General features: G+C 47.7%; 1 protein-coding gene across 1 annotated transcript; it reads right to left on the bottom strand.

Moving 5' to 3' along the window:
• Nucleotides 1-11933: 11933 nt before the first annotated feature.
• On the bottom strand, nucleotides 11934-37871 carry LOC119435474 (uncharacterized). Its single transcript, XM_037702323.2, has 4 exons — nucleotides 37731-37871; nucleotides 25243-25733; nucleotides 18777-18914; nucleotides 11934-12053 (listed from the first exon to the last, which is right to left on the bottom strand). The coding sequence occupies exons 1-4, from the start codon at nucleotides 37819-37821 to the stop codon at nucleotides 11949-11951; spliced, it is 825 nt and encodes a 274-aa protein (XP_037558251.2). The 5' UTR covers nucleotides 37822-37871; the 3' UTR covers nucleotides 11934-11948.
• Nucleotides 37872-72089: the final 34218 nt, after the last annotated feature.

The raw sequence follows: 72089 nt of genomic DNA on the forward strand, positions 1-72089 counted from the left end.
CCAGCTCCCTTTGGAGCAGTAGCGTTGTTTGAAAACGGGGCCAGAGCCCTCTCCGAACAGTGCACACGGGCACATTCGTCTGCCACGGCTCCCTTTGGAATGCCAAGCAGTGCGATGTCGCAGCGCTCCCGATCATTGACTCCTTCGGGAGTAAACGGAGCGCAGCGCGGAAACGGGGCCTTAGCCCTCTCCGACTTTTGCCCGTTGGCTGCTTCTCAATTGAACAGCCAAAACCAGTGGTATGCCGCGGCCCCCTGTGGGGAACCTTCAATCACGGCGACCACGAATTCCGCTCATACGTCTCCCTTTGGAGTACATTCGGTGGCGCCCAGTGGCACACCGATCGAGCACGCGCCTGTTTTGTCAACGCTGGCTGCAAGCGGCCTAAGCAATTCACGTATAGCTGCCTCAAGTGGCAGCTGTGAACGACAGCAGGCGCACCCCGCTAGGAGCCCTTTTTGCTCTGGGGACGGCGGCGCGCCGGCCGGTATCCCTGTGGAAACCGCGCCACTGATCGAGCTGGACATCAGTTCGTCCTTGCTCGATCGCGCCGCTAACGCGCCAACGGCTCCCTTTGGAGCAGGCGCTGTTGCATAACGCCGCCGAAATGATCCAGGCGCTCTCTGGGGCAGTTAAACGCTGTCGGCTGTTCCGAAATGCGCTCACCCCGCTGTACGGTTGGCAGTCCCGACCTACAGCGGATACGGTGACCTGCTTAGTGCCAGGGACTACTGTTACTCCCTCGCACGCTACCAGAGAGCTCTGGGTTTGAACGATCAGGATGTACTCGGACGCGTTGTCCCTGTTGCACTCACTGACTCGGCGGCTAGGTGGTACAGGCTTTCCGGACACCGTGCAACAACCCTCGAGGAGTTCTGCGCGGCATTCCTGCGTGAATTCCTACCCGCTGACTACGAGAGTAGGATGCGGCGAGAGCTTGGGCTACGTACACAGGCTCCTGATGAGTCGCTTCAGGAGTACGTACGGGCGATGCAAGACCTTTTCTTAGTCGCCGAGCCCAATGCCTCGAACGAGGAACGCGTCGAACGGGTGATCAGGCAGGCACATCCGACCTTTTCGGCGTACCTGCGTGGCGGCCGCTTCCGAAATCTGGAGGAATTAGCCGCCGAGGCAAAGCGCATTCAAGGTGACATTATCGCCGCGCGCGCCTATCGCCCACCGCCGCCCGCCAGCGAGGCCCTTGAGCCGAGCTGCGCGTGGAGAGGGCCTGAGCCCTTTCCCCAACGGCAACAACCCGGCCAAGCTGCCTTTGCGGCTGCAAGCGGGTGTGTTTGGGAGCTGAGCGCGCGCGCTCTCGACCTCTACACGCACGTAGACGGGCAGCCTGTGCTGAGCCACCGACCGAAACGCATGCACAGGGACGCTTTTTGACCCAGCGCATCGCGGAGGGAAACGCTCGTTATCGGCCCATTGGCCAAGCGGCGAGCCGACCCCGGCAGGGAGCTGAGGCTGCTCCGCCTCGGGAAAGATACCGCGGCGGAGTACGCTGTTTTCGCTGCCAACAACGAGGGCACATTGCAAGGGATTGCACCGCGCCCCGGTCTCCTGGAAGGCCGGGAAACGGGATAGCAGGTCGCTCGCGAAGGCACGAGTGACCGAACCTTTGCTTGTTCCCTCGGCGTACCGAGCAGGTTGTGTTGCTGGTGCGCACGCGCCGTTTATTCCGGTGACCATTGCCGGCCGCAAATTTTCGGCGCTGCTGGACACGGGCGCAAGCGCTTCGTTGTTCGGCGAACAGGTTTTGTCCCACTTGCAAAAGCACGCAGTGCGCTTGCGGGACTGCTGAACGACATTCAATCTTGCGAAAGGTGTGGCCCATTCGGCTGGCGCCGCAAGGCTGACTGTCAGGTGGGGAGAACGAATGAGACGCACGCGTTTCGTTCATCTCCCAGGGCTCAGTGTTCCTGTGATTCTCGGCCGGGACTTTCTCCTTAAAACTGGGATCGTTGTGGACATTGCGAATGGCGGCTATCGCGACGGTCAGTTCACGTCGCTAAAGCCGTTCATCAGCCCGCCGGCGTCCGATCTTGCCTGTGCAGATGGGGCGTCGGAATCGTGTCGCGCGCCGAGTTCGGGGGCAAGCCCCCGAGCTTCGCGCTCGCCCGCTCATGGTCCCCTTTGGGATCGAGAGGCACGGCACGAACCGTGTCGCGCGCAGAATTCGGGGGCAAGCCCCTGCGCTATGCGCTTGTCGACTCACAATCCCCAGTGGGATAGAGCGACACGGCACGAAGAGGCACCACATCCTCTGTCCGCCTGTGCGGCTCATTTGGATGATGCACAGAAGGCTCGTTTGTCGGCACTGTTACGCGACAACGCAGACCTTTTCACCGATCAACCGGGCTGTACCGATTTGGCGAGCCACGCGATCGAAACTGGTGACGCGCTTCCTTTGAAGTGTAACCCCAGGCCCGTCAGTCTTGCCAAGAGGCAGGTGATTGATGGTTTGCTGGACGAGATGCTATCGGCCGACATTATCCGCCGCTCGTACAGCGCCTGGGCGTCTCCAATTGTGTTGGTGCCTAAGAAAGATGGCAGTCATCGCCTGTGCGTAGACTACCGCCGTCTGAACGGAGTGACTCGTAAGGATGCCTATCCGCTTCCTACGATTAGCTCCATTGTAGGAACCCTGGGCAGTGCGAGGTACTTCACTACGTTGGATGCCTTGAAAGGGTACCTACAGGTCCGGATGGACGCGCGTGACCGGTCCAAGACCGCGTTCACGTCCCACAGAGGGTTGTTTGAGTTTACTCGTATGCCCTTTGGTCTATGCAACGGTCCTGCGACCTTTCAGAGACTGATGGACCGCGTCCTCGGGGAAGCAAAATGGTCATACTGCATGTGCTACCTCGACGACATCGTGATTTACTCACGAACCTTCGAAGAACACTTGGCCCATGTTGCCGATGTGCTCGAGAGGGTGCGGGCCGCCGGGATGATTTTGAATCCTGCGAAAGCCCAACTAGCGCAAACCCGAGTTCAGTTACTGGGGTTTACGCTGGGCGAAGGCTCCATTGAGCCGGATCAGGAGAAACTTCGGGCAATCCTCGATTTCCCCGCGCCCAAGGACGTACGTGGCCTTCGCCGCTTTTTGGGAATGGCTAACTTTTACCGGTCGTTCATCCCGTCCTGTGCCCGAGTGCAGGCGCCCTTGAGCAAGCTCTTGGGTAAGTCGGCCGAGTGGCAATGGGGACCTGAGCAGCAGCAGGCTATTCGCCAACTGTCTAGCGCCATTGCGGAGACAGCGCAGCTCAGACTCCCCGACCTGACCAGACCGTTCGTTGTCCAGACCGACGCGAGCGATCTGGGTTTAGGAGCAGTCCTCCTACACGAATACGATGGCGCGTTGCAGCCGCTGGCCTTTGCCAGCCGCTCCTTGATACCGGCTGAGAGGAATTATTCCGTGACGGAGAAGGAGTGCCTCGCTATCGTGTTTGCACTACGTAAATTCGATGTCTACCTTGATGGTACGAAATTCGTAGTGCAAACGGACCACAGTGCGCTAAGCTGGCTGATGCGGCTCCGTGAGCCTGCGAGCCGGCTGGCGCGCTGGGCTCTCCTGATACAGCATTATGACTTTTCTGTGCAGTATCGAAAGGGGAGCACTAACGTGGTAGCTGACGCACTATCTCGTGCCCCATTGTCCACCCAGAGCTTTTCTCCAGGTGCAACAGCCGCTGCCTTAGCGCCAGCTAGCGTCGGGGGCGAAACGAGCGGAGAGAGAGGCGAGTCCGCAAGCGGGCAAACCTGTTTCTCCGCGCTCCAGGCAAGCAGCGCGCCGGAAAGCGTGCGTGCGGGGGAGCTTCTCGAAAGCGAACCCATGACGCCGATGGCTGCAGTCGTGAGTGGGGACGAGACCAACCTCCCCTTTGGGAGAATTGGAATCGCTTTCAGCAGGCAAGAGCTACTGAAGGCCCAGCAAATTGATCCGTTTTGTCGCGGAGTGAGCGACGGTCTCAGGGAGACGGAGCGCCATGACGCTGCTGGTAGTGCGGCGGGCGCAGGGGGGCCGGAAACAGCGTGTGTCGCTGAGTCCCCCGCGGATTTATATTTGCTGGATCATGATGGGCTCCTGCTGAAATACATAGCCACCGATGATGACGCTGTGGACCCGTTTAAGGTGGTTATCCCCAAAAGTCTGAGAAGCGCACTGTTGCGATGTTCTCATGACGAACCCTTGGCCGGTCATTTGAGTGGCTCTAAAGTTTTTGCGAAACTAAGCCAAACTGTGACCTGGCCTGGCATAAAACGTGACATTTTTCGCTATTGCCGTTCCTGCCACGTCTGTCAATAGGTGAAATCAAGGGGTCGCAAGCCGCCCAGGCTGATGAAACCAATCGACAGTGAGCGTCCGTGGCAAGTGGCCACCTGCGATCTTATGGAGCCTTTCCCCAGGAGTAAGCAGGGGTTCACACACCTGATGGTAGTCGTTGATCATTTTTCTAAATGGGTGGAACTGTTTCCACTTCGTAAAGTGACAGCGCGAGCGGTGCTGGAAAGGCTACAGGAAGTGTTTTGTCGGTTCGGCTTTCCGAAAAGACTGATTACGGACAATGCGTCCTATTTCACCACTCGAGTGTTTGGTGCTACGTGCCGTTCCCTGGGAATTAATCACTGCACCACTTCGCCCTACCATCCCCAGTTCAATTTGACGGAGAGACTCAATAGAACTCTTAAACCAATGTTAGCGGCCTTTGCCGAACATCAAAAGGATTGGGCAGACCACTTGAGTGAGCTCGCGTTCGCAGTCCGAACCTCGGAGAATCGCTGAACTGGTTTCTCTCCCGCCTTTCTCAATTTTGGAAGGGAGTTGGCTAATCCGGTGACCAGTGTCATGCAATGCCAGCTCGGGGACGAGGAAGCGCCGGCAGACTGTTCTGCTTACGCTTCAGCACTTCGGGACAGGCTTTGTCGGGCTCTCTGTAGAGCAAGGCAGAGTTTGGCGTCGGCCAGGGCCCAGCAGAAGGCTCAATACGACCGGAAGCATCGCCATCTTTCATTTAAGGTAGGTGATCTTGTCCTGAAGCGCAACCACGCTCTTAGCGATGCGACCAAGGGGTTCTCAGCCTCGCTCGCTCCTAAGTGGCTTGGTCCGTACCGAGTAGAGAAAGTTTGGTCTCCGCTCGCGTACTTGCTGAAAGATCCCCCTTCGGGAAAACTCAGCCGTGCCCATATCGCCGACCTGAAGGCCTTTGCGTCACGGTCCGACGAGCTAGCGCCAGTGCCCAGTGGCATTGCGCGCAAGCAACGGGGCACACCCGGGGCAACGGACCGCATTCGGACCACGCACCGGTACAATCTGAGGAAGCGGTCACCTGTGTGATTTCGCACCGGACGACGGACTTTTCCGCAACCGAAGGCCCTCAGTAAAATGCGTAGCCTCAGTGGGCTAGCTTCTTTACGGCCAGTGCACGAAAATAAGCTAGCCCCAGCCCAGCGTATTGCAAGTGTGTTTATGTAGTGTTTTAACAGTGTGCATTTTTTCCCCATTTTTTTAAGTACGCACGCTGAGTGTATTTATGTTTTTTTTTGAAAGTGTGTTTAATTTTCGCGTGTACAGCCTTATAGTTTAATTAATTACGTGTTTTTTTTTTCTTGTACGTAGACGGTGAAGATTCTTTCTTTTTCTTGTTCTTTTCTTTTTCCTTTTTTTCTTTGCCGAGAAGGAGGTTGTTGATTTGCGCGGTCGTCAGGCGCGGTGGTGGATAATGGTCCCATTGACTCGTCGGTGTGAGGGGGACGAAGGACGCTTTACGCCTTCTAGGGCACGGCGCGTTGTGTACGGCGATGAGCATGGCGGTGTTTGGGAGTGCTGCGCAACTTGGAGAAAACCGCAAGGAGTGTGCGTTCGTGTGTGTGCGCGTGCGTGCGTGCGTGGTGCCTGTTGGTCTTCGAAACAACCAGAAATCACGCCAACTGCTGCATCGGATCGTCGTGGACACTGAAGGTGGACGGGGTCACTGACCCTCTGACGACAGATCGAGAGCCCGGCTCTGCAGTCGCCGCCGCTGTGCAAATGCCTTGCAGCCACGTTTGTGGCTGCCCCTTTTCATCTTGGCTCCGGCGGCGTGGCCAGCTGACCCGGCAGTGTCCTGCCCCATACGGCTGGAGTTCGGGATCACCACCACCACGAAAGCAACAACTCCGATCTACCAACGGTGAGCCCGTTCCTGCCATCAAGACTGCCCTCGAGACTCCTACGTCTTCGGCCCCCGCCCCTAGCCACAGAACTTTATGCGCCGTTTCCCCTTCGCACCTTGGACACTGTCCCGCGCCAGCGGCCGCCTTTTTTGTTAATATTTCTCCCCCCTCTCGCGGCATTTTTTTTGTATTATAGAGCGTAGCAGTTTAATTTTTTATTTTTCCACGATCCTTGTATATAATTATTATTTTTATAGTGCATGAAAGTGTTTTGTTTTATATGTCGGAATGCAGTGTGTTAAGAGTACTTGCTGGGCTGAGGTTAGCATTTAGCTTGTGCATGAAAGACTCAATTGTCTTTGATGCATAAGCCCCTACTAGCTATTTCGCCAGGCTGGTAGGGGGGCATTTAAGGAGAGGAGGATGTGGGGATTGAGGGTTGCGCCGGCATGATTGCGCGCGCTTCGCCTGCTCTGCCATCCCTCGCCATCGTGCCCCGCTGGCCTCCTTCTCCGCCCGCGCCGCCTAACCGGTTCCCGCGGTGGCGCTGCGCACGCGGCGGTTGGCGGTGAGGGCGGAGCGCTGACGTCACGACGCGGCCGGTTGTCGGTTGCTAGCGGCGAAGCGTGGAACTTCTCTCCGGGACCAGCGCACGGTACGTTCATGCTTTCCTCTCGTCCGCCGACACCTTTGTGACTAGGACTGGAGCTCGCGCACGTGGCCTTTGCCCGTGCTGGGAGCGCGTACTTTGTGCTGATCCTTTCCCGACGCTAAGCCGACGAGCGGTGCCATTAGTGCTCGCGCGAGGTCGTACCTCGCCGAGCCGCACTTGCCGAAAGCCTAAGCCGAAGGATATTGCCCGTGCTCTCGCGAGTTGACCCATTGGTTATCGCCAGAGCAAGTAGCATAGCCGCCGGGACTTTTCCTAGCGGCGTGTCCCAGCTTGAGCCTGTGGTCTCGCCGCGACGTGCTATAGGCGCCTGTTATTGTATTTTCGCCCTGGTGCGAGACCCCTTTGGCTCCCCTCCGTGCGGGCGTCTGTGCAGTGCTGGTGCCGACGGTTTCAGTAAACGGTTTCCGTCAACTCAGGGCTTTACTGTGTTTTTGCGTGCGTCGCTCGGTAGCCCCTTGCGGCCTCTGAGCTCGTGCGCGAGCGGTGCTGGAGGAGACGGCTGACGCGGCCCTGTGGCTCGCTAAGCTCGAACCCGCGGTGGTTGGTCTCCTGTGAGACACCAAGAACCCACAACGCGAAAGGTGCACTGACATTTCCAAAGGCGTGCTTCAAAAGATTTTCAATTCTGGAACTTTATGGGGTTAATGCTGTTATAAACTTGGACCAACATGCGTGCACTGGAGCCCTCGTGTCCAAGCCGTTCCAGAAATGAAAGCACGCGCTCGCAATCTTCCACACACACGAAAATACTAAATATTAGCGTGACTGTGAGCTAGCAGCTGCTAATTTTCTCCAAACATTTTCAGGATGCGTGCCCAATGTGATCGATCAGCTGGACCAGGGCAGGCAAAGTAAAATTTGAGAAAACAGGAGAAAGCTAGGAAATGGCCTATTATTGAGGAAATTCTTTTTGCGGGCTACGTTGGCTCTCGTTGGCCACAGGGACAGTGGCCCTATGGATTCAAGCATAGGCCCCCCTGAAAATACAGGTATTTTCAGAGCGCTTATTCGCATGCGAGCTGATTGTGGAGATACATATCTGAAGAACCATTTGGAAAGTTGCCCCAGTAATGCCTCGTATTTAAGCCCAGATGCACAAAACCAAATTATAGAAATCTGTGGCGAAATTATCAAAAAAAGTCTAGTTGCATAAGCAGGCTGCTTCTCCGTACTTGCTGATGAAACGACGGACATCGTCGGAATCGAACAGCCTACTGTTTGTGCAAAGTACCTAAACAAGGATGCCAACGACATCGAGGGAGTGTTTTAGGTTTTAGCACCGGAATAGATGCCCATCTCTCATTGCGACTGCAGGTTCTATGTAAATGTGTACAAACTGTTCCAGATTCTAGTCACCCTTCCAGTGACCACTGCCAGCGCACAGAGAATACTTTTTTACAAGAGTTTACTAAAAAAACTACTTGCGCTCTACAATGTCTGTGGAACGTATGGTTAGACTAGTGCTTCTATACACCCACAGAGACGTCGGCATCAACGTGTCCGAAGTCATTGACCGCTTCGCTCAACTTCCCCGCCTAGAGTAGTTTGTCCTTTAGATAGCGAAGCAGCAAAAATCAATGCAAATAAAAAGCTCTATTCCTTCAGGTACATAAGCTCGTAATTATGAAAACGTATGACTGTTCGTTAGCTTTTAAAACCGCAGAAATTTTAGCCGTTTATTCTAGCAGCTAGCATCATGATCAAAATTATCATGCGAATACGAAAATTACGAGGACATCAATAACCAATTTTTACCGACCTTGCTCATTGAAAGCCCGGCCCACGATGCGTTTGCCAAAAATACACTCGGATATTGGGTAGTTCAACTTGCCGCATCATCTGTGGCTTTCGTTTGTCCTTTTCTTTTCTTTTTAGCTACCTGCTTTTATTTCTTTTTTTGAAACGAAGCAAAACCCTCCTTTAATTTTGGGTGCAGAATAATTGTTGCCGCTGTGCAGGCAGTTAAATTACACATTTCCGTACTGATTTCTGCATTATTCCTCTATTATTCTACCTGTATGGTGCTGTCGCAACCGCTGCATGGCCCGAGTACATATCACGATGTCTGCGATCATAGTTTTGTTCTTGCCTAGATCATCTGTCTTTCTGTGCGCAAAGTTTACTGTGCGCAAGTTTACGACCGGTAACAGCTGCTCCTGCGCAATCTATTGCAACGAGGGGCAGCCTCATTGAGGTTTTTTCCTGGCCGTTGCATATGTGCAAAAATGTAAACAAGGTTCTTGAATGCCGAAGATTCATCAAAATATTTGTCCTCAACTTATTCATTAGATGGCCTTTACGTTGTTCATATCAGCTGTATACACTGCGTTCTCGGTTTCGAACACATATAGTTCTAATGTCCGTGTGATATTTTCTTTCCTTATTAAATAGACAAAAAAAAAAAAAAAAAAGAAACGCGGCCGCATTGATATCAGTTATTTCTGCCAGAATTTTTAGGACATACGAGTATGTTCTTTTATGAAAAAATACATATTTTACTTGACAGTGCGTAGCGTTCAATAATTCGTTTGCAGCATCTAATATACACTGGCATTGGCAATGCAATTATTATTCATGTATTTGATCCCTCGACAAATTCTATAAGGAGGAGGCCACGCTGCAACCTCAGCCCCCCCCCGAACAAAATTTCTGGCTACGCCACTGGTATACACCCCTTCCTCCCACACTGTAACACATTTAAGTATTCATTCTTCCCTTTAGTTATCAAAATGTGAAACAACCTGCCGAATGACGTCAATGCTGAAGCAGTTGACACATTTTTGTCACTTGTAGAATCTTATTCCGAGTTACTGCATTAAGCCGCTAGTGTTTGGCGCGCAAAGAAAAGCGAAAACAATGCATCACGTATGTATTTACACGTTCTGTTCAAACAATTTTTCCTTTTTCTTCTTTGTGTTCTCTTTACATTACCGCTTTCACACAGTACATAACCTTTTACTACTGCATCCTTATTCATCATACACATGCTTACAAATACTGGTATGCCCACTGAAATATTCAAATTAATTGTTTTTTGAACTTTCCTATGCTAACTTGCTAATGGCCTTTACAAAAACAAAACAAATTTTTTATGAGGTGCACATAAAAATGGAGAGCTTTGTTGGACTCATCAATGTTTAACAATCCAAGTGCAAAAGACAGATTAATTTTGTCTTCATTCGTTGAGAAGTGACACTGGGATGACTGAAAGCTACTGCACAAAAAATGAAAGCTCAGAAAACAGAGCTCAAAGCCTGATATTTTTGAAATTTTTGATGACAACACTCTAGGGAAGTACTGTATTCTCGATTTCTATGGCATATTTTGTTATAATATTTCACCACGAGGTAAATGAAAGTCCGAGGATCGCAAAAAAAAAAAAAATCGGATAATCGAAAATTTTGACCAGTTTGACCACTTCAATAGCCTTCGCACTTTTGCTTCGCATGAAATCTCCCCTTAAGGGGAGATTTCTCCTCGAAGGAATCCTTTTTATTGTTTGCACTAGAGATTTCAAATATGGCACTAGTTTTGATGTAGCTATTAAAGCTTCTGAGTTACGTGATGCATAATGGCAAAGTCCAATAAGCTTTGTGGGCACTTTTTTTATCTACATAACTTTCAGAAAAAGCGTCGTGCTGTAGCTTGTTGAGCTCTTTGTAGATTTCAAAGTGCTGAAATAGAGCCAAACAGTGTGTACAATTACAGGAACTATGCAATAAAATTAGAACATTTCAACGAATTTTGTTTTCTCTATTCTCAGAAACATAACCTCGTACTTTCCCAACTAGTGCTGGGAGATATTGCAATTTCAAGTATATATCAGCAATGTACGTATCTTCCGTATCTTTATGTACGCCAAATTTTGTTAGTATATGACAATTATAGATGTACAAGGTTATCTTCGTGGGAGTGCAAAAAAAATTATTTAAGTTTCACATTTTTTTTTTTTTTCATAGTTCCAGTACACGCTGCGTGGATATATCACGGCACTTTGCGGTCTACACAGAGCTAAATAATCCACAACAAAATGCATTTTGCGCAAACTTAATACACAATAAAGTGCCTGTTTGATTTTATTTTGCCTTGTGTAGGCCATAACTCAATAACTATAACACCTACAGTAAAACTAATGACACATTAGAAATTTGCTTAAAAAACTGTACAAATTGGGCTACTTTTCAAATCACTAGACCAAGTATTAAAAAAATGTTTTTTCGAGGAGTATCTAAGAATTGTCATCTCACTGTCGTCATGCCATCGTCGCATGACGATACCGCTTTTGTCGTTCCATCGACGTCAATTTTCCGTCACTCAATCGTCACCACTGCGTCGGTGTCACACATCCCGTCATGCTCATGGGCACCCTTGGCAACCAAATGCCACAGCAAAGTGGGACAATAGCAGAGTATATTGCATATAGCTGAAGCAACGGAAATGTCGTAATGACCACTACAGTTGTTAAATAAACATGACTCCAGAAATCCAGTGTGTTGCTACATAGCTCGAATTATAATCGCATTATCGTCAACAGTCATTGTAAGATGAGCTCAGTCGTAATTCTTGTTCCCAATTTTGAAAACAACACAATACAAATGTGCAATTTTTTCAAATGCTGCCGTGTATTTCTTTGTAATATTTTGTTATAATAAAGGAAAGTCTTTGGATTGCGGCAAAAAAGTCAATTAAACATAGAATATTTATTGAGGCGGCAACTTCAATTTTTTTTCGTTTTTGGGTGATGCGAGGTTAGGGTGATATGAATTTTAGTGCCATCCCGAGAGATTCATATCATCAAGATTCTAACGTATAGTGGCAGACTTATGTTTGTGTTGAATCTATTTTCAAGTAAATTTTGTCATTTTTTTCCTTGCACAGCATCAGAAAGGACCAGCCTTTCCATCAAACCACTGCAACCACCTGCCCATCAATTCCAAGAAAGTTGATCTTTGTTATTATGACGTGACATTTTTGTTATATTACTGTGAAAATAACCACTGGTGTAACATGTCAAAACCAAGTTATATGCGCTGTCTCAGGCACCGACAATGAGTCAAGATGCTAGGTGGACTGAGGGTACATTGAGGCAACGCTAAGGGTGGTGAACAGCATTCTATATGCCTGTAGTGACAAATGTGGTGGCCTCACCTCCAGTGGCAATGGTGATGTTCCGCACTGGGTGACCATAGAAGGGGAAGTCGAAACTCAAGTTCACCGTCTAGAAACACAAACAAAACAGACACAATGCACTTAAAGTACACAGTACATTCTCTCTCCACGCAAAGTTGAAGCAAACGGCAAACCAAGCTTTAATTATCGCTCTAGTCAAGTATACCAAACTACAGACATCTGTTATGAATTTCCACTATGGTCAGGGAGCAGTGCCCAGCAACACTCACAGGTTCCCGAGAAAATGGAAAGGGGCACGGCCACCACTACATACAGCCACGTTGAGATTGTGTGTTTAGTTTCCACTGGATATGCTGTCGCGTTATCCATTCACTTGTGGGAATTATTAAGGTTCATATTTTCCTGCGTCCTTAAGCTCGCCACGAAAGTGAGGAGAGCAGACGCCTTTTCCCCTCTTCCCCTGCGGGGAGCCAAACGGCTTTTCGTGCGGTGGCGCGACCCTGTTAGAAACCGGTTGCAAACGCAGCGATGACGTGTACGCGGAGCCCCGCGCTCATTGGACCGAGCCAAAAACAAGGTGGGGCGGTCTAGATCAGCGCGGCTGGCGAACGTCGGTAACGAGGGAAGACTGGGAGCCACGATGAAGGAAGGAGCTCAGGTAAACATCTCGTTCCCATCCTTTGTCATGCCCTGCTATTGTTCGACCACTATCGACCCCGGCAAACGTCGCGGTTGAACCTAGCCTGCTTCCACGCGAATCCCCTGAAGCAATAAAGGTTGTTGTGCTTGTTATTCTATCGTGTGTTGTCGTGTTTCTGCTTGTCCTAGTACCACCAAAGCCTGGCCGTACGGCAAGCACAAGGGAGTCGGCTGTCAAGCCTAAGCCTTACGTACAAAGGCGGCTTGAGAGAACCCGGAGACTACACACTTTGTGCCTCTCAATCTTGGACAGGAACAAACCCACAAACCGACATCCCCTTGCAGTTCAATAAATCGTAAGGACAAGTTGGCTTGAAGAATGTTTCAAGCCATGACTCCTTTCTTGTCACTCTCATGCTGCTTCACAGACAAAATATTTTGTCAACCTCAGTGCCTTGCAGTGGTTTCGCAACAACCTCACGAAAGGTGAGAGAGATAAACAAAGTGAGGGGAATTTCTCTTTTTTACACGTTAGAAGTTTTCATAAAGGTTTCCAATGAGAATGACACTCCTGCTTCTCTTGGTATGCTTATCTTGCCATGTTGTACTTTAAATGGAGTCAAGTACTGTACAAAAAGTTTACAGTGACCATTGTTAAAAACCGCCTTCGATTTCAAATCATCTCGAGCAACCAACCAAAGTACCGCTGGACGAAATAAACGTGTTGTTCAGCTGGAAGTGCAAAGCACTAACAGTAACACTTTGGATGACTACGGAGACCTGTCATTTGCAAATCTTCCTTTTTCTTTGATTTCATTTCAGGCCTCAAACGCATTCTGTCCAGTTCTTCCCCTCAGAGCTGTCTCACTTCGTTTGGGTTGACAGTGTGCTCTACGAAGCTGAAATACTTTGAAAAGCCTCAGCATAAGGCCCTTGGTATTTGAAACGATGAAAAAAGTTGCAGCTTTGAAGGCTAAGGTCTGGGACTTTTTCAAGGAAAGTAAACAACTTGATTATTTACGAAAATCTACAAAGTTTTGTGCAAAAACACTAGCTGTTCCACATGCTGGGGTTTGAGGTGCTCCCTTCTGCAGCTTACAACGGCTCCTGCAGTGGAAAAAAGCCTTTCACTTCTTGTCTGGGTTGGTATCGGAAGATACCTACGGGCAGCTGCAACCAGGGTTGGGTAAAGGTGGCTGCCCTTGCTTTTCCACCACACAAGGGGGTCTTTGGACCGGGAAAGAAGGGGGGGGCCTACAAGTACCCAGCAATCTCATCCGAGATTGTACGGCTTGACTGATGATGCGCACGCGACCTGAAGTGTGTAAAAGCACTCACACAGAGTCTGCAGAGCAGGTGCTGTTCTCACTTGTTGCTGTATCATGTTGATCAACTGGCACAGTCTCTTCTGTTGCCGTTGTGAGTAGAGTGAACGCCCATTGCTTTGCGGGTCATTCAGCATAACAGACATCTTTGTATCTAGGATCGACCAACAATGCCAATGCAGGAAGGCGTGACATCTTGATATTAGGGAACCTCGTCTTGATGCTATGCAAAAGGCCTGAGGCAAACAATGCTGCCTCACCACCTTCGGAAACATGTTCAGCTAGAACCACCTCGGTACGCTGCAACAGGGGAATGACTAGTGACAGCGTGGGATATCAGACAGTTCAGTTGTGGCATGGTCAAGTGGCTTCAAGACTTGCACTGCTGCATTCATAAGATTCCACTAGCTTGCATTCAAGTTTGGAACTGCGTAAGATTCTGAAAGTTCTACAGTGATGACCGTACGGAGCTTCACGAGCCTGGCCATCATGGCATGCTCACTGTTCCATCGCGTCGGGACGTCTTGTATAACCTCGAGAGGGTCCAGCTGCATGTTTCTCTGAATTTCCTGAAGCCGTCCTCGGGCCTTGGCACTCCGTTTATATCTAGTCACAATCGCTCTGATTTTGCAGAGCTGCAAAAACCCTGCCACTTCTCTTTTGGCATCACTGACACACAACTGAAGGGTGTGTCCGAAACACTGCACACCATTCCAGGACGACCGTGCTACTGCAGAAGTAAAGTTCCTTCCATTATCGGTAACGATGAAGATCAGCGCAGTAGCGTGGGCTGGAAGTTCCCACTTCTCGATGACACTTGCTATAAATAGCTCCAGGTTTGCTGCAGTGTGAGACTCTGTCATCTCCGTGCAAGCCAATGCATGCACGTGTAGCACGAAAGCACTGTCCATGACGTGACAAGTTACACAAACGTAGCTGTCATTTGCCCGCGATGTCCAACCATCAGTTGCGATTGAAAGCGACTCCACTCCGCTTGCAAAAATGTCCCCGAGCTTCTTTTTCACCTTCTCTTTGCTTAATGCGTAGAGGTCTGGAATAATGGCTCTCGAGAATGTTGTCCGAGACAGCACGGCATAATCCGGTATAGCGAACCTCATGTCATCGAGGAAACCCGGTTCTTCGGCAATCTTGTAGGGGTGCATACCACGATCTACGAAGCGAGCTATTATTTTCGTCATCTGTTGGGCTTTTGGGGCCAATGTTTTCATTTTCGGCTTGCAATTGTCGGCTATGGATGGCTGTTGACCACTTGCTTGCCCCCTTGAGCTTAGATGGCCTTTCGCATGCGTCCCGCTTCTCTTGGTAGTCTTTGTGCAAGTCCGGGTGTCTCCTTAAATGCGTTGCTAGGGTTGTTGTCGTGCTTGCCGGGGTCTTTAGGACTGCCTTGCATTTAAGACATCGAGCTTCAGTTCCCGATGGAATCTTTAAAAAAAAGTTCCAAATCGGATTGCTGGCCGCATGCAAGTCCCCCATGGTGCTCTCTGAAGTGGTACAAGGCAGCTGGGATTGATCAAATGCCGCCGCAGCAGAGACAGAGTCGCCCGCTAAACGCAATCGACCACAACACCACGCCGTCGAGATGCGTGTTTGTACTCCTTTGTTCTGAGTATAGTTCTGTTTTCCTGGCTTGGTTTGGATTGGATTGGGAAAAGTATTACTGAATCCAAAACTTCCGAAAACGCCTTCTCTCTGCCGCGTGTGGCTATTCGTTCGAGCCAAATACTTCGAAATTTCCGAATAACAAAATTAGAATCGAAGCGTATATCGAATAGCGCATTATTCATTCAACTATTCAAAAATATTGAATATTCGCACAAGCCTAATAAAAACGTCTGAAATTTCGGACTCAAAAAAACTTCATCCGATTTTACGGACTTTTTGCCACGACCGGCATTATTTGTAGCCACCACCGCCGCCATTGTGATTATCGCACCTCCTCGAACCGGCGCTCTCGTGCACAGATCCGCTGACAACTGCAGCCACCACCGCGTTAACTCTAGGCCTAGCTACTTCGACGTTTGCTACCAAGCTTCTTTCTGTGCGGCACCGTGTTTTTCATTGAACAATTCACCACTGTCAACAATGGCATCGAGTGCGCTTTTGTAATTTTCCCCATTGGCTTCAAAGTTTGGAAAGCACAGCGCGTTGCATAATGCCGGTTCCCAAAAGTCAGCCTCACCTTAGTACAGCAATGTTACACAGTGAAGCGTACGCGAAGTATTGTGGTGAATCATCAAGAGTGAGAAGGAGCGATTGTGAGGGGACACAGTATGTATTCCTTAATTATACACGCATGCAACCTCTGCCTCCTATCACAGTACGAGCTACGATACCCCTAATAAGTCTACTGGCAGGCCTTCAGAGCTATTTCAGACGTGCCTGTAGCCCTTTGGGACAGTAAAAGGCATGCATTCGTTTTTTCGGACGGCCCGATTTTTCGGACGTTTTCGCAGCCTCTAGGGAGTCAGAAAAATAGGACGTTGACTGTATGCGAAATAAGTAGGGATGGGCGAATATTCGGTATGGTCGAATATTTAATCGCATAATTCTATATTCGTTAATTACTTCGATTTGAATGCAGGTATTCGATATTTTCAAATTATTCAGCACTCCCGAATAAGCAGCCAGAAGCCACAAACAGCCAGTACACATCTCGGAGGTTATGCTTCACATCATGGCTGCCATACATCAACTATAAATCTCGAAGGCTATATGTTTTTGCATTAGTGAGCCGGAAATGTGCGACGCCAAAGAGCAGAAACGGCGCTAGCGTACAACCGAAACGAATCGGCGGAGTCTGCATCGCCATAGTCATCAGCGGAAATTGTTCGAGAATGACAGCAACGACGGAATGCTTCATGCCTATTTGTGCCCTTTATTGCATTTACCGCCATGCATAACAACGCGTTTGCCGCGGGATTTCATAGTCGCCATCCATGATCGTGTCGATAGCTGCCGCGGTTCCTTCCGCAGCGGTTGCGGCAAAAAGTAGTTTCGTTTTGACTCAATGTGCACGTCGGCCGAGTGACTAAGAAGCTGCGTAGGGGCCATCTATGATCGCATAAATAACGACCCCGATTTTGTCTGCAGTTGTTGCAGCAAACGGTAGTTTCGTTCTGACTCGGTGCGTGTGTCGGCTGCGTGCCTTAAGCACTGCAAAGTCGCCGCTCCTAAACTCGTCGACAGTGGCTGCGGTTGCAACAAACAGTTTCGGTTTGACTCGGTGCAAAGCTGTCAAGGATGAAGAGCACTGGCTACATCGCGATGGACGTGTGATCGGTTGGCGGTCAGCTTACTGGGGAAAAAATAATCGGGATGTGCGCACGGAAGTGCAAAGCCTGTCGCAAATGATGACGCGCGCCGCGTCCGTGCTGCGAAGGAAGTCGCAAGGTCTCGATCGCCGCTGCGAGAGCCAATCAGTCACGAGATGACGAGAATTGCAGCTTCCGCACTGCTTTTGTGCAAAATAGCAAAAGGATTTGCTCATCCATTACACTAATAAAATCATGCTGACGTAGTAAGCATTTGCTTATTGTTTTCTGGATACCCTGATAATTCGGCATTCAGTTAATTCGAATTAACTCGTGAAATTCGAATTAACTAGGTTTTACTGTAATATGTGATATATACTACTCGAACTATTCGACTCGAAATTATTCGACCAAATCACTATTCACTTCGAATTCGCTTCGAACCTCAAGTTCACTATTCGCCAATCCCTTAGAAATAAGGATAGTAGCTTTATTGGCTACATAAACTTGTAAACATTCCCTCACATTAACAAGCATGGTGTCATGCGTGCACACGCAAACTGAACACATCTCACTCGATGACCGCGGACACTCACTGTCAAAACACTGGGGGTGAGGAAGAGCGGCAGCAGCAGCGAGCAAATAGACCTTCGTGCTGCTTCTCAATTCAACGCTGACTCAACGGCAAGAACACAGCGCACAAAAAGCTATCATCGCTCGGCGCGCCTACACTCTGTACTCATCGCAGATCGCTTTCAAGATGGGCCCAGGCAGCTGCGCTACATGCGTCCGCCGCCAAAGTAGAACCAGGTCGCGTATTTCTATTTGCGCCCACGCACAGTGCTCGACCGCTGGCGCCACGCTACGCCACTCGCGCGTACCATGTTTCTAGCCGCCGCCATTGGAACGGAGGAGGCGTTGACAGAGAACACGCTGGGCTGGTGGTGACTAGCCTGCTGTTAGGGGATTGGTGGTATTCCTAAATTAACGCATCACTGTTTTGATGATCCAAATATAATCTCACTATCAGGGAGGGAGCAGTTTACCTGACTGGAGCAGTATTTTTTTTATTTGGGGTGTTGCTACGCTGCGCTCCGCAACACCCCAACGACCGCCGCTTCGCGTCGGCGCCCGGCACCACGGCTTCCGCCGTGGCACCGGGGTTCAACCGACCGCGCTGGCAAACGGAGAGGAAAAAAAAAAAGGAAAAGCGTGATATTAAAAAAAAAAATTCTAGCCAGGGCGGGATTCAACCCATGTACGCATGATCCCGAAGCGAGCGCCGTAACTACTCATCCATACAGCCACGCTTTCAAGGCCTGCATTCATGCGAACCATACGATTGCGTTCGAACGCCGAAAGAAACCACCTAGAAACACAGTACGTGCGAGCGGCGCAGCGTGGCACCAGTGGTCGAGCACTGTGCATGGGCGTAAATTGAAATACGCAACCAGGTCTGCACAACTAATAATTCAAAAGTTTTCAATTATTTGGGTTAAAATTGATAGTTGATGCCCGGCACTAGTAGAAATATGCTTGAATATGAAGGCTTGGCAATGCTGCGAAGCAACTTACGGCTGCCCGTCGGTGCGACACAGAGAGCATGTCATGGGTGATGACATGCTCGCTGGGCAGCGCATCCATGTCGGTCCAAAGGCTCCGCACCGTTGCAGGGTCCACGTAGAAAGTGGTGTTGTAATAGTCATGGTGATCCTGCAAGAAGACAAGACAGACCACGTTTTTGTGACAATGCAGTGAATAATGTGCGGCTCAAACAGCAAGTCTTAACAGAGCAAGCACTTCTTAACCCTTTGGGTGGACAGTGTGACATCTCACTTTGCAAGGCAATGTCACTGAGCAGTAGCGGCGAAATATATACATACAAAAACTACAGACAAGCCCATGTATAATGATCTCACTAATAGCGATTTCTAGGCTTCCACATATGTTTCTCAACAACCTAAAGGAGTCTATGAGAGAACGGTCCGTTTATAACGACCCGGTGCCCTGCTCAGTTAAAACGAATGGAATAACTGGCAGCATGGCAGCGTTTCGACAAGCAGGGAAAGGGGATGACGAGACGGGGATTGCCCAATGCCAAATTGTCTGCCTTCAGCTTTGTAGCTCGCTTAAGCATTTTGTGAGTGCCAGAGGCTTTACCTACAACCGCGTCTACAGCTTGACAAACTCTGAAGTACTATTGCCGGGTGGAAACTACTTAGGAAGAGCTCACCAATGCATGCCAGTAAATGTAGTGCGCACCATTTTTGAAAATATATCTGCACGATGCGCCCCTAAATCCAACATTGTGGGAATCCTTCAATCCCATGACCATCGCACGCACAGGGTACGTCGTGTCGGGCGCACACGCGCCAGGTAGGGTGGAGAGAGGGGAACTGCACTGACTATTTACTTTCTTTACCTTTTCTTGGCGCTGAGCCGTGCTCCCTCAAGGGCTGCAGAAGATAGCGCCAACCTTTCCTTTTCCAAAAGAACCACTTAGTAGTAGTACCTTTTCAACTATTTTGACAGTGCTGCTCCTTCAGCTCTTTAGCTTTGTGGGGCCTTAGGGCACTTCTCAGCTCCTCAGAGGTGCAGTGCACTGATTGGTGCAACACTGCATTTGTGTCAAGGGAGCACTGACAAATATTTTCCAAGTTCTAAAAACTTTATCACAGGCTTTTTACATGTAAAAGGACGAAACTTAGCTAACATGAAGGCTTGGATACATAAGATATTTCAATTTAATAATACTAAAGCTCTCTCAAAATGCCACCCCGGAGTCACTGGCATTGGCACAATGCCATGACAGAGGAAAATTAGCTTATGTCACATAGGACTAAGGAAAGTTCTGATAACGTTCTAATTAAAAACAAACAAGAGAATTGAATCTTGGCATCACGTGTCTCTTACCACCACGGCATGTAGCAGCTGTGGTGATTACAGGAATGGAGGGCGAATGTAGCATGGCATCAAGACTGGTCTACCTAATTAATGGGCACCAAAACCGGAGCCAGTAAGTGCAGTAAAAACAATAATTTGACCCTCATTAATTTGGACATTCAGACAATTCGGACTCGCCTTCTGATCCTGGCAACTGTATGCATTATTTATTGGCATCAAACTCATCAATTCACAGGTATTTGGCTGGGCACCGACAAATGCAGAGACTCCCGGAGAGCGCCGAGTGCCACGCTTGGAGTGACACAAGTACAAAAGTGGCAACAGCAATCAAAACAAAACAAAGCGGTGGTGGAGCCCTCATTGCCACAGCCATCGGCAGTATACTACTGCACGTGAAAAACAGGAACGCTTCGCACCTTTTTGCAGTTTGCACCACGCTTGACACCATGGTGGTTTCGTCGGGCTACATGCCTTGAGGATTGCATGGTTGCCACTTGACACTAGCAACCACAGATTCATGTGTAGTGTTTGTGAAGGCACATGGTAGTGAAAAGCACGTTTACTTGGATGAACATGTATGTCTCGCGTCGCTGCTGTACTGTGAAAAAAGCAGCGAAGTCCTTGCAGCTGCGTGCACTTAAAAGTCCCAAGGTAAGAATGGCAGCTGCCGCACTTATGTACAGTGAAATCTCAATATAATAAAGTTCAGGGGATCGCGGTAAATGGATCGAACGTATTCTGAAAAGTCGTTATAGTGAAAGCCCCAACATTAACCATTCCGGCCATTAGCCCATCAGTTCATAAGTTGTCACCATATGAGCTATCCACGAAGACTTCAATGTTGGCTCTCGGCCCGTACCGTTGCTATTTGCCATAGATTCTGGCCCCACGCACCACCGAAGCACCGTGTAATAAGAGTGACGCGCTCAAAAGAGACACTGACGCCGAGAAACCTACCGACAAAAAGAAAGCTCCATGTCACCTCCAAAGCGCAACGTTTCTTGTTTGTTTGTTTTTCACATTCCCTGCCATGGACACTGCAACTGTCTCGCTCGAGGCGGACACCTGAACTATTTTAAAGCACAAGAGCGCGTAAATGACACAGCCCGGAAAGTACTAAGTGTGATCGTGTGACAACCCCGCGAGTATGGAGGTTACAGTTCTCCGTGCGCGTAGCTAGTACGGCCACAGAAAGCACGAAAGAGGTCCGTGGAAAGAATGGCAGAAGAAGGAAGAGACACGCCTCCATTGCTAGACTCATGTGCTCGTAAAGCCTGATGCGTCGTCGCCTCAACCTAGCTAGTGTTCGAACGGTCCTGCGCGTGACAATCGCGAATTCAGGACTTTCTCGGAAAGAACGGCTCGCCTGACTGTTCAGCTGACGCACTGTTACCTCGTAACAAAAAAGCACGAGTCGAGAGCGAAAATATTTTGTGGTGATGCAGAATAGTTTCGCACTCGACCTGCGGCTTTCGCTCTTGACCCGATGCGCACCTTCTCGCTTCGCTGGTCCCGCTGCTCTACTGAGCTGCACTGTCGGAATATCCGTCCCCGCAGGGCCTTCGGGCACACTGCACCGCTGTAGAGAGCAAGGGCGCCGTCCTAAACCAGGGACGAACCCGTTGCAACGAGCGCTGTTATGTCATCTGCCATCCTTAGGGTTGGCTGCTAAAGAAAAGGCGTGCGCAAAAGAACCTGTATGCACGCACGGGCGACAGCCCTTTTGACATGCCGCTGTCACTGATTCGCGTGATCGTTTCACTGCTTTCAAGTCTTTTTTGGAACTTGTAGAGTGATAATCGTCGGCAATTGGCCTATCGAGAGGCGGCCACCCCGCTTTCTGATGCACCGATGCCGTGTGCCAGCGTACTTTTTTTTTCTTTCCCTTAGGCGCCCAGATTTTCTAAGCCCATGTGCCACAGCATCCGCTTTCTGCGCCTTGTCTGCTACCCTCATGTTTGGCTGCCGTGACTGGATACACGGAAATCTAAGAATCCCCAGATTCTGGAATATTAGTTCATAGTACTCTGGCATTGTTAACATGACACGGAAACTGAATAAGGATCGTTATTCTGAAAAGTTCAGTATTCTGAAGTTCATAGTACTGAAATATTTTTAGATTGAAACTATAAGAAGTCAGCGGGGGATTTCTGAAAAGTTTGTTAATCTGAAAAGTTTGTTAATAAGGGGTTCATAGTCACGAGGTTTTACTGTAGTACAAAATAGAAATGGGGGTTGCAGATTTGTTAATAAAGTTGAAAATTACATGTTCGTATTCAATTAACAAGCTAGCCCAAGACGAAGCAGTTGATTTTACTTAGAAAACTATCTTCCAAGATCAGAAGCATAATGACACAATGGCTTTTCAAGTAAATTTTGACTGCTGATTGCTATTTTACAAATTTCTTTTTTAATTATAGCATGGTTAAATGACAACCGGCCATATTTCCTTGAATGTGGAAAACGCAATTGTTTCTTCAAGTTTGAAGAGCTAAAAAAAGTCGGCCATAAACCCAGCACTAAATACTATAATATTATTGCTTGGCAGGTTTACATGTTAGTACAACTTCTTCGATTGTCACCCCCACCATCTCGCAGCGTTCGAAACGTACTTCATGGATGCTTTTCATTCATGACAATACAGCAGTGTGTGTGTGTGTGTGTGCGTGCGGAAAACTATATTGAAGAGAGAAAATAACAAAGGAGAAGGCTGCCTGTATCACAAAAATTAGTGTCAAGGTTCTCAAAATCTGGATTCAAGTACATGATTTCACCACAGACATGCATGTGACGGGTTTCCAATCGCATGTGAATACTCTACGTGGTTGCTTCCCCCCAAATCAGTTTTGAACAGAATTAAAACCAATATCCATCACAATGTACAAGGTGTTCCAGGTGGATACAAGAAACAATATCAAAGTTCCTAGCAGCTCCGCTTATCTAAAATGCAGCCTGAAGAGCTAGCCTATCGGGGAGGAGGGGAGGTAACACAACTCCCCCCCTCCCCCAACGTCGATATTTTCAAGTACTGCCAGGAGAACTTCATTACAATTTTATTTACAGATATACAAATGACCACATGAACCTCACGGTCTCACTTTTGCAAGCATTTTGTTGTTGCTAATTTTGCCGTCAAAAATTCTTTAAAATTTAATTAAATTCTCGGATCTTACGTCCCACAACCACCATCTCATTATGAGGCACACCGTAGTGGGGGACTCCGGATAAATTTTGACCACCTGGGTTTTTTTTAACATGCACCCAATGGACGAGACACGGGCATTTTTGCATTTCGCTTCCAACGAAATGCAGCCGCCGCGGCCTAGATTTTATCCCGCGAACTCGTGCTTAGCAGCGCAATGCCAAAGCCATTCAGCAACCACGGCGATTGTTCAAAAATTCTTCAGATAATGTTTGATTGTAAGTAATTCCATTTCTTTCACATTTTGAGAGGTTCACGTTTCCCAGCGTCTTGAGCGAGCTACACATGGACGAGCGGCACTGCCTCCAACTCGTATTTTCCATAATGTTAAATTGCCGCTCGCACTCTGCATTGCTCTGTGGTATCAACAAAATACTCAGTCATTTCAGCTGAGCACTGCATTAAAAATACTTGAAACTATTCCCGCTGGCGCTCCTCGCTTTTAATGCCATGACTGACCTATGCAATGCGACTGACGCCGAGGAGAACGACAGAGTATAGTATTGCTAGTTGCGGAAGCGGCCTTCACTGGCTATAGCTTAATGGGACTAGGGCCACTATGGCCCCCAACAACCCCGTCAGCTGCTCTGCGGTTAACGAAATAGCGCATGTATAGGGTTTCCCTACTACTTTCCTAACAATGTTTTGCGCGATGAACTTTTAACTGGATTATAACTGGGTTGGATATTTTTTTGCCAATGTGGCCTGACAAAGCGCTGGACGCGGGAACGGGACAAAAACAGCAATTTCCGGGAGATTTTCCTGTCAACCATACAACCGGAAGAAATGGTCCAAATCCGGGAGCCTCCCGAATAATACGGGAGACTGAGCAGGTATGCTATCGTGTAGTAATTCTCCAGCAACCTCAGTTTGCTTAAAATCACCCAAGTGGACATCAAGTTAAGGTGGCAACATTAAGCCCCCAATGAAAATGCACTGTGCTTCTTCACCGGATAATCACCCACTCAAAGGCTATGGCAAGTGGAACATTGAGGAGCAATGAACGGCAAAATGACCATCCCAATTGATTCATTCTGGGAATTACTCCCCGCGTGCACAACTGAAGAAACAATCAGAAGCAGACACAATAAAGTCAATCTACTGGGGAGAATACTATAAGCACCTTTACTTCCCTTAGCTGCTGAATGCACCAAAAGGATGGCCAGAAGTAAAGACATGATGCCCTCAAGTGCCCATGTCTATACAGTGGAGGTCCCAAAGACATGCCTCGCAAAGCCCAAGTTGCCATCCGGTTAGTCACAGCCCTCCTCCGCTTAAAGTTGCCCTAACATTAGCACTTCGTCCCCTCTTCCTCACACCTCACACAGCAAAGCACAGGGAGCCCCGTACCCTGTACTGAGTGTGGAGAATATTGGGATGCCGGGGCAAGAAATTTGGCAGTCTTGATGCCTTGAGGTAACATACGAAGGTTCATTGGCCAGTTGCCTGCTCCTAAGCTCATGTACTATGTAACGCCTGTGGTTAAGAAGACATCCCACCTGCACTGCCTTGGCTGTGCGTGGCACTGGGTAACACTCCCAGGCCTGATCTTGTACACACACACACAACTAACCGAGAAAGGGGGTTGGAGGATGGCGGCTGAAATAGCTTATTTGTTAAAGCACCGCACGCCCAACGTGGAAGATGTGGGTTCGGTCCCCACCTGAGGCCAGTTACCTTTACACCCACTTTCATTTCCCTTCCCCTTATTATACATATGTATCAATTAAATATAACTAAATTCCCCTATGCTTTCTCTGGCTTCATTGTCCTTTCGTTTGGTTGTCACACAAACTACGTGGCTTGGTGACCGATTTACGTTTGATATTGATACTCTTCAAGAACAGCGCTGGAGTCTGCTGCACATGAAACCAAATGTACCACCATAAGTAACTGATCCAAGAATATGGCTTCAGCATGTGAAGGGGCCCTCACCGTCTGGTTCTGGTATCCCGGTGGCAGCGTCACGTTGCCCGATTCGACCAGGCTCTCCAGCTCCTCTTCGCTGAGGAAGGATGTCACCAGGGGTGTCACCTGAGTCGTCGTCGACACATTGCCTGCCTCAGTATTGGCGGGCACAACTGCGGGCACAGCAGGGGCACTGGGGGGCACAGCAGGAGATTCAGTGGTAACATTGCCCACCAGATGTTGCTGCGGTGCCGGCTGTGGAACAGCTGTGGTCAGTGGTGCTCCAGCGGCTTGTGTCGGAACTGCAGGCGGCACCATGCCTTCGACTACTGGAGATTCCTTCAGCTTGGACAGCTCTGGCGTTTTTATCAAGGGTGTCTTGGTCGGCATCTTTTTGTTGTCCAGCGTCGGCTTCTTGGTGACTTCAGTGGCACCGGAGCCACGCCGGACACGGTGGAGTGGCACAATATCCTCTCGTGACAGCTCCGCAGCACCGCCAGACACATCATAATGCGTAGCTGCAAGATGGAAAAAACAGTGCTGTTTAAAGTTTTGCCATCACTGGGCTGCAAAAATTAGACAAAAGCAAAGAGAAAAAGAAAACAACTGAATTACAATAAAACTTTAAAAATTGCCATGTCGCCAGAATTTTCCAGTCAATGCAAAAGTTCATGACATTTTGTTGCTGTGTGTAAATACCAGCTATACCTTTAAGAGCCCTTGTACATTTCTTGGAAAAGCTTCAAATAATGAGTGCAAGAAACATGCTATCTTCACAAACCAATACAGCAGCTGACACCCATTTTCTTTTAAATTTACAGCTGAAAAATGTTTGTGCTCTTTGGAGCTGCATCATACAACCAATTTCAATCAATCAATCAATCAATCAATTTTATTTTCAGCAAGATAGTCGGCGGACAACCACGTAAAATGGGGCCAGAAGCAGCTTGAGGGCCCCTGAGGGCGATAACACAAGGCGGCATTTATGCATAACAAGCATGCACAAAAGTCTGGAGCAGTGAAGGAAAAGACGAAGTACAAATTTTAACAAGCATGTGTGTGTATGTATGTATATATATATATAGCACCGTGTATGCTACAGTACTAATTATATGAGCTAATTCATATTGGATTAGACATGAGGTATGTTCTTAATGCAATGAAAGTTATAAAAGAAATATGCACAAGTAGACACAACATTGCATTTAGGTACGCTGAAATGAAAGAGTAGGGGCAAAAATTGCGTGAAATACTCGCTATGGCGTCAAAATGAAGCAAAAAAGTTGTCGTGCAACTGTATTTTAGAAAGATAATTGAAATTGGTCAGTCTTCTGCATATTTAGTCAGATATGGGACATTTAAGCAACTGTTCACCATAAGACATGTGCCACTGTGGAACTAACCAACCGTTGGGGAGCCTACTGCAAGGATAGATTACCTTCCTTTCACAGTTGCAAATTATCACCAAGAAAATGATGCCTTTGTTCGCGAGAAAAAGGAGTAAAGTAAGCGGAACTCATATTTCAGCATGCAATTTAGACCTGATAAGGAAGAACGAATTCCCTGGTAGAATGTGTGCATGAAATGTTAGCAATGGTTGTTTGCAACGGATTACCATTTTATATAGCAATTAAGTTCTGCACAGATTAGACGACAAGATTGCACCCCATACGAGTCCACGTAAAAATGTGTGCAGAAAGAATTGTAAGAGCTACCTATTAATATTTCAGTGATATATTTTAAGCAACCTCTTCCAGACTTTCCTGACCACGGCTGCTGGGTGTGGCTGTCTTGCAGAATAGCTCACACTTAGAAAAAAAAATTGAATTATGTGCCTGCTGGCGCAATCGAACCTCGGTCCCCAAGCACAGCAGTCCAATGCTCCAATACAAATCACACGTATACTTCTATCATGCCAATGACAACTACTGTATTTACCTGAACCTAACGTGCACTTTTTTCTGAGAACATGGGTACGAAACTTTCCTGTGCATTACAATCGGATATGAAACCAAAATCGCATTCACGGCGTGGGCAACAGCCTATCACCAGAGCCGTCAGATACAGCATTGGTGACAAAGATGTTTTTGCCAAGGTTGGTGCAGGTTCACTTTCTGCTCGACTACGATCTAGAGCAGTATTCTCGGCCCATAACTTTTGGAGATACTATCACTTTTGCCAGATTTCGTGCGACTTGGCACCGAATGAGTCAACATAATCGACCGGTAGGCTCTAACAAGCTGGCCATCTGCACACAGTGCCGGGAATGCTGTCAGCCGCATACTTTGTCACATCCAATGCAGTCTCTCGCAAAAGTGACAGTGGTATCTAAAGTGATCGTTTGAGAATACCGTTCCTGTGTGTTTGATATCAGAGGCCAATGACTTGAAGATGGCAACGACGGCGCGGCGCTTTCAATGTGAAAGCTCAATTAAAAAAACATTCCCATCTGTGAAGGTAAATTCTGCACATCTTGTGTTTTATAATTGCAGACATGGGGGGCATGCTATACTTTTCTTTTTAAGAATCGGCGGCATGTTATATGGGTGTCCCATGGCACACTTTCGATCACCATCGGGCCCAGTTGGAATCGAATACAGTATAGACCACTTATAACGTAATCTCTTATAGTGCAGGACTGGATATAGTACGGTCTTTTCAGACTCGCCTTAATTTTACCATAGCACTCCATGTATACGCATACCGCTTACACAGTGCAGCCGCGTGAGACAAAATACCGGTTATAATGTGGCTTCCACGGGAAAATCTCGCCGACAAGGGCGAGATTTTCCATACGCTTCTCAACGAGGTGCGCCCATCGATCGGAGAGGAGATCAACGTGGGCGATGCGGAGGAGGAGCATGAGACGTGGAGCGCGAGTCCAAGGGCGATAAAATCGTCGCCGCGCGCCGTATGTGCGAGTGAAAGCGCGCACGCGTAGCGCGCCTTCACAGAGAGCGAACGCACACCGGAGAGCAAACGCGACTTCCATCGCGCGAAACGCCTTTGGAGTATGGGAGGGAGGGGGGGGGGGGCGACGCTATGCTGCGGCACCAAATACCTATCTTGCAACCGGGCGCAACGGGAACGCAGAGAAAGAAATTCATTCCTTTCTCTATGGGAAACTGGCAACGCAATCTCCCACACGAAAGGAGCAAAGCGGGAAGGTAGCACGCGAGGGAGGGAGGGGGCGGCTTCTACTGTGCGAACAAATGCGTTCGCACCTGTGCAGGCTGTCGGTGTTGTCGCACGCACAGTATCTTGAAAGCGATCTCCACACGGCTCTGACCTTTGTATGCGCTGTGCTTACGCCGCTCAGTTTCCGTTGAAGCGATGGACATTACGAACCTTCGCTCGCTTGGGCGGCCGCGTTTCCCCACTCCCGCGTTTTGACAGTGGTTGTCTGCGGTCATCGAGTGTGATCTATTCGTTTGCTTGTGTGCACCACGCTTGTTAATTCAGTTAGTAAGCGAATGTGTCAAGTTTATCGCGTCGATAAAACTACTGTCCCTACTCCTTATAGCTCTCTACTAATTTGTTATCGCAATTGATGCTTCGCCTTTCGGGCGAAACTAAGACATTTTTTTTATTTTGTCTGCTTCATGCAAAGATCGTGGGTACTTGGACATTAACCTTTCAACATTCGTATATTTAAACGGATGCAAAACTCCCAGTTGCACGCTTTGATTCTCGGATACGCGCGGCTGCTTGGTCTACATGTTTTGCATACAGGCAGGGCTAGAAAATCGTTTTGGTTATAGTGCAGTACCGCTTATAGTGCAGATATTCACGACTCTGGCGACTTACGTTATAAACGGTCTACACTGTATTTGGCTCGTGATTGGCTCCTTTCCTCAAGATATGGGAGGGAGCCAATTGTGGTCGAGAATTTCAAAACGGACTGATAGCGGCTATGTGACACCAGTAATATATTCAGGTGCTCTTTTTTTTTCTTACTTTAAGCCCATGGAAATCGGATGCGCAGTAGATTCAGGAGGGCGTTCGCATCAGATAAATATGATACCTCTTTTGAGATGATTGCCGCATGTTACATTGCGTAGCACTTGTGCAGGAGAACACATGCACAAACCAGTTTCCCATACACCAAAGACACAGGAATGAAATGGGCAAATTTATAGCATTTTATTAACCGCCATCACGGAAGCTTCACTGCATTCACATAGGTTCCAAGATGTGCGTTGGATCTGCGAAATTTTTATTAATGCCGTTAAGATAAAAAACAAAACCTTGTGTCAAAACAAAAGAAGAGAGGTAATGGGCTGTTGCATAGTTTGAATGAGCTATGTGAATGAGCCATGTGAATGAGCCATGTGAATGAGCCATGTGGAGCGTGAATGAGCCATGCGGAGCATACTTTGAATGAGCCATGTGGAGTTTGTAAGCCAATACAATACGGTTTAAAGATTTACCGGACTGTTTTTAATGTAACTCTGCCTGTGACCACACACATATCACATATATGCATTTTTCAATATGCAACAGCTCAAATGTAAGGTACCAGTCAGCTCTTATAACCTGTCAACTACAGCAAGCAAACAACCAACAAGACAGTCATTCCCCTAAAGCTCCATTTAATGACTTTTGTGTGCTTCAGATATGCCACTTCTATAGACTATGTGTAATAATAATAATTACTTCAAAAAAAGTGCTACATCCTGCCATAATCGGAGAACATCGCACAGCTTGCACAGCTGCTTCACTAAGCGCTCCCTTCAACACGCAGGTGTTTCGTGCAACGTTTCCTGTGTGGTGCGATGGGGTCTGCCTCCGTCTCACTCTGTGAATGATACGGCACAGCTTGCCGCATGTGTATGCTCTGCTTTTGTCCGTATCTACTTCCAGAGACAGCTTTACGGCAAGAAATTTCTTCTTCACCAAATCTAGGAGGTAGCTTTTACCATAGGCAAACAACCAACAACATTAGCTCACTGAAATGAATGTAAAATGCAGTTTGTACAGGAGGTGTGCACTAGAACACAAGGACTGAGTGAGGACACACAAAGACCCATGCGGGAAGCCTGCTCAGTACGCATTACCAACTCACCCAAGAAGCGAGAATGCCCCAATCTGACAACCACTGTAAACAATCAATCTGAAGAAAATATGTCACCTTTGAAACCATTAGGCTACAACATACAGGGTGACCCAGCTAACTTTAGCCAAGGTTCAAAAATATGCAACCAAGGTACCTAAAACCAATGCAACCAATGCACCTAAAAGAATGCAACCAAATGTGTGTTTTTAGCTATTGTATGGAGCAAGTCACACAATTTTTTTGTATTTTGCTTAATTGCATAAATGATCAAGGCGATTTAACCAACTACATTAGCTTCAACTCCAGAGCACAACTTTCAATGAGAAAGTTGTTGAGCATTCTAGAAAATATTTAATTCAGCAGCTTCCGACTTCGTATTTGTTATGGCATCATCGTTTCTGCATTTTAAAGAAAGTCCGCGAAATATGGAAAAAAAAACGCACATAACATGGTCGCTTGCATGCCGCGATTGCAGTGCTCTGAAACGCGCCGCACATGATGTAACAGCGCATTTAGTTTGGTATGAATGAATGTGTGTTGTTTAGTGGCGCAAGGACCAACATTTAGCCTGGTGTGCAGCCTGATCTGCTTATCACTATCATGAACTGCTGCAAAGGGAGCAAGCACATCACTACCATAAATCATGCAATCAACGCCTGCGCAGCTGCCCTGTCACTTTTGTGAAGTGACAGCATGCGCTGTTCGTTAATACATGGCACGTTTGAGAGCACCGCAATCGCAGCACGCAAGCGGGCATGTCACATACTTTTTTCTTTATTATGCAGGCTATCTTTAGGCCACAGAAGAAATTATTACGTAACAACTAGGAAGCTGCAAACTCCTAAATTAGATGTTTCCTTGAGCGCTCTACAACTGCTTCATTAAATTTTGCCATGAAGTTAAAACTTGAAAAGTGGCTGATTAATCTTGACTGATTATTCAATTAAGCAGATTACAAAGAATAATGTGGTTTGCCAATTACAATAACCAACTGCCTGCATCCAGTCGCGTACTCCTATAGTGCCCCGCCTTTTCAAACCTTGGCTAAAGTTAGCTGGGACACGGCGTATATTGCTATCAGGAGGCTTTTGTACATATTACTGAGGCAACAATGCCCACAGCAAAGTGGTATCTTGTAAATCACCGCACCTCAACAGTGAACAAAACATTGCATGTGCTTCTTTTCACAACATAGTTTTGCACCTTCTCTGCTAAAGTTTTCACAAAGACCGAAGTGTTTATTGCATGCACTGAAGACTATTGTAGCTCCAGCTTACTCTGCTTCTTTCCACTGGTAGTGGGAGACCTAATAAATATAGGGAGTAACTGCGATGCTTGAATGGAGATTCTTTCATTGTTCAGTCATTTCATGGCTACCAGAAAATGCTCAGCAATGGCTACAGCAACGTCTGGAGGTTTGCCATGAGGTACCTGTTTATTGTATTGATATGACATATCAATGCAATGATATATATCAATATAATTCACCAAAGGATAAACACTGGTCAAGTGTTCCGCTATGTGCATGATTATTTAGCTTCTTTTATTGGACTAACGAGCCAGGCAATTAGCAACTTATTGACAATTATGATGTGTTTCACTCCGAAATGAAGCGACTAGTGTCGATGTATGAGCTTGCAAATGACAATAGATTACTATTTGTGACGTGCAATTACATTTTAGCAATGACCATGCATGCTGATGCTACAAACTCATCTTTTTGAAATGCATGCTTTCCTATATGACTAGTTTGACTGACATGGCTTTGTGTGCTACTGTGCATATGAATAAAGGGTGAGAAGACGCTGTGAATCTCGTTTCTGCAAACACCGTGTCAGAGCATTATAACACGAAGCAATGCTGACGGGTTGTGTACAGACAAGAATATGTGGCAAGAGAACACGCCCAAATAGAACAACAGAACACATCCAACAGCTAGTCATGCACTGTCAAATGAGATCAGCAATGGCTGAATGCACAAGGGACACTAGTCGAGGCAAAGTGGCAACATCTTAGCTCACAAAACATTCACAGGACATGGAACTATGGGAAACAGCAACATTGCTTACACCTTTTGAACTGCCATTGAGGAGTTGAACAGATATTGTGATGTAGACTTCAGCAATATTTTTTGTTCGAGGACATGCTAAGAATTCTTGATTTCTTCGTGATCATTTTTTTTTTCATTTCTTTTCTAAAAGGGCGACATTATTTGATAAAATGCATGGGTTTTTATTTGAAGGCGTGCTGCAGGCACCACAGCACAGAAAGAAACATTCATTAGTGGTACTGATGCAATGGAACGTGTGCAAGAACACAATGAAAGTACCCATCTTAAAAGCTTCTGCACAGTAACCTGTGCACTCGCGAATGACAAGAGTTTTGTTTACAGAGGCTACCAACCATGCAAATTGTACTCACATTAATGAATCCCTGGTTGGCACTTCTTCAAACAAAAGCAAAACAGAACTAAACTATCTGCATTTTCATGTGCAGAAGCAGAGACTGAATTGAGTACAGGCACCTGCTGAGCTGCATTTGATAAATAGGCTTCACGTGGTGTAGAGCAACAATCGCAGATGAAAGCATAGGCTCGGGATCATCACTCCCGTGTGCCAAGAGCTTTATTTCTGCTTGAGAACTTTGAAAGCCAATGAATTCAGACTCAATTTCATTGCTGACAGCCTGAGTCATTCATTTTCAAACAAAAGGCACATTTTGTTTGAGTTCATTGTTTGAAGTCTTGAAAGACCTGCTGGAGTTATGTATGACAACCAGGACTCTGTGATGCATTGACGTGGTGGGAGTATATGCGAAGGTCTGCTAGCTGCCATTTCATCTCACACATTGTTGCTGCTGCTTTAGCCAGATTAAGATTGATGACTGCATTGATAGGCTGAAAACAAAGAGATGCCAGAAAAAAGAAATGGTCTGATGCCGCCCAGCATGTAAACAGAGCTCTCAATTATAAAAGAAAGAAAACGAAGGAAACAGTATAGAGTAAAAGGGTGTGATGGATGGGAGTGCCCAAGTTTCGTTTTTACTATAGAAACAGGAAAATAATTTAAAAAGCAAGTAGTTTTATTAATAATAAAAATAAGGCTAATGTTTCCTGCAACGCAGGACAAAGGTATAAAGAAAAAACTAAATGGACTGTATTCCTATGGAAGAAAGCTTTGGAGCTGAAAAACATTGTACTGGTAAGCCAGCACCACATTTGGCTAAGCAAGAAATTGATGCTAGCTGCACAAAGACTGTTATGCTCGCATTAAATATTAACTTTTCTCAACAAAAATGTGCAGTGATCTTTGAAGCTTGCCTACATCACGAGCAGCATCATAAACACTTCTGCCGAAGCTGTCCTCCACTCTTGAAGCAATGTCTGATTGGCATCCATGTTTGAATCTTAATGCCCTTTTTGATCAGAAAGGCTGAACATTCATGGAGACCTTGTTAACATAGTTGTTTCTTTTAGGTGTTAGCATAGGAGTGTCAAAGTGGAAAAATGTTCTTCTTTCTGGGGTTTTACATGCTAAAACCAGTTCTGATTATGAGGCACGCCGTAGTGGAGGGCTCCGGATTAATTTTGACCACCTGGGGTTCTTTAACGTGCACTACAATGCAAGCACACGGGCGTTTTTGCATTTCACCTCCATCAAAGTGGAAAAATGTATAAGTGTGTGAAGTGTGGGAATCCGGTCAGGTGGTTGAGAGGGGATGGGAGAGCGTAGGAGGGCATATATATATATATACACATAAACTTAAAAGAAGTGTAGGCGCACGTAGAAAAGCAAAAACATTTAATTTCGACGTTTCGGCCGGGGTCCGGCCTTCATCACTCTTGACGAAGGCCAGAGCCCGACCGAAACATCGAAATTAAATGTTTTTGCTTTTCTACGCATTAACACCGGATATGAAAAAATACTTTCTTCACACATACAGTGCCAATTACTGACGGTGGTGTGCTCCGGACCCCCTTCAGTTGCAATTTGCTGCTTGAAGAGCCAGGACGCATATTGAATGAGCTCTTGAACTGCACTTGGCAATGCAGTGAACGCGGATTCAATCGATCCGGGGCTCCAAAGAGGTGCAACATAATGCCTAATGCATTTCTCTCGCATTTATCAATAAAGTGCTACTGAATTTTTGCTCCCGTCCTCACTTTCCTCTACTCTCTTTGCCACCAACACACTCCAACTGGCTTAGTTAACCATGAACGATGCCCACTACACTGTACAAGCCCAAACAGGGTACTGCTTTGCTTGGACACAGAACGGTAGCAACAGCTCTGCAGTGGGTGGGAGCAGCCTCCGAATGTCAGAAAGCTTGTGTGGAAAGGTCACTGAAAAGCAACGACCATATGCATCTATGTGACAAGAAAAGCTTGGGCACATCCAAGAATGAAAACCAAAATATTTCAGTGTTAACCGTGAGACCAAACTGAAGTACTGGTACCTCAAATACAGCGTCATTGATTTGAAAATATTTGCGTGTTTTCGCCATTTCATTACACACACACACACACACACACACACACACACACACACACACACACACACACACACACACACACACACACACACACACACACACACACACACACACACACACACACACACACACAAAAAAATAGTTTTCAAACTTGCTGCCACGAAGCGGCCGTCAGGTATTCCCTGTCAGTCCCTACGTGGGAGACGCCCGCTACGCGCGTCCTGCAGGACCTAAATAAAGTTTTTACAGTCCAGTCAAACTTGCTAGCCTGAGTATTTAACAATGCAAAACAGCATCAGCTTGCTTATCAAAAAATGACTCTCGTCCTAAACAGGAGCTGCCAGAATTGATTAAACAATGGGGAAATAGTGGGTTAACTTCTAAGTGGCACTGCCTTTAGTTTTAGCACATCTACGTCTTCTCGTTTACCAAGCCCTCCTTCACAGTAACATTTAAAAAAGTTTCCACTACAGCAGTTTGCCAATCCAGCGTAACTTAGGAAGAACAGTAGGGGGCTATGGCGTGCATTTAAAAAAATAGTTTCATCCAAGTATATTGAGGCAACCACTTGCATGAGTCCCAAAAGTGAGAAGAATTTACTGCTTGAAAGGCATCCGGCATCTGCTGCCTTTACTAGCTGCATTTTTACCCATAACAGCATGCTTGGTAAATGTAATATTAGGTGAGTACCATGGCCTGGATACTCCCAACAAAGGTCTGCACATTTATGGGAAATTGATCCACAATGAACATACCTAATTAGATCTGCTACTCGTTTTCATTTCAGCCAAGCAAAACAGTGCTCAGAAATCTTATAGTACAAGTGAAAACTGCCAGATGCAGAGCAGTTTTCCAAGAGTCTGAGCTCAGCTATAAGCTTGAGAAGAAATTATAGATGCACTCATACCTGCAGCAAACTCAACATCTTGTACACGAATTGCTCTGAGAATTCAGTCTGCATCGACAGAGCAAGTCAGCCGACATACCTTGTATCAACTGTAAACTTTGGTATGTGTGGGACAGAACGATGGATGCTCCAGATTATACTTTTGACCACCTGGGTTATTAGCAAGCTCATAGACCTCAGTACTATGGTAGTTTTGCTTTCAAGCGCAACCAAAACATAGAGAATTAAACATGCAATGTTATGCTTTATGCAAAACACCAAAGCTACTGTGCCATGGCCAGCAGGTTGCAAGTAACTGAAAATACTTATTTCAGTTACAGTACCTAGCAGAAGCAGTGCACCAATTAACTGCACATTGAAAGTGACACAAGAACACTAAGGTTTCTTGGTGCACACTCGTCTGCAGTTCTTGCGGCAAAGGCACTTTGGTGAAGTACTGGATGCCTGCTGGCCACGTGAAGCGATCAGATAGAAAACTGCCATTCATTCATAATGTAGCAACATTTTCAATTTTCCATATCAATAATGGCATTGCATCATCCTGTTACAAATCTCGGCGGGCATGTGTCTGCCCGCGATCAAGCAGCACGCCGAGTCAGCAAATGAAAAGGCAAGCACAGCAGCGTAGCCGACGATGACGTCACGAATGGTAAGAGCAAGTGGACTGCGCTTCGTCTTATCTCAGGCACATCTCTCCCCTCCTCGACTCTTTCGAAGTCAGACAAGCGCTGCGGGTCAGCAGCCCGCCGTAAGACAAGAGAAGCAGGAAGGATGCGACACTTCGCGTCGGCTAGGCACGCGAGGCGCGCCAACGAGCCTCAATTAAACGGGCTGATAGGGGCAGAAAAACAAGAAAATAAAAGAAAACGTAGGGAGGCGATAGCGAAACTTTGCGCGGTTCCGAAAGCGGCTGCTTGCTGTTCGTTGACACACCAGTATCAGGTTTCGGCGGCTGATAGCGCAGCTCGCGCTTAGTTCTGCCTTTTTTATCCTTCCATCCGTGGCGAAGCCATCCAAATGAGGCACGGATTCGCGACAAAGGAAAAGAGGGCGACCCGAGCACGCGCGTCGAGGAAAAGGCGCACCGCCTGCACCGCTGCGGGACCGCGCGGCTTCAGCGACAACACGAAGGGCGGCGCAGCCGTGAAAAAGAAAAAAGAAAGAAAACGACCACGCCAAGGCGCTCGCACAGGTAGCTACTGCGCCGCCTCGCGCTACGCCCTCACGGCAACGTCTTTCGTGAACGGGCAGCAAGGCCACTCATGCCAATACACCTCATCGGCGCAGAAGGGCCGCCGAAATCGACAGCAAGTGCGCGCCTTCCGTTTCATTTCGCCAGAGCACGCTCCGCGCCCCGCACCGAACAACAGGGGCGGCTGGCGACGCACGCCGCTTTGTGTAGACAAACAGCTGTTGACAAAAAGGAAGCACGGCGCAGTCGTTCACCGCGTCACCGAAGGCCGAATCGCGACTTAGCTGCGCCGCCAGCGCCGATTTCGAGGTCGAAAACGCGAGCGGCCGACGGGAAATTAGCGTCCGCGGCGACGCGGAGCTTCGGCGAAACGCGAAGTGGCTGCGGGAAGATCGCAGTCGACAAAATCGCGGTCGTCGGATCAATCCGCGAGCCGCGTCCTTGTTGCAGACGCATGGGGCTGTGCGCATAGAGGAAGAGCGTAAAATAAAGGAAGAAAAAGCGAGCCCGAACACGATACTCGGGCGCATTTCATCCGAATCTTGTGACACCAATACGGAAATGACACTGCTACAGGAAACGGCCTTTCCGGTCTCGATCTGGTTAGTGCGACAACCGTATCACGTATACTCAAGCAGCAGCAGCGCGCACATTCTGGGACACTGCAATTTGTGTGGAGGTTGCTGCTGCAACAAACATTAAAGCCTTTGACAGATTCGTTACGTGCACGGAAATCGGTTCGACTGTTTTGAAAGAAAGCTCGCCTGTCCACACGTTGAGGTTTCCTTGGACTAGAAAAGTTACTCAACTGTTAACTGCATCGTGAAAGCGCTTGACAGGTTACCTGCTGTATTCACAAATTCTCTTACCTGAAGTTTCCACGATGAGGAGCACGCAAAGACATGAAATTGTAATGATACCCATTGATGAGAATAAAACAGTACACACTCGCGACGCCATCTTCGAAAGTTCACTCGAGCGCTGCCTGAGTGTAGCGCAGGGTAGCGTCAAATGCGACGACCAAGCGCAAGGATGAGCTTTGGCTGTCATCCGCGAGATGGCTGCTGCGTGCCAACTTCGTGTTCATGGCAATGAAATTACGCTTTACGAGCGACTTCTAGCTTTGGCCTCTCCGGCATGGCTTAGTAGCTCCAGTGTGGCTTTGCACTTTGTAGGTCTAGAGGAGCTAGGTCACGGAGCATAGCCTTCGAGACTTTTGACACCCAGCGCACGTTAATCTTGAAGCTAATGCAAAGAGCTAAGTGTCGCCACTCAATAATGGCGGTAACATAGACAATAAACTTAGTATACTACTCTAGAGGAAAAGCTGGGCGAAAAAAGTGGGGACTGCATAGGCGCGGCCATGATGCCACGCCTAATTTTTGTAGCACTAAAAATATTCAAAATATTATGCAAAATGAAGCACTTACACGTAGCACGTAGGCACGGACAACATTTGAAGTTTATTCGGTATATTTTTCAGAACGATCGGATGGCTATTTAGAAAACGTTTATGTAAAAATTACGGCGTCTTATTACGGCTGTGTTTGCAGGCGCCTTAACTAAATGGCGCTACTACAGTGGCTAGAATAGGGGAAGTGTGATTACCGCCCGGCGGCTCCTATGGCAACCGCCGTCGCCGCCTTGTGATGCATCCGCCGGGGGGCGCTCGCACTCGTTTATACTAGAATCACTGGAAAAACAGAGTACCGCAAAGGTACGCGGCATGCCGGCAACATTGGGTGGCGGCGGCCATGTTCCTTCCAGACCGCCGACGCGCTGTAGCGGTGCCAGCGTGCATTGAGTAGCGTTGACTTAACTGGCGGATTTCCCCCCTAGATTTCGAGTCCCGTTTCACGAAACTGGATTATTTTTGTGTTTTTCTTCAAATGGATGCCACAAGTGACATCAGGATATCGACGGAAATGAACGTACTGCGCGGTAAGCGACGGAACGTATAAAATGTGCGGCGATGGTTCCGATGCTCTACGTGTCGCTTTTGGACTTCGTCTTGCGTCAAGTGCTATGTGCAGAGCTGCTGCAAACATACTTGTATGCGCCCAGTGAATTCGCTTGAAACGTCTTTTACATGAAAACTGGGCCCTGAGGTTGTGTTTGCGCTAAAAACGCAGCTTGACAGCCGATGGAATATGCAGCGGGTGTTCAGGTTGCCTTCATAGTGCTCGTTCGCGTCCTTTCGAAGTACAAAAGCAAGCAAATGTAAACAGCTTACTGCTGCGCTTGTTTATATGTATAATCGGAGCAAAGTGTAAGCAGTAATTTTTATGTAGATTTATAAAGTTGCCTGTCACGTATCAGTGATAAAACGCCAGCAGCCTCTGCAAGCAAACTTCGCGTCTTGCGGCTACTGGCGTGTTTGCGAATGCGTGCTTGTAATGTTCTCGTCGATTTGTGAAATAAGCTCTCTGAAGGTAACGTTGTAAACGACTGGTTAACAGCTTTTAATTCACGCGAAACTCAAGCAGGTATCCGCATACGGCTATAAAGAATGTGTGCGAATGTTTTTTTTTTATTTTATACCTTTGATAATGTCAACCTTTTAGCGCACTTATTTCCAATCTGTTACTGTGTTCTGGAGTATTGTGTTGACATTGCCAGTACTAAACAGTGGTGCGGTTTTCCTATATTTATTTTCGATCATGCTCCTTTTATTGTATACCCTTTATGTGAATCGGATCATTAACACAAAAAGACGTTCTCGACAAAAAAAGTTGCGAAGACACGGTAAAAACTAGGTTTCTGAAACGGAATTGTAACATTGAGCACTTCTATGTTTTAAATGATGTTCTTGTCGCTGCACTCACGGCATAAAAATATGTATGAGGCTGTTTATAGAGGTGCTGTGCCAGTTGACAAGCATTCGTAATCATGCTGTAGCAGGTTTGCAATAAAAATTACTATTTTACAGCCTCCCTGTATAAGGGACACCATACCATTTGTCCCCGAATTGCTTCATGCTGTCAGCAAAATTCCCATTTTCAGAACAGCATGCAGTCACAAAGTAAGATGTGGAGGCAAGCAACATATTTATTTCACAACAGTCACAACAACAATTTATTTCGTCAAGCATGACAACAGCATACCGTCTTCCGATTCGACTCTTGGTTTCTCAAAATCATCAGGAATGAAATGGTCCTATAGTTTGTCCATGGAGAAAACAAAGAAAAATAGGAATGTTAATAAACCTACCCTGTGACAGTGCTTAAAATATCTAAAGTGTAAGTAGTCGCAAAAAAAAGAGTTAGGAAATCTATAGAAGACATTTTGAAGCAACATTTTCTGTGTAGACCTGGTGCTTGTTTAAAACACGTTATTCATGGGAACCGCCTCCTTTTACTTTGTAGCACAACATGCTCACTTGAAATGCATGTTTGTTGTTTCCATCGAGCCGCGCGAATCAAGCACTGCAGCTTGCTTGACATGTATGTACGTTTTGTTCAAACGCGGCGCGCAAACCGAATGAAACAGTGGAGAGCTTGCTAGAAAGTTCGTAGTGCGATGTTTTCAACAGCACTAAGTGACTTGAAACATAGGTACTGGGCAATTTTCAATAGCACAAAACAAAGCGAGCCGCGCGAACCGAACAGTTTACTGGAAACAATAGCGCAAAGCAGAGCGGGCCTCGCGAACCGGAGACCTTACTTGAAAGATAGGTACTGGGCGATTTTCAATAGCATGAAACAAAGCGAGCCACGCGAACAGAACAGCTCACTCAAAACCACGTGTGCTAGCTACATAGTGTTCAATAGCCGCACACAGAGCGATGAGCGTGAACTGGACAGGTAAAGTTTAGCGGTCACACGCAAGTACAGTCACTTGAAAGCAATAACTGTCCAGTAAACTAGTTATTCAAGAAACTTACCTCGCACAAGTGGGTGTTCTTCGAGGGCGCGAAGTTTTTGCGGCCAATTCTGTGGAGCCACGCAGAACGTCCTTCCCGCACGGAATAGAGAAAAATGCCTTCCCGGACTCCGTTCGGTTGCTACACTCGAAGGCGCAGCAGCCAGGCATGATGATGGGTTATTTCTGACGCCTGTGTTCGCAAGCGCAACGCAAGCGTTGAACGAAACGGCGAAGTGCTCTCCGTGCGCGGTGCGTAAGCTACGGGTTCAACGTGCCAACTGAAAGGGCTTGGAAGAAATATGGGGGCAAAAGGTCACGTGACACGAGCGCCCTAATGACCGGTGGCCGCGGCAGGTGGCGGCGCGCGGAAAACAAATGCGATACTCTAAAAATTTTCCAGTGACTCTAAGCAGAACCGGCCACGTGACTCCCGCGCGGCGCGAGCCCCCAAGAAGGAGCGCTCCGTCACGCCAACTGGTAGACAACGCAGCCTCTCCAGAGGGCGCTCTCGTACCCGAGGGCGCTCTAGTTCCCGGGTGCGGATCCGGGAGGCAACACTCCATTTGCTAGTAGATACAGCGCTTTGACCGCTGGCGCCACGCTGTGCCGCTCGCGCGTATTGCGTTTCTAGGTGATTCCGTTCACCGAGGGCGCTCGAACGCAATCATATGGTTCGCACGAATGCAACCCTTGGAAGCGCGGCTCTATGGCTGAGTGATTACGGCGCTCGCTTCAGGACGATGCGTACGGGGGTTCGAAACCCGCTCTGGCTAGATTGTTTTTTCTTAATATCACGCTTTTCCCTTTTTTTTCTCTCTGTTTGCCAGCGCGGTCGCTTGAACCTCGGTGCCACGGCGGCAGCCGTGGTGCCGGGCGCCGACGCGAAGCGGTGGTCATTCGGGTGTTGCGGAGCGCAGCGTAGCAACACCCCAAATACAAAAATACTCCTCTAGTCAGGTAGACTGCTCCCTCCCTGATAGTGAGATTATATTTGGATCATAAAACAGTGATGCGTTTATAATACCACCGATCCTAACAGCAGGCCAGTCACCACCAGCCCAGCGTTTTCTCCGTCAACGCCTCCTCCGTTCCAACGGCGGCGGCTCGAAACATGGTACGCGCGAGCGGCGCAGCGTGGCGCCAGCGGTTGAGCGCTGTATCCACTAGCAATTGGAAATACGCATCCGGGAGACGCCCACCTGGGCCGATCGTGTCAAGCCGAAGCAGACGACGCCGGCTCCAAAGGTAACGCAGGTACCATTGCCGGAGCATAAAGTAGATCCCAGAGTCGCTTAACTCATGCAAGAGAACGCTAGACTCAAAGCAGAAATGCAACATATGAGGGCCGACTTTGAGTCGCTCCGTAATTCTTACCCCTCGCAAGCCGATAAGCAACAGGTGCCCCCATCAAGGGAGCCACAGGCGCGCTCGAGTAAACGTAGGGCCACGTCCCCGGAGGGGGACGCTCACTCTATGGAAACCGAGTCGAATAACAAAGGCTTAGAAAGCATGCAGCGGGCAATCCAGCAGCTCACTGAAAGCGTGACTGCCCTAGTGATGCCATCACGCTGAAAGCGTGATGGCGTCCCTGGAAATTGGACAGGCCGCGTTAGCTACAACTAGGCAGCATTCGAGAGAGCCCAGCGGGCACCTTTACTCTTAAGCGCCTCCCCCGTCAACAATACGGTGGAATGGCCAATCCAAGGCAATCACCATGGCGGTCAATTCCAATAAGCTGGTTGTGTGGCAGTGGAACTACGCTAGTTTCCAACGGCACAAAGCTCCGCTGCTGTAATACGTTTCAGCACAGGCGGTCAGACAGCACGTAATTCTTTTACAAGAAACTCTCGATGACACGTCTACTTTCCCGGGATACCGGGTATCGATACGGGAGGAGGGAATGCGGGGCTTAGCAACCTTGGCCGCACGGAAGTGCTCCTTCCAAGTACACAAATTACCACTTGGTAAAACCAGGGCGGAGATCATTATGGTCGGAATTATCCCTAACAATTGGCTTAAGAGCAGTGTCTTCCATTTAAACATATACAGCTCGCCGTCGGATCAACGGCAGGCATTCGCCACGATCATGACAAAGGCGGTGGCCCTGACTAAGGGGGCCCCCATAGGGATAGCGGGTGACTTCAATGCACCCCATGATTCCTGTGTATACCCCCGCAACGCCACCAAGGGCAATCTCCTTGTCCAGGCAGTTACTGACTGCTCACTGGAATTGATGACGGATCCTCAATACCCGACGCGAATCGGCACGTCGGTTAGTCCGAGACACCACTCCGGACCTGGCGTTCGTCAAGAACGCCTCCAGAGCAGGATGGCAAAATTAGCAAGAGAATCTGGGTAGCGACCACTTCATTGTGGAGATTACCCTAAGAATTAGCGCAGCCCCTACCTAGGGAATTTAAAGTGACAGACTGGGATGCCTTCCGGAAATTGCGGGAGGCGGACCAGACCCATTACGACAATCTCGATAGTCTGTTCACAAGACTACAGAAGGACGTACAAGCTGCGACCAAGGTGGTTAAGACCGACCTAAAAGTTGATCGGATGGACGCGCGCCTTGCGCACCTCCTAGAAGCCAAAAACTCCATCCTGGCCCTGAGAACACACAGACTCCAACGCTGACTTCGCAGGAAAATTGCGGAGCTCAATCACGCAATCCAAGCTCATTCCATCGAACTGTCCAAACAATGGAACGAAGTGTGTTCCTCGGTTCATGGGCAGATGAGATATGGGGGAAAATGGAACCTCCTGAAACACTTACTCGACGATTCGCAAAGCAAAAGCAATCAAAGACGAGACATTGAACGCATAGGTCACAATCAAAAGGCGGCGGGCGGAGGACGTGTGCTTGCAGGTGGACGTGTTGAAATACACGTCCTCCTGCAAGAGTTGGCAGAAAAGTATCTCCCGCTGGGCCCTTCCGGTGACGGGGATTATCCTCGTTACCGGGGGGACGCAGTGGGGGAGCTATACGCCTCCTCCTTCACTAAATCCGAAATCTGGGAGGTGCTCCAAAAACTCAACGGTCGCTCTGCACCGGGCCCGGATGGAATCTCCAATAAGCTCCTCCGAAACTTCGACGGACTTTAAGTAGCGTTGCTCACTGAGGAAGTCAATAAAATCTGGGAAACGGGCCTCGTCCCCGACTCCTGGAAGACAGCCTCAGTGGTGCTCCTCCCGAAACCAGGCAAACCTCTTGCGCCGAAGAACATGCGGCCCATCTCACTCACGCCCTGCGTAGGCAAGGTGGCCGAACATGCCATTCACAACCGTATATCTAAGCACATAGAAAATAATGAGTTATTCCCTCACAACATGGTCGGCTTTCGACCGGCACTCTCCACACACGACGTCATGCTAGTTATAAAGAGGCAAATCCTTGATGATGACACTAGAGACACTAGGCGCATCCTAGCTCTAGACTTGTTCAAGGCTTTTGATAACATATCGCACCGGTTCGTGCTAGACGCGATCTCGGACCTGGGCCTGGGGCCACGATTCCATGCGTATGTTAGCTCCTTCGTCAGGAATCGCAAGGCGACTGTCGAAATAGGTCAGGTCAAATCCAAGGAATTTACATTTGGAGCGAGAGGCACTCCGCAAGGGGCGGTCATCTCTCCCCTACTGTTTAACATCGCCATGAAGGGCCTCTCAGAAAGACTGACCACAGTAAGAGGTCACGCCCTCTACGCGGATATTACCATGTGGTGCATGGGAGGGTCTGATGCTGCAGTTGAGAGTGCGCTCTAAGAGGCGCTCGACATCACGGAACACTTCCTACTAGGCACGGGCTTGCAGCTTCATGAGTCTGTCGCCAACCAAGTCCGAACTTCTATTGTATAGGCCCACCCGACGGGGGGTTAGGTGCTCCACACCCTTAGATCAAGTTCCCATAGCCCTCTATACGAGAGACGGAGAACAAGTCCCCAGAGTGGATACCATCCGGGTCCTCGACTCTTCGGAATCGCTCGGGGGCAACTGACAGACTATAGCCCGCATCACCACCAAGACGGACAACATGCTTAGGCAGGGTCTCGAACTGCCGGGGGGGTTTAAGTGAAAGCAATCTCGTCAGACTCTACCACGCGTTTCTTATGAGCCACGTTAACTATGTAGCTTCCGCGTTGCACTAGTCTAAACGGGAAGAGGCCAAAATCGACGCCCTCATGCGCAAAAGCATCAAGCGCGTGCTGGTTTTACCACTCACTACCAGCACCGAGCGTCTCATGCAACTAGGCATGCACAACACCTTGTCAGAGGTGATCGAGGCCCAACGAGTGGCCCAAATAATACGACCCTCATCATCGCGAGTGGGGAGACGCATTCTAGAATCCGTTCGATGCGGTCACCAGGAAATCACGGACCGCAACGCGACCCTATCACCCATGGTCCGAGATACGTTCAAGGTAGATCCCCTGCCACGTAACGTCTACCCTCAATATCATGTAACGCGCCGGGTAGCCCGGGCTCGTTTCCTATTAAAAGTAGCTGCGGCCACTCCGAATCTTGCATGTCTCGTTGACGCCGCCCAGTGTGGCGCTCTGATCACTATGTCGTAGTTTCGGTTGATTCCAATGGTACTCTCATTAACTCAGCATCCGTGCGGAAGACTTCTGCAACAGTAGCCGAGCAGGTTGCTGTAGCTATAGCACTGAAGGACCCTCTGCGTCCCCATATCTTTACAGACTCTAGGTCTGCAGCCAGAGCGTTCGCCCTCCGGCTCGATTTCAAAGGAGGCGGCGGTCATCCTCGGCACCGAGGGGGCTGCTGGTTTTCATATCATAATGTGGTTCCCGGCCCATATGGGAATCAATGTGCACTCTTAGGTTGTTAACGCCAATGAGTTAGCCCATGACTTTCGCGCGAGGTATAACACACCGCGGTGGTTCCGGTACACTCACGGGCGGCGACTTAGGACTGTACAGGGATTCGCTCCTCACCTTCCATGAATCTTGGCACAGTATCAACTTGCTCGGCGCGCCTTTCCGCTACCACATCCTAAACTCACTAGACCACAATCGTCGGCCTTTCGCATGCTCCAAACGGGATCGTTCCCCTCCAGGGGCCGATTCAGTCACTTCGGGCGTAATGTAGAACCCCACTGTCCAGACTGTGGGGAAGCGTACTGCTCTTTATCTCAGTTGCTCTGGCAATGCCCTGCGTTACGCAGCTCATCGCTTACCACTCTAACGGACTGGGAGGCAGCCCTTAAGAGCGGCGACCTCTCAGAGGTACTACGGGCTGTCCAGAGGGCCTGCGACAGGGCGGAGGACCACGATCTTCGGACCCCGACGTGGGCTGCAGCCCGCGACGGCTACGGGGATTCCCTGAAAAGGGAGGTACCCTAAAGCGGTTCCTCAGGACCACCAATAAAGTTTTTTGTCTGTTTGTCTGTATCTCTCCCTTAAGAGGTGCAGAAAGTAACTTTTTTGCTTTTGTTGTTGAAATGTGGCACTTATACTGGCGATGGCTACACCTTTTTTGTGTAAAAGCAATCATAAGAAAGAAACTTCTAAATTAACAATTGCCGTCACAGGTGCGAAAAGTATACAGCAGAATTCTATAGGAGAGTAAATGAACTACACATATAGTCCTAGACAAACTGGAGTGTGGAGTGACAAAATGCGACGGCAGAGGGAGAGAATGCACAGAAAGGCAGGGAGGTTAACCAGAAGTAGTTCCGGTTGGCTACCCTGCACGGGGGCAAGGGGTAGGGGGATAAAAAGAGAAATAGAGTGGAAGAGGGGAGAAATGATACGAGCACAATGAAACCGCGTACACTATACAGCGGTAGAGGGCGGCGTTCTTAAAGTCTATCGTGAAGGCCCGCAGACCACAGAAACCTTATTAACGCGACTGAGGCCTTCAGCGTGGATGTTCTGTCGGAGCACTGACCTAAAGCTTTTAGTTCCGTTAGTGGAAGATTGTCCAATTGGTTCAACACACTGCATAACACTTGTCTTTCGGCATTATATCTCGGGACACAGATAATGTGTGCGAGCATCTCATCACTGTGGAATACGTCGCACGGGGGGCTGTTAGCCATTCCAATAAGGAAGGCATATGAGTTCGTAAGTACAATGCCTAACCATAGACGGTACAGCATGGTCTGTTCACGTCGTGGTAATCCTGGCGGTAGATGCATCCGTATATCCGGAGACAACAGACGCAAACGGCACATGGCTAAAGTGTTCGAGTCCCACAGGGGCAAAGCACATTCACGGGATATCAATCGCAGTCCAGCCACGGCGTCTGTTCGCGAAAGTGAAATGATGACACATTGACCACTTTCTTGTACAGATCGGCCGGCCTCGTCGGCGTGGTGATTCCCGCTGATGTTGCAATGTCCTGGAAGCCATTGAAATATGTGTCCCTTGTCGTGGCTTCGATGATATATCTCGTATTTCTGAGGCCAGTTGTTCATTGTGTTCGTGGCGCATTGGGCTTTGTATGCATTAAGGGCTGCCTTAGAATCACTAAAAAGTGCCCATTGTTGCGGTGATTCCTAATTAATGAAATCAAGTGCAGCACGGAGCGCCGCTAGTTCTACACTCGTCGAGGTGGTAAAAAATGAAGTTTTCAGCTTGATTTCTTTAGATTTTGCCGGGATGACGACTGCAGCAGCAGAGTTGTTGAGTTTTTCCGAAGCATCTCTGTAGAGATGTTGCCGGGATCTGTGGGCGTTGTTAATGTGTTCCAAAGTTGCTTGCTTCAAAGCTTGCAACGGCGCTCCAGCTTTATGTTTGATGCCCGGAATTGTCAACTGTACTTGCGGCCGGTGTAGACACCACAATGGGGCTGATAATCGTGTAGGAAGCGTGAATTGTGAAGGCAAGTTGGAATGATTTCTTACAACACTTTTGGAAAATGTTGAATGTGACCTCTTTGCGGGCATGCAAGCAAGATGGTGTGTGGTAATCCGATTCAGATGTCGGATGTGTGCCCTCAGGACATCTGTAGCAATGTAGACTGGCAAGCAGGAGTCTCGGGCAATGGCCATTGTCGCAATCGATGATGTAGTTTTTTGGAGACCGAGACAAGTTCTGAGTGCTTGGGCTTGCACACTCTACAGTCTGCGGATATTTGTAGTGCAAGTATTTCCTAGTGCAGGTAAGCTGTGCAGCAGGAAGCCCAAGAATAGCGCTTATATAGTTGCAGCATTGTTGGTACGGTTGCGCCCCAGGAATTACCACCGAGAAACGCGAGGTCCACAACGGCAGCCAAATCCTTTGTCATGTACGAGACGGTGAGGGCTCCCAGAAAAGTCTCTATCAATGATGACGCCAAGAAATCGGTGCGTTCGTCTGTATGGTACATTCTAGTCATTAATCCGGAAAGCATACGGGGCCATCGCTTTGCGAGTAAAAGCAACGAGTGCACACTTCTCTGGTGAAAGCTCCAGGCCACGCGGTAGAAGCCTTCTGAAGTCGTGCGCGGACTTGTAAACGTGTCACTCCTGAAGCCCATATGCAAATGTCATCTGCATATACGGAGAGCTGTACGGTTTGCGGTAACCAATCGGTTAGACCAACGAGCACCAGGTTGAATAGGGCAGGGCCAAGTAATCCGCCTTGCGGTACACCACGACTGGTATAGCTAGACGGCGTTGGCCCGTCTTCAGTCAAAATAAAGTAAAATCTTCCAATCAAATAGCTGCGTATCCAGCGTAAGACGTGTCCACCAATTCCTATAGCTTCTAAGGGATCCAGAATTACATGGTGATGTACATAGTCGTAGGCATATTTAACATCAAGGAATAATATCCGAAACTTGGCAGCATGAAGCCATTCGCGACGATGAAATCGTTCCACCAAACAATCACCGGTATAGAAATCATAGGGATTCTCGCGGTGGCGGCATTGTAGTAACGAAGTCCGATGTTCATGTAACAGTCACAGATCAAATCATGTGACAGGAAACTTTGTTCTTGAAGGTGTCTATCTGGGAACTGTCGTTTTTCTTGTATTCTGTATATCGGGCTCCAGGTGCCTATGACTCATATATGCATAAATTGTATGATCATTTTTGAAGACTGAGAGGGGAAAAACTTGATAATAACAGGTGACTTTAAGCTGCCGTGTTTAAACTGGAATTGCTTAAATTATAGATCGTCGGTTTCTGGTGACTTGGCGATAGACAGTATGCTCAATCTTAGCCTCCAGCAGGCATTTTGGGCACACGGTCGAACTTTTGCATATACCGCTGACATGCCCGATCTTCAAGCAATTACGGCACTGAAGTGGTCTTGCAACGATAGGTCACACTGTATGACGAAAAATCCAACTTTCACGTGTGACGGCAAGCTTCCACCCTTGAAGGTTATCTTCACACAACGTGATTCCCCTAGGTGATGGACTACAAAAATATTTACATCTCCTGTGGCGGGTTTAACCAAAATAGGCAGGTCGTTGTTGTTTATTGACTCATAGATGTCATAAATCACACTTGATTAAGTATTGCTGTCCTGCGTTATTGTGTTGCGAACATTTATCGTGCCCAGCACTTTGACTGTGCTCAAGATGTCCAGCGCTGCTCTGTTCTTGACATCGTCCGCAAGAATATTCTTACCGGTGTTAAATCTCACATCCGTAACCTCACTCGGAACAAGAGCCTCCAATGTGACAGATATGGCTATCCTGTTTAGCCGATTCAAGTCGTCGGCTGGCGTCTCGGGCAAGAAGAGTATGGTATGGACCGTGTCAGTGTCCTTTGCCGTCGCCGTTATCCTTGTTGAAGACGAGGAAGCAGTGATGATTCTCTTCTTTCCTTTTTGCCGTACAACTGTCAAGTAATCACCGTCATCCCACAGAGCATCTTCTGAAGCAGAGTAGTACAACATGGTGTCCTCGCTGCCTGTGTCACTGATGAGGTGGTTGCGCTTCCTCGGAGCGCTTGACGCTGTGACGTCTTGTCTCGCCCGGACGCCCAGCTGACTCCGCTTCCATCACCGAAGCTCTTAGGAGCGGCGCCTCCCGAAAACACGCAAGAATACTCGTAAAATGAGAGCACTAGAAAACGAGGTTCCACACAAGAGCCACTTCTTCGTCGTCCTCCATGCGACGGCAGCCGGCGCCACATAACATATTGAGTCCTAACACCCACAATTAAAATAAGTTCCGAACACGTACGCAAAGACACATACGGTCCATGATTAACAGGCGTACATATGAAGAGCATACATAGATGGATTAATAGAAACACAGATACACAGCAATAAATACCTGCCTTCATCAGACAAGGCGCTCAAAAATACGTATCATGCACCTATTAGAACCGAAATACAGATAAAAAAATTGTCGCAGTTTTATCCGAAAGGCGAAGCATCAATTGCGATAGCAACTTAGTAGAGAGCTATACGGAGTAAGGATAGTAGTTTTATCAGCTGTATAAACTTGGACATGCAGCAGCACCAGCAACGGGCAGAACTGTTGTCGACGCCGTCGCCGTTTTGCCGGAGTTCGCACCGATCGCGCGCGGCGTTGGTAACTGTTGCCAGGGCCTCTGGGGGCGGCTCGGAGGTTTTCGACGAGATCAGAACGGTAAACTCGTCGTGCAGCGTCGGAAGTCTTTACCACCTTATCGCCTCGCAACATTTTTATATAAATACGCATTTAGTGCCCCAACTAAACGTCGGCTACCAATCTTGACAAAAATTACAGAAGATTGTTACTTTGTGGTGTCTTAAGGTAACGTACTTTTCATTTTATTTGCAAGTTTTCTTTCATAATAATTTCCGTATCCGTTGGTGTCCTCCTTCAAATGCATGTCTCATCTTTGCACGTAAGAAGGTTATCATTTTCGGCTTTGCAGTCGTGCACTACTTCCCTGGGCAGCGCAGTCTTGGTATTCTGAAACAAATAAGCGTAAAAAACTTTAGCAGCTACTATAACAATGCTTCGATATTCTCACCTCATCTTTTTCTTCATCACCGAGCAGCCTTGTATAGCGCCAGAACCGCACCGCTTCATCACTGCAGAGGTGTAGCTGTGTATTTTTATTCCTTATTTCTCCTAAAAATGAAAAGAAGTCCATTTAATGGGAAGCAGTCAACGTCACCTTTGTGGCTGGCTTTATTTTACAAAAGGTGTAAAAAAGTGCTATAAGCACCTAGAGTTATCCCGAAAGTTGTGAAAACAAAGAATTTTATTGATCGTATAACGTTAAAAAACAAGGTCAGCATTCAGCGGGAGGTGCGCACTACTGCACTAGTTGCTAGTGCAACGGCACATTCACGTCAGTAGAGCATGAGCACCCTGGCTTTCTTCCAGGGGGGGGGGGGGGGGGGGTTTGACTTTCGGTGTGTGTGTGTGGGGGGGGGGGGGATAAGCAAGTACTTTGCATGAAATGCAATTTTCTCGCTTTAGCCAGACGAATCCAACACCAACTAAAGTACCTAATATTCATAATAATGACACCAAGGATGATGACGTGGTTTATTTCTTCAGCGTTTTCCTCAGTAATTTAAGAGTGGATGAATAAATACAAGGCAGTGATAAGTGTTTGTGCTAATCCGGCAAATTCAACCTCAAGTCACCTCCTGGATTGTAATGACAATGTGAACGGAACACTCAAGGTACACGTTGGACTGATGGGGCTGGACGCATGGGGGGGGGGGGGGGTTAACTCGGCCTCAGGATATTACACCCCCCCCCCCCCCCCCCGTCGGTGCGCCACTGATGCATGTAATAGTAATTGCAGTTCTTAGAACGCCTTGGTTGGTGAATTAACACCCATGTACAAGCTATCGCCGGATAAAGCTAAATTTCTGCGCAAATTCAGGCACGTATATTTGCGTTGACAAGCGTCATCAGTATTTGTACTTGTTTCCTACTTAGTAGATGGTCACCCCAGACAAACACTTATGTTTTGTGCTCATTGTGTGCTGCAGAGATTCTCCTTATCTATGCTTCCCCTTTCCCTCTCCCCAAGCGTAACGTAGCCAACCGGGCACATCCTTGGTTAACCTCCCTACCTTTCCCTTCTCGTTTCTCTCTCTCTATCTCGCCGAGAGTTACGGAAAACATACAGGTGCATAGCCCGGTAATACGCTAAATAACAAACGGCTACAAACGGCACCACATTGAATAAAATCAGCCTGTCTAGAGCCGTGCTTGAATTCAACCTTTAACAATATCGCACATGTAAAGCTGAAATCGAGGAGAGAGTATGAGGTACTTTTTTGCGGTGAAGCTGAATATGGCTAGGCTCTGGCGTATCGTGTCCACAGGCAAAACGACGCGTAGAACAACAAAGTGGCCGATCCTGGTGATTATGCAGAAAGGTCCAAGCTTAATGGCATATAGCCCTGTCATGTGGGCCGATCATGGTGATAGTGCAGAAAGGATCCAAGCTCGATTGCACATACCCCTGTGGGCTCGCGAACCTGTAACGTGCCCTTGAACTATCATTATCACACGCGGGGCCCAAAGAGACAAAAACAATACAGAGCTTTAGAACGTTTGGGGCCCCGAAGAAATAGCATTGAAGCCACTGCGCATGTGGGAGGCTTAAACTGCGTTTGAGTTTTGAGTCGGGCACGTTATTTCACTGATTTAGCGGGAGCCCCAAAAGCTGCCGCAAAAGCTTTCTACATCAAACACGGTGGTACCCATCGAAGCGACGGCTCTAACCGAGCACCAAACTGGCCTCGATTTGTGGTAACACGTGAAGATTTTAAGCTAGTAGAAGTGACCGCGGCTATCGCTTTCTCTCAACTAACGTGTGTAATGAAGGTTGATTCATCAGACGCCGCTGATTCCAACTTTGATTGTCGATTTCACGGCTCGTAGGCCTAACATGGATTAGCTTGGCTGGTGAAGGTACTTAAGGTTGCTTACTCAAAATTGAGCGCAACAAATCGCTTGCTGCTAACAGAATAACCTTCAAATTTTTATTGAGAGGTTAGAACACGAACATCAAAGTTATTCTTCTTATTATAAAATCGATAATTCCAGGGGTCATGAGGGAGGTAGTGGCCGAATACTGCACAAGGGAGGCCAATTCCTGTTATGGTGAGGGAGTGCCTTTGTTGAAGCTTAGTGGGTCTTCCTAATTTGGTTACACCTGGACTAGTATAGCCCCACTGGCTCTCGGCAATCTTTTTTTTTTTTTGCCGGTGTCAGGTGTCACTCCAAGCCTGAAAAAGTAGTGGAATAGAGGGTTCGAACCTACGATATTCTGATTAGAAGCCCGGTGTTCTGCCTCTGCTCCACGCCACAACTATAGAGGCGTGGAGCAGCCAGCACAAAACAGGGGTAATTGGAGATCGCACGGGGAGGCCTTCGTCCTGCAGTGGACATAAATATAGGCTGATGACGATGATGGTGACGATGATCATAAAACGGTATAGTTTATTTTAATATTTGTAATAGTCTTTCTTTGACAACGTAGTGGCGCTGCAAGCGCGAGACGCTATTCGCTAACGCAAATCCCTATTCTAAAACTCCTGCATGTCCCAAAGCCAACAGCTAACATAACCATTTAACATAACCACCAAATTAAACTTTTTTTAAATTTAAATAAACAAAATGAACAGCTTCGCTGGTCTTCCATTTTCACATACTGGAAGAGCTCTGAAATTTTTTTATATATATCGAAAGGCTTTCTTGAACAACATACAGAGATATCGTTGTAACGTGTCTCTGTAACCCTCCATGCATGCGAAATAAGTGAGCAAATAAAAAATTAATAATATCGGAATTATGGTATTATGTAATTGTCCTATAACGTATCCAGCCTTAAAAGAGTTAAGCATTTTTCAGCGCAACACGCGCAAACGGCACACCGGCATTAGCGTGTGAGGAAAAAATTAGGTTGGCTGCCTCGGTGACGCAGCCGAAGTGGGGGACCTGGAAAGTGCTTAGTACTTTTGCTTACTGCTTAGGTTGTACGGACAATAGAGTACAGAAATGACGTAACCAAATACACAAGCGACATTTATTCATGCATAACAAAGGTTAGATCCTTAACTTATGATAGCGGTGGTGGTGGTCTTATGGTCTAATCTTGCAATCGTGATCCCTGTCTATTCATAATGGTCCCGTTTGTTTTGCGCGCTCGACCTGGTTACTGCGATGGGTGGCGATGGCGTGGGTTTTGTATTCGTAGCAAGACGGGCAGCGACTTGCTATTACTACACAGCTAGGATGGCGGCTGTGTCGGTGGGCGCCAGGATGTGGCTTGGGGGGCTGGCGGGTATGATGCCCATCACATGCTCAGCGCTCCGCACACTGCTCAGGTTATGAACACTTCGTAGTGATCAAAGAAGTACGACGCGTAAGGTCCGCACACCTTACGACGCGTAAGGTCTGCGTAAGGCAAGTTGAAGTCACCTGCAAGCACCAGCGGCAAATCAGGCTCCCCGTCGAGGCCAGGGACTGCATCGCATCACAGTTATTCAGAAGCAACCCGGTGAAGAATGACGACCAATCGTTACAGTTTTGCCGCTGGCGGATGTACACAATGCTGGTGACGATATGCGTGACATGGAGTAGGTGCAATTCCACAGCAGCGATATAGCCGATGCAGCTCAAAGCTGCCAGCGTGACCTTGTAGTGCGGGATGCGCTTGAGTTGTCGGGGTAGCTTCAGGTAGGTTCAGATGCGTTTCTTCTACACGAATACGCCTCCGGCTTGTTACTAATTACGGGGTGGAATAGGCCGACAGCACGAGTGGCTCAAACTCTGCCATTCAAGCCTTGGTTAGGACTACCAAACCGGTTCTCGTCTGCTGAGCATCCGTCGATACGTCCTTTGCATTTTCGCGTAGGTTCTTTTTGTTCACATTCACTACGATACGCACGCCTCGGAGTTGCTCGGCACAGTCTAGCAGGCCAGCTATATTGAAGGTAAGCGTATTTAGACGATGATTTGGCGGCGGCAAATGCACGTACCACATGTCGTCCTCACTAGGGGCGGTGGGGCCGCGTCCACGATAGAATGTGTGATCCTCGTTCGCATGCCTAAGGTGGAGACCTTCAAGGCCGGTGACATGGTTCATCGCCGCGCCGTCGAGCTGCTGCTTGTACTTACTGCACTAGTAAACCATCTGCTGAAACGCTATACTCATAGAATTCTGGATGGTCAGAGCGCATGCCGGCACAATAGGAAATTGGAAGCGTTTACAATAGATCATCCTGGTGGCATTTATGTTCCATGAACGGCGCTCTATCGAAACCTAATTGTTGCTCTTTACGTCCGCGTCGGTGCCTAGGTGCGGCCGCCACTTGATGGGCGTGCGCTGACCTGCCGTGGACGCGTCGAACTCAAGCCACAGGCACAGACCGCAGTATTGGTCGTTCGGGTACAAACACTATCGGCGCTGCAGTGGGACCTTCTTGACATGTTGTAGGGTGCCTATCACTCCATGAACTATACTATCCTCCACGTCAGCGTCGACTGTGAGTAAGTAGCATTTCCTAGGCATGAGCGTGGCAGGTTGCCCATCTCTGCCATGACCATGCGATGCACCTTGTCGCGTTCGCCACTCTGTTTGTATCTGTGCTGTACACAGCCTATGTACCGCCACCAAAACCTTTAACTAGCGTGCGTGAGCGGCGACTTGCTCAGCGCCAGCGCCTTAAATTAGGAACAAACTAACAAATGACTATATTATCTTCATGAGCTTAGTGAGTATAAGTTAACGTCGGCCGTTTCGCAAATTCGTTCCATCGTAACGCACTAGAAAGCGAAACAAATGCATTTACATAAGCTAGCTAAAGATTTGGCCGGCTATTATATAAAATAGTATATAGTATTATATAACATATTCACCAAGATAATTTCCAATAGCATCAGGGCAACGCTTGACTTCAGTCAACCAACAGAACAGTCTAGCTTCACTAAGGGATATTCTACGATGAACCATATCCATGTCATCAACCAGGTAATCGAAAAATCTGCTGAGTACAATCAACCTCTCCATATAGCTTTCATAGATTTTTAAAAAGCATTTGATGCAGTAGAGATACCTGCAGTCATAAAGGTATTGCGTTATCAAAGAGTGCTGGAGGCATACACGAATACATACCTTGGCAAATATCTACAATGATTCCACAGCAACCTTGGTTCTCCAAGTATCAAGAAAGGAGTCAGGCAAGAAGACACAATCTCTCCAATGCTATTCACTGCATGCTTAGAAGTATTCAAGCTCTTAGACTGGGAAGCTTTAGGAGTGAGGATCAACGGCGAATACCTCAGCAGCCTTCGGTTTGCAGATGACATTGTCCTATTCAGCAACAATGGGGACAAATTATAACAAATGATTATGGCCCTTAATTTAGAAAGAGTAAGAGTGGGGTTGAAGTATAATATGCAGACGACTAAGATATTGTTGAATAGCCTGGCAAGGAAACAAGAATTCAGGATCGCTAGTTAACCTCTAGAGTCTGTAAATTAGTACGTTTATCTAAGTCGATTACTCACAGGGGACCCTGATCATGAGAAGGAAATTTACAGAATAAATTGGTTTGGGGTGCATACGGCAGGCATTGCAAAAACCTGACTGGGAGATTACCATTGCCATGGAAAAGAAAAGTGTACAATCATTGCATTCAACCTGTGCTATTATGTGGACCAGCTACATGCAGGTTAACAAAGGAGCTCGAAAACAAGTTAACGACCGCACAAAGAGCGATTGAACTAAAAGTGTTAGGTCTAACATTAGGAGACAGGAAGGGAGCGGTGTGAATCAGAGAGCAAAATGGTATAGCCGATATTCTAATTGACATTAAGAGAAAAAGATGGAGCTGGGCAAGCCATGTAATGCGTAGGGTGCATAACCAGTGGACCACTAGAGTTACAGAATAGATACCAAGAGAAGGGAAGCGCAGTCGAGGACGGCATAAAACTAGATGGGGCGATGAAGTTAGGAAATTTCTTGGCGCAAGTTGGGAAAATTGGAGAGTGCAGGAGAGACCATTTGCTGTAATCTTCGTTAACGAAGGTTAACCAGTAACCAGTAAATTAAACAGTAACCAGTAAATTAACCAGTAACCTGGTTACCAGTACTGAGGTATTCGCCGGTGATCCTCATTCCTCAGCCTTCCCAGTTTAAGCACTTCAATACTTCTAAGCATGCAGTGAATAGCATTTGAGAGATTGTGTCTCCTTGCCTGACTCCTTTCTTCATAGGTAACTTTCTACTTTTCTTGTGGAGAACCAAGGTAGCTGTGGAATCCTTGTAGATATTTGCCAAGATATTCGCGTATGCCTCCTGTACTCCTTGATTACACAATGCCTCTACGACTCTTGATATCTTTACTGAAGCAAATGCCTTTTCATAATCTATGAAAGCCGCATAGAGAGGTTGATTCTACTCTGCAAATTTCTCGATTACATGACTGATGACATGGATATGATCTATCGTAGAATATCCCTCCCTGAAGCCAGCCTGTTCTCTTGGTTGACAGAAGTGAAGTGTTGCCCTGGTTCTATTGGAAGTTATCGTGGTGAATATTTTTTACAATGCTGAAAGAAAGCTAATGGGCCTATAATGCTTCAATTCCTTAATAATGTGTGGTTTTTATTGGCGCAAGGGCCAGATATGACCAAAGAGCGCCATGACAAATGATGGTAGTTTTCCAATGTACTATAGAGTGGTCTATGAATGATAAATGGTTGATGTAACATGGCTGTAAAAAGGCCTAAAAGCAAGTCGCTGTAAATTGCGTAAAATATATTGGCATTAAAATAATGACAATGACTAATGATTAGAGTTGTGACTATAAAAATACCGTTACAAATTAATGATGTATTAAAACGTATACAATAGCACTAGTACCTCAAGAGGTTCCTTGAAATCAAGGGCTGGGAGGCGCGTGCTGTACAAACTTTGCACTGCAGCTGCAGCCTGCAAGACGAGGCTGCGCTACAGATACCCTGGCCAGATGATTTGTAAAGTGTTTACATCTACTAAAAACTTTAAGACTGTATTAAAATCAAAAAGCGGCTCATGGCTAAGAAAGAATGCTGGGTGAAGAGGGATGTGCTCACGATATGCGGGATAAAAGTACTTTTTACGCTGGGCTTCTATTTCAGGGCACTCGACAAGAACATGGAGGACTGTAAGAATGTCGCCACACCTATCACATTTTGGAGGGTCACTTCTAGAAAGGAGGTACGAGTGTGTGCCAAATGTATGACCTATTCTTAACCTACAAAGAAGCACTTCCTTGTGTCTTGCCATTTTCTCGGACATCGATTTCCCTATTCATGGTTTGATCATATGTAGCTTGTTTGACACTTCGTTGTCCCACTGCCTTTGCCAACATCTCCGCAACTGATGGCGCAAGAAAGGCTTTAGATCTGTGGGAGAGATAGGTATGTTTGTGTCTGTATACTTAAAAACTACTGATGTGGCACTTTCGTCTGTAGCTACATTGCCTTTTATGCCTCTATGGCCAGGTACCCAGCACACTATGACCAGTTGATTGCCCATGTAGGCTGAGCATAAGCAGCTGTAGAGTTCGTTAAGAACTGAATTCTTGTATTTTCGTAGACTCATTAGAGCTGTAACGACGCTCAATGAGTCTGTGAACAGAACGGCTTTGGTAACATTCATTAGCTTTATGTGTTTAACTGCCGAGAGGATTGCGTATGCTTCCGCTGTAAAAATACTTATGTGGATTTAGTGTACCAGATGTTGAAAAAGACGGTCCCAGAGCTGCGTACGCAACACCAGCAGGAGATTTGGAAGCGCCGGTGTGAAATTCTGCACTTGAGTAATTCGCCTGAAGCTCGAGAAAGTGTGAGCGTATATGAGCCTCAGGTGCGTGCTTGGAGATCTCTATGAAAGAGAGATCGCACTCAATAGTCTGCCACTCCCAAGGTGGTGGAAGCCGACTGGGAGGCGTTAAGACATTCTCCTGTAGTAGTATGCCTGTTTCTTCAGCCGACGCTTCTAGACGCATGGACAAAGGCGTCCTCACAGACGGCCGGTTTCGATACAGCCTGGCAGCCGATATGTCGCTTATAGCGGAATGGCATGGGTGTTCTACATCCGCCTTTACCTTCAGGGAGTAAGATAGACCTATATATGCTCTTTGGAGATGCAGGGACCATTCATCCGACTCAACATACAGGCTTTCTACAGGGCTAGTCCTGAAGGCGCCTGTAGCAAGCCGAATACCCAGATGGTGAACGGGGTCTAACTTCTTTAAAGCACTAGGTTTTGCTGAGTTTTAAACTATGGCTCCGTAGTCAAGGCGTGACCGTACAAGGCTTTTGTATAAGCTAAGTAGGCATCTCCTGTCGCTTCCCCATGATGTGCGTGACAAGAGCTTCAGCAGAGTCATAGCCTTCAGGCACTTTGTTTTCAGGTACTTCAGGTGCGGGACGAAAGTTAACTTATAATCTAAGCTGAGGACTAAAAATTTATATTCATGACTCACAGATAGCCGTTCTCCATTAAGGTCAATAGCGGGGTCTCGTTGCAGACCTCTTTTGTTCGAGAAGAGGACGCACGTGCTTTTTTGTGGGTTTAGTGTAAATCCATTCTCGTCCGCCCATTTGGAAATTTTGTTGAGGCCAAGCTGCGCCTGTCGCTCGCAGATAGCAAGATTACAAGATTTGTAACCGAGTTGCACATCATCCACGTACACCGAATAAAACATTGTGCGTGGTATGACACTGTGGAGAGAATTCATTTTTACAACAAATAGAGTGCAACTCAGCACACCTCCTTCTGGCACACCAGCCTCTTGGGTGAATGGACGAGATAAGACGTTACCAACGCGAACACGGAATGTGCTGTTCGAGAGATAACTTTGAATCACGTTCAGCAGGTTCCCTCGGATACCCATTCCTGCCAGATCACGAAGGATTCCAAAACGCCATGTGGTGTCATAGGCTTTCTCCATGTCTAAGAACACCGGCAAGAAAAACTGTTTATGCACGAAGGCATCCCGGATATTTGTCTCGATGCGGACAAGGTGGTCTGTTGTGGATCTACCTTCCCTGAAGCCGCACTGTAAGGGATCTAGTATTTTGTTACTTTCAAGAAAATGGATCAGGCACCGGTTAGTCATTTTCTCAAACAGTTTGCACAGGCAACTTGTTAGGGTTATAGGCCTATAACTGCTGGCCGAAGAGGGGTCCTTGCCCTCTTTGAGAATGGGAATTATTATTGCCTCTTTCCAGGCAGCCGGGATGTACCCACCACAGAATATGGAGTTAAATATCGACAGAACTGTTTTGTGGGCTTCAAGGTCTGAGTGTTTGATCATGTCATAAGCTATACTGTCTCTTCCTGGCGCTGCCTTATTACAGCAACTCAGTGACGCCTGAAATTCCGCCATGCTGAATGGACTGTTGTAAGGTTCATTCTTTGCTATTTTCTGATCCAGGGGCAATCGCTCTGTTTGCCGCTAGTACCGTAGAAATGTATCTGTGTAATGGGCCGAACTAGAAATGTACTCGAAGTGGGCACCTAGAAAATCAGCCTGGTCTTCAAGAGTGTTTCCCTGGTTGTTTACTAGTGGCAGAGGATTAGTTTGCCGGCCGTTTAATTTGGTAACTCGGTTCCAGGCTTTACTTTCCGTCTGTGTAAGAGTTAATGCCGGATACGCATTTTTGCCAGCTTTCCCTTTTGGCACGGCGGCGCGTTCTTCGACCCTCACTCTTTACTTTCTTAATGTTTATAAGATTTTCTGTTGTTGGAGAGTCACGAAGGCGTCCCCAAGCCTTATTTTGCTTTCTTCGTGCTTCCCTACAGTCACCGTTCCACCAAGGAACACGGCGTTTCGAACGCTTTCCTTGTGTTTCTGGGATGCATATGGAAGCTATATTTACAATAAATGCTGTGAAATATGCTACTGCGTCAGCTATGTTAAAATTACGGATGTCATCCCATGTTAGGTGGGTGAGCTCTCTGTATTGCTTCCAGTCGGCAGAATCAATCTTCCACTGGGGAACATGAGGACGGTTTTCTTCACTTTTTGTCGATGTTAAAATGATCGGAAAGTGGTCCCTCCCATAAGGGTTTTTGATAACATTCCACTCCAGATATGACATGAGTGTACTTGATGCGATGCTTAAATCTATACATGAATATGTTTTGTGTGCAACGCTGTAGAATGTGGGCTCTTTTTTATTGAACAAGGACGCATCAGATGAGAAAAGAAAGTTTTCAATTAAGCGCCCTCGCGCGTCACAACGAGAGTCGCCCCACAGGCTGCTATGGGCATTTAGATCTCCAACAACGATATATGGTTGGGGAAGTTCAGCGATAAAGCTTAGAAACTCTGATCTCGAGAGTTCATAATTCGGAGGGATGTATAGGAAAGTTATAGTGACCAACTTCTGAAAGAGCACCGCTCGGACTGCGACTGCCTCAAGAGGAGTTCGGAGAAGTAACGGCCGACAAGCAACATCTTTGCTCACTATGATTGCGACGCCGCCCGAAGAGGCGAGTGCGTCATCTCTATCTTTTCGGAAAATTGCGTATTTACTGAGGAAGTTACCTTGTGTTGGTTTCAGGTGTGTCTCCTGAACACACAGTACTTTCGGATTGTATTTGTGTAGAAGTTCTTTAACGTCATCGAGGTTGTGCATAAGACCTCTCACGTTCCAGTGTAATATTTGTGTATCCATATTGTTTGTGTTCTTGTGCTGTGTGTCAAGAGGAGTCCAGTTGGCTTACGGAGCCTTTCCAGGCCCCGTAATCCGTGGTTTGTCTTTCTTGGAGCGGTCGCGAGATTCGCGCCGCTCAGGAGGCGCTGGGTGCGCCGGCTGGCTTGTAGTTGTGTCCATCGACTCCTGGGAGCCGCTGGACTTCCGCTCATTCGAGCGGGGTGTTTTCAGGGTAGGCCTTGCCTCAGAGAGCAGGGCCTTGGAGGCCCCCAACCCAGAGGTCGATGGGCCCTCCTTAAGAGATGGCGCAGCAGCGCTGACTGCTGTCGCCTGGGGGGCTGGTGGCACAGCCGCGGCCACACTCTTTGTGGGCCGGGCCGATGCCGGAGTCTGCTGCGGCGTTGCCCCCTTACGCGCCGCACCAGCATACCCTGCGATATGTAGGAAGGAAATGCGCTTTCGCGCTTCCTGAAAAAAAGAAATGTTTTCTTTGATCTTTAACGTAATTATTTCTTTTTTCCCTCTTCCAGGAAGGACATGAGCGGAAGTATGCAGGGTGATCACCGTCGCAATTTGCGCAGTGTAGTGTCTCAGTACAATTATCAGCAGTATGATCGTGCGACGCACACTTTGCACATGTGGTACAGCCCCGGAAGCTTTGAGAGCCGTGACCAAATCGCTGGCACTTAAAGCAGCGGCGAGGGTTTGGAATGTAGGGCCTAAGTTTCATTTTCAGATAGCCTGTTTCAATATATTCCGGTAAGGTACTTGTGCAAGACGTCAAAATTAGGTGTTTAGTGGGGATCTCTTTGTCATCCTGCCTGATCTTAATTCTTTGGACATTTGTCACATGCTGTTCCTTCCAGCCCTCAAGGAGCTCGGTTTCACTCAAGTCAAGGAAATCTTGTTCCGATATAACTCCCCGTGAACTGTTCAGAGATCGGTGGGGGTTCATCGAGACAGGGGTATTGCCAATTTCAACAAGTCCGGACGGTTTCTCGAACTGATTCTTGTCTTTTAGTTCTATCAATAGATCACCGCTGGCCATTTTTGTGACCTTATAGCGGGGACCTAGTTTCTCAGTGAGGCATTTCACAACAACAAATGGTGATAGTGTTCTTGCAGTTTTATCACTGTTTTGACAACTTTACACATGATACTTCGGGTATTTTTCTTTGGTCTGGACAAAAAGCTTCAGAGAGTCATCGGTGCGCCCTCTCTTGGAAAGAGAGCGGTCGGGGGGTCGGGGAAACGACGAAAAATCCATGTAAGTTGCTATAATTTCGGTTGCTATGCCAGCCGCCCACCACGGAGCCCAACAACGGGACGCTACGAAACCCGAAAGCCACGAAGACGCCAGCTGTACATAGCTACTATAACCTAATATAAATATCCTAGGTTGGATAGAATACACCAGGTTAACCCTTGCTGCCTGCGAAGTCGGAAATGAGAGGAAGAGAGGAGAAGACAGGAGAGATGAAAGAGAGAGAGAAAGACGAAGGATGGAGAGAGAGAGAGACAGGAAAAGGCAACTACCGATTTCCCCCGCGTGGGTCAGTCCGGGGGTGCCGTCTACGTGAAGCCGAGGCCAAAGCGGTGTGTTGCCTCCGCTGAGGGGTTTAAAGGTCCAAACACTCAGCGTCGGCTCAACCCCCAGGATCCCCTTTTCCCCGGACACGGCTAAGGGGTGCTCGTTAGACGCGGGAGGGTCCAACCCTCGTGTGCTCGGGTACGTGGTGGCGCAACTCACCAAACGCCTGCTTGCGCAGACGCCCCTGCGGGGAATTCTTCAATTCCTTAACGTCTCTCTGCTTATGGTATAATGCTGGCATTCTTCAAGCTCTCTGGTACACTTTAAGTCTTGAGGCATTGCGTATAAAAGGCCGCAAGCTTTTCAAGCATAATAACTACTCCATATTTGAATAAATCGACTGTTATTACATGTTCTACAGCAGCTTTTCCCCTGGTCATGTCTTGAAAGGCCCTTCTAACTTCATCGCTAATTATAGAAGAGGCCTCTGTACCCTGTTCACCACTACTTCGAATGAAAGTAGCTTGGCTGCTCTTGGGACTATAAAAGTCAGTATAGAATTTTTCCCCTGTTTTTACTATGGCTAATATTACCCTGCTTATCTTTCAGTGCATACAACTTGCCTTTTGCTATGCCAAGTTTTCTTCTAATTGATTTCATGGTGCGTTCATATTTTACGGCTTCCTCAATTTTTTCCAGGTTATAATTTCTGATATCCCTTACTTTCTTCTTGTTGATCAGGTTCGACGGTTCAGCGAATTCTGTGTGATCTCTTGAGTTTGACACTTTCATGTTTTGCCGTTTTTTTATTAGGCGCTTTGTTACTTGGGAGAGCTTGCCTACTGGTTGCTTTAATTGGTGCCTTACCTCCCACTTCAATTGGTGCTTCTGTTACCAGCCTAGTTACGGTTTCATTCATTACCTCTATGTTGCCTTCTTCTTCCTGTTCTAAAGCTGCATATTTGTTCGCGAACACTAGCCTCAATTGGTCTGCTTTTACCCTTACTGCATATAGGTTGGCCTGTTTCTTGTTTACTAATTTTATTCTTTCTCTCTTCAATTTGAGAGAAGTCCTAGACCTCACAACCTATCATCACTGTACTTTACCCTACCTAATACTTCTACATCCTGCGCTATCCTGGGGCTGGCAGAGAGTATGAAATATATTTAAGTTCTTGTTCCTGTATTTGGGATTTTCTAGGTCCACTTCCTGTTGCTTTTATTCCTGAAGAAGGTATTAGTTATTTGGAGCATATTCCTTTCCGCGAAGTCTACCAAAATCTCTCCTCTAGTGTTTCTAGAATCGATGCCATAGTTGTCAATTGCTTGCTCACCAGCCTGCTTTCCCCCCACTTTTGCATTAAAGTCGCCCATGACTCCAGTATACTGAGTTTGCCCCTTTTCCATTGCTAATTCTGCATCTTCATAAAACTTCTATTTCTTCATCATCGTGACTGGAGGTTGGGGCGTAGGCTTGTACTACCTTCATTCTATACCTCCTATTCAGCTTTATTACGACGGCTGCCACCCTCTCATTATTCCTGCAGTGTTCATCAATGTTGCCCGCAATGTACTAGAAATCCTACCGCGAATTCTCTCCTATCTGGAAGGCGTCTGTAGCAGAGTGCGTGGCCGTTAGTCAGCACTGTGTAAGCCTCACCAGTTCTCCTAACCGCACTAAGGCGAATAATATCCCAGGTAATGCCTGATAATTCTTCAAATAGCCCTGCTAAGCTAGCCTCACTCGATAGGACACGCGTGTTGAACGTTGCCAGGTTCAGTTTCTAGAGGTGGCCTGTACGCACCCAGAGATTCTTAGCAATGTCTGCCACGACGCAAGTCTGACCACCGCCTTGGTCAGGTGCTCCGCAGCCACTGGGGACTGAGGGCCATGGGTTAATTGCAGGAGTCATCAGGAAGGTAGTGGCCGAATACTGCACCAGGAAGGCCAATTCCTGTTCTGGCGAGAGACTGACATTGTTGAAGCTTAGTGGGTCTTCCTAATTTGGTTGCACCTGTACTAGTACATCTAGGTTACAGCTGATTCATTGTGGAGTTCCCCAGAGTAGTTTTTAGGTCCCGTTCTATTGTCTATGCTAACGACCTTCTGAATATTGCAAGCGATGCACCATATTTTGTACGCAGATGACGATAGCGTCTTGCTCAGTACCTTCTCTAGTACTGAAATAATTACTGAAGGAAAAACAGTGCTCACTGCCTCGCATAAACAGTCCCCAACAAATGGACTTACCGTTAACACCAGGAAGACTAGATGTTTTATCTTCCTTGCACTCAACCTGAAGTCCCTTTAAATAGGAAACTTCTTCACAACCACCAAATGGAAATTGTTGATAGCTTTAAATCTTCAGAAGCAGTCATCGATTCGCACGTGAGATGGAGTGAACACGTGTCCTATCTGACACGGAAATTATCTCGCTCGATTGGTTTCTTATCCAAATTCCGCTTTGAATTCCGACCCAAATTAAAGCTTACAATTTATAATGCCATACTACATACCTACAACAACTATTGCCACCTTGTCTGGGCCACTAAATCTCAGAATAACACCGCACGCCTATAACCACTACAGAAAAAAGCAATATAATTATTGTCACCACTCTATCCACCGCAAACACATACCATAAATACATACATACGTTGTATTGTATTCATACAGTACAACGTTTTACGCATAGAATCAATTTTGAACACCGTCTACTTTATAAGCTAAGATTTTCTCCCCAATACATTTGTAATTTTATGTAAACAATGGGTAAGATAAAACCTAAGCAGAAGCGTGTCGCAACACGCGGTACAAAGGAGTGGACAATACTCCGTACGAGCACCAATTACGGGAAGCAACATTTACAGTTAATTCTCTCTAACACATTAAATATACACAAGAAAAACAATACAAACATTCTCACGCTGCCCTGAACGCGCTTTAAACTTCCCGTTCTTAAGAGGGTAGCACCACTTCTGCTACGTAGTGCGGCGTTGTATATGATCATTATTTCCTTAGTAGTAGAAGTCTGATGTCGTAGTGCAGTTATTTCTTCTTGTAACAATTACCTAACATTTAGCCTCGATGTATTTAAGTACCTCTTTGTCTGTATAAACTGTCTTTATATACGTAGTTTCTGTTCTCAGTGTATAAAATGCCGCGGCTACACTGCAGATTCGTTTTCATGTATATTTTTTTTATTTGTAGCATACTGGAGTAGTCGTGCTGTGTTGCCGCTTGCCTCGCCTGTTGTCGTGCCTTGGATCACTTTCAGGCCATGTTCGTGGCTTTTTTTTCGGTCCTTTTTCATGTGTATTATCACGCAAGTAAATAAAATGTGTTTGAGTGTTTGAAAATAATTGTAATTTCTTAAGCTCCTCGAAAAAAACTCTCAGTCGAAGAAATCTCACCTGTAAGACAGCTCACAAGTATACCGGTGATGATAGTTGCAAAAATTGCAAAGAAACTGGTCCACATATAAGAGCCACGGAAGAGAATGAAAGATTCATCCGTCCTGAAAAAGCAGTAACACAAAATAAACTTAAGCCGTCGCTCTGCGGGGTGTCCTAGATAACTTGGCAAAGATTTCCAAGAAGCCAAGAGCTCACAGGAATCCTACAAACGGCATATGAGCGGTAGTCGCGTGTACATACAACCAGTATTTTTTTTTTCACGAGCAAATGTAAAGAATGAATGGTTTTTTATTTCATAATTTTAATTATTGCTTTAATCTCTAACATGTCAACTATCAAGTTGTAGAGCGCCTTAAATAACCTCATATTCATATTTTCTCGTGCAATACTTTGCCTGATTGCTTATGACAAAAGAAAATAAAAACCCCGCGAAATTCCCAAAATATCAAACGCATAGTGCTCCCACGCCGCTACTCAAGCGCTCTTAAGCGAACTTTGATGGATACACGCGGCACTTGTTTATCGCCGCATAGTAAAGGACTTCACCATGTAGGGTGGATCTGTAGGCTTCGTGACCTTACTAGTGGTGTGCTCATGCGGCATACAGCATAGCTTTAACCTTGCCACATCATGAAACAAAGCTCCAAAAGAAATTCACGCAATGTTTAAAATTTAAAAGGTGCGAAAAAGAGCAAAGAAAAACAGTCAATGACGATTACAGTATTCCGTAATGGAAAAGTTGAGCGCACCTCTACACGTGTTTTCATTTAGTGATATATTCAGGCAACGCACCGCTCACCGCTCCGCCTGGCAGAGCCACGACGCGCGCAGCTGCATCCTCCTGAGAGCCATATGCAACTATGGGACATAATCGCTCTTCAAGCTGGTTTTCATTAAGCTGAGAGCGTTAGGTGTCTATGTTGGCGGGTGACCTTGGAGAAACTGCGCCGTGACGAAAAATGACCAAGGCGCAAAGTGTAAAAACATGTATAAAAATGCTGGGATTGACGTTTAATTGCTCAGGGAGGATCCTGTAAAAAAAAATTAGTGCCTTTGGAAAGAAAATTTGGTACACTTCGCTCTGGGTGCAAATCGTACACGGGCCTCCGCGGTGCGAGACGAGCGCTCTTACCTGAATCCACGGCTGCTCCATGGTCCTGACTCACGAAAGGTGTACAGAGTGCGTGCATGATTGCACACGTTACGTCGCAGCCATCAGTTTTCCACAATGCGCAGCGAAATATGCAGGACCCTGTAACTTGGAATATATATATATATATATATATATATATATATATATATATATATATATTGTAATGCGGTTTATTCACAACTCAGAAACGCGACCGTCTCAGTCGAGCGTCGGACACCCAGAGCGCGAGCTAATCTTCGTCGGCGGGCCGATGATGATATTGCGTTCATAGGGCGTGCCAGTCTTCTTCGCTACAACTGCGCCCTGGAGAAGAAGGAGCCATCCTGGTGACTCAAGCAGAGGAAAGGACAAGGGGGTCGTAATAGGGTTTAAGCCCCTGGACGTGCACTTTCTCCCGTCCACGACGCCTCAAGTCAGTAGATGGCGGTAGCGGCTCGACGACGTAGTTGACTGGCGTCGTGTGTTGTACGACGCGGTAGGGACCGTGGTATTGAGCGAGGAGTTTAGAGGATAGACCAGGGGTGCTTGAAGGTATCCACAGCCAGACTAGTGATTCCGGGTGGTAAGTGCAGGGTGGTCGGTCATCATTCTGACGGTATTTTGGGGGACTCTGGTCTTCCACCATGAACGAACGGTCCAGCTGACCACATTATTCGGCATACTTGAAGGCTTCAGACAGAGGCGTGCCCTGTCATGGGTCAGGCCGGTAAGGGAGAATGGTTCACGGTAGGGGAGCATGGTACAGGTAGGCTCTCGGCCATATACGAGAACGAATGGTGAAAATCCCGTTGTGGCCTGTGAATCGGTGTTATAGGTGTAGGTAACATATGACAAAACGAGGTCCCAGTTGGTATGATCCGATGTAATGTATACATGGATAGCATGTCGCCAAAAGTACGATTGAACCACTTTGTTATGCCGTTCATTTGCGGATGATAAGCAGTAGTGGTGCGATGGACGGTATGGCACGCGGTCAGAAGGGCGTTAAGAACTTCGGAAAGAAACGCACGCCCTCTGTCATTCAGAAGTTCCCGTGGAGCTCCATGACGCAGTATGAAGTGATGCAGGAGGAAGGACGCAATGTCGCGGGCTGTCGCTGTTTGCAGTGCCTTAGTTTCTGCATAGCGGTTGAGGTGGTCGATAGCGTCAATAATCGAGCGATTGCCAGCTGATGTGCAAGGAAGAGGGCCGTAGAGATAGATGCCGACGCGGTCGAATGGTCGGGACGGACAATGAATGGGCAAGGAACGAGAAGGTCGAGGAGCAGGAAGCTTTCGTCGTTGGCACGCTGTGCACGAGCAAATGCACTTTCGCACCAAATTATACATGTCACGTCAACAAAAGCGGGAGCGAAGCCTGGCGTAAGTCTTGAAGAGGCTGGCATGGGCGCATTGCGGGTCTGAATGGAGAGCGAAGCATACGTCTGTTAGCAGATGGCGGGGAATGACTAACAACCATTTGCGACTGTCGGAAGCGTAATTTCGACGATCCCGCAACTCGAAATGAGAAGCTTGGCGGCGGATAGCGCGTGAAGGGCGTGTTGTTGAAGTGTCAGAAATACAATCCATAAGTGCCGCAATCCAGGGATCATTGCGTTGCTCCACAGCCATATTGACGTGCGCAGGCGACGCAAACGCTGATTCGATGGCTGAAATGCAAGTCATGTCACTTGGTGTAGGCGACCGAGAAAGGGCATCCGCGTCGGTGTGTTTACGGCCAGACCGGTAAATGACGCTTATGTCGAAGTCTTGTAACCGTAGAGGCCATCGCGCAAGGCGGCCAGACGGCTCTTTCAAAGTCTATAACCAACATAGAGCGTGGTGATCTGTAACGACGTCGAAGAGGCGGCCGTACAGGTAGGGTCGGAATTTTCCAAGGGCCCAGATGATAGCCAGGCACTCCTTTTCGGTGACGGAGTAGTTGGATTCCGCTTTCGTTAGTGTTCGGATGGCGTAGGCTACTACGTATTCATCATGCCCACTTTTTCGCTGTGCAAGCACGGCACCAAGTCCTACGCCGCTGGCGTCGGTGTGGACTTTCGCGGTGGTCGTGAGGTCGAAATGGCGCAGTACGGGAGGCGAAGTGAGCAAACGCCGCATATTTCAAGATCATCGTCGCAAGCTGTGGCCCAAGTAGAAAGTCGTGTATCGCCACGAAGCAGCTGAGTCAACGGAGCAATGATAGAAGCGAAATTCCAGATAAAACAGCGAAAGTACCAGCAGAGCCCGATAAAGCTCCGAAGTTCTTTCAGGGACGTGGGTTTCGGAAATTCGGCGATGGCGCGAAGTTTGGAAGGATCAGGTAGTATGCCATCTTTTGATACGACGTGCCTCAGTATTGCAAGCTGCATTGCTCCAAAGCGACATTTCTTCAAGTTGAGTTGGAGGCCTGCTTAGGTGATCCACTGCAGGACTGGTTCGAGACGGTACAGATGTGTGGGAAAATCTGGAAAACAGACGACGTCATCGTCAAGGTAACATAGGCATGTCTTCCATTTTATCCCATGAAGCACATTGTCTATCATTCGCTCGAATGTAGCAGGGGCATTGCAAAGCGCAAATGGCATAACGTTAAATCCATATAGGCCGTCTGGGGTCACGAGGGCTGTCATCGGGGGATCGGCGGGATCCATAGGCACTTGCCAAATAGCCTGATCGTAAATTGAGCGAAGAAAAATACTCCGCGCCTTGCAAACAATCCAAAGCATCGTCGATGCGCGGTAAAGGGTAGACTTCTTAGCGATTTATCTTATTAAGACGGCGGTAGTCGACGCAAAATTGAATTGAGACATCTTTTTCCTTAACCAGGACTACAGGTGACGCCCAGGGACTATTAGAAGGTTGAAGGCACTCCACTCCACGCTCAGGCATTTAATTTGGCTTACTTGGTTTTCAATAACACTGCGCTCCGCGGGTGATACACGATTAGGCCTCTGGCGCAGTGGTGCGTGGGTGCCGGTGTCGATCTCGTGCCGTACATTCGATGTGCGGCCTAGTGGGGCGTGTGGACAGTTGAACGTAGAGTGGTATTTCCGTAGAAGGCTGAAAAGCTGCGAACGCTGCGTAGGGCTCAGGAGGGCATCTACTGAGCTATGGAAGACGTCGTGCGTAGGTTGGGAACAAGGCAAGCTATAAGTCAACGAGTTCACGTCTGAACAGGTGTTGTCAAGAGGTGTGTCATAGATGGTTACAGAGTCGGCAGACTGAAGACGTCCAAGGCACTCACCACGACATAAGACGAGGGGCGTGGCTTTAGCGTTGGAAACGACAGTCGCGTGCAGCCATCGCTGACAATTAGCACAGCGAAGGGAAGGGAACATCGTCGGCGAACAAAAATGTCCGATGGGACAAACAGGGCAGTAGTGTCAGTGGCGAAAGTAGAGTAGGCATTCGCAATCACCGAAGAGTGCGGCGGGGTCGTATTGTCTTCTGTAACGACCATTTTGTCGCCAAGATCGTCAAGGTGATGTGAACGGGTATCGGGAAGGGGAGAAAATTCAACTTCGGCGCGAGAACAATCAATGACGGCCTGATGATCGGAAAGGAAGTCCCACCCCAAGATGACGTCGTATGAACAGGATTAGAGGACGACAAACTTGACTGTATACGTGTATCCCTGAATGACGTTGCGGGTGGTAGATGCGGTAACAGGGGTAAGCACTGGTAAATTGCTGTCCGTAGTGACAGCGCGGATAAGGGCGTCATTACTTTTCGAAGCTTGCGGCAAAGTTCTTCCGTAACTACTGAAACGGCGGTGCCTGTGTCGACTAATGCCAGTGCGACGACTCCTTCTACAGATACTTCTATTACTTTCGTCGGAAGAGAGCGAGGGCTTGTGTGGTTTGACTGGAACGCAGTTCCCGCCTCTTGAACTGCGGTAGCTGGTTTTCCTGCAGCGATGGGGCCGGACGCCGCCGCATGGGGAAAGGGAGCGGCGACGAGGGGATGGCGAGCGACGATCACGGGCAGTAGGAATGGCGTTGCGCGCAGACGGCAAGTGCGAATCATACGGTGGCGAGAAGGACGAAGCTGGCGAAACGTAGGACTAGACAGGTTGGTCATGACCTTGAAGCAATAAGCGACGGCGACAGTGCAGTGTCACGTGACCAGGGATACCACAGAGAAAGCACACGAAGCGATTGTCGGGTGTACGCCAGGGTCCCGTGCTAGCTGGTGATCTGGTGGTGTACACTGGAGGCATTGGACGTGGCGGTGCAGCAAACGGTAGTGCTCAAAAAGTTGATCGAGGTGGCCGTGCTGCAACCTCGGCGTAAGTTAAAGGTACAGGCAATGGTGGCGCTGCACGAGGAGACTGTATAGGTTCGAACACTTGTTCCTGGAGCATTTGATGCAACGGAGGAGCCAAGGACGGCGTGGGCCCAGGGACGGCAATGAGTAGGGATAGCTGGCGGGTGACTTCGGAGCGCATGAATTCCTTGATTTCGCCGAGCAGATAAGCGTTGCTAGTCACAGCGGCTAAACTTCCAATGGAAGTATCGGGGATAAAAGAACATCGAGTGAGCAGAAGTTGCCTCCTGAGTTCGTCGTAGCTCTGACAAAGTTCAGCGACTTGGACCACGGTCCGCGGGCTTTTCGATAGGAGCATTTGGAATGCGTCGTCTTCGATTCCTTTCATCACCTGACGGATCTTGTCAGACTCAGTCATCGATGGATCAACG

This window comes from Dermacentor silvarum, unplaced genomic scaffold, assembly GCF_013339745.2.
Source record: "Dermacentor silvarum isolate Dsil-2018 unplaced genomic scaffold, BIME_Dsil_1.4 Seq733, whole genome shotgun sequence".
NCBI classification, from domain to species: domain Eukaryota; kingdom Metazoa; phylum Arthropoda; class Arachnida; order Ixodida; family Ixodidae; genus Dermacentor; species Dermacentor silvarum.

What these genes read in the sequence shown, in the direction of transcription:
- LOC119435474 (XM_037702323.2), bottom strand. Translation starts at nt 37,821, where the DNA reads ATGGCGTCGCGAGTGTGTACTGTTTTATTCTCATCAATGGGTATCATT. An exon ending in CGGGATACCAGAACCAGACG is followed by an intron (nt 18,915 to 25,242) that starts GTGAGGGCCCCT and finishes GTCTTCTTGCAG; the next exon opens with GATCACCATGACTATTACAA. An exon ending in TGTCGCACCGACGGGCAGCC is followed by an intron (nt 12,054 to 18,776) that starts GTAAGTTGCTTC and finishes TTGTGTTTCTAG; the next exon opens with ACGGTGAACTTGAGTTTCGA.